The sequence below is a fragment of the Corylus avellana genome, chromosome 1 (genome assembly GCF_965113065.1).
Source record: "Corylus avellana chromosome 1, dhCorAvel1.hap1.2, whole genome shotgun sequence".
NCBI classification, from domain to species: Eukaryota; Viridiplantae; Streptophyta; class Magnoliopsida; order Fagales; family Betulaceae; genus Corylus; species Corylus avellana.
This window is the reverse complement of record NC_142490.1, coordinates 43,273,063-43,328,366: the sequence shown is the minus strand read 5'-3', so window position 1 is coordinate 43,328,366 and position 55,304 is coordinate 43,273,063. Positions and strand designations below refer to the sequence as shown.

At 34.8% G+C, this 55,304-nt stretch overlaps 8 protein-coding genes across 8 annotated transcripts in view; 4 read left to right on the top strand and 4 right to left on the bottom strand.

Annotated features, from left to right (window-relative positions):
* The window catches only part of LOC132168889 (organic solute transporter ostalpha protein (DUF300)), a 4,628-nt gene extending 2,145 nt beyond the window's left edge, over positions 1 to 2,483 (bottom strand). Inside the window, exons 1-3 of the mRNA XM_059579971.2 lie at positions 2,358 to 2,483; positions 278 to 584; positions 62 to 184 (exon numbers count right to left, since the gene is read on the bottom strand). Of these exons, the coding sequence (XP_059435954.2) occupies positions 62 to 184; positions 278 to 550 (396 nt within the window). The 5' untranslated portion in view covers positions 551 to 584; positions 2,358 to 2,483. The remainder of the gene's footprint in view (positions 1 to 61; positions 185 to 277; positions 585 to 2,357) is intronic.
* Positions 2,484 to 5,891: 3,408 nt separating this feature from the next.
* On the bottom strand, positions 5,892 to 6,577 carry LOC148589894 (uncharacterized). The gene is made up of 2 exons (XM_088515590.1): positions 6,516 to 6,577; positions 5,892 to 6,408 (listed from the first exon to the last, which is right to left on the bottom strand). Exons 1-2 carry the CDS (start codon positions 6,575 to 6,577, stop codon positions 5,892 to 5,894), a joined length of 579 nt encoding a protein of 192 aa, XP_088371716.1.
* Positions 6,578 to 14,570: 7,993 nt separating this feature from the next.
* Positions 14,571 to 20,075, top strand: LOC132168887 (S-linalool synthase-like). The gene is made up of 12 exons (XM_059579969.2): positions 14,571 to 14,898; positions 15,259 to 15,451; positions 15,556 to 15,779; positions 16,101 to 16,224; positions 16,419 to 16,540; positions 16,636 to 16,865; positions 17,520 to 17,635; positions 17,761 to 17,859; positions 17,950 to 18,165; positions 18,268 to 18,397; positions 19,187 to 19,432; positions 19,549 to 20,075. The coding sequence occupies exons 1-12, from the start codon at positions 14,571 to 14,573 to the stop codon at positions 20,053 to 20,055; spliced, it is 2,535 nt and encodes an 844-aa protein (XP_059435952.2). The 3' UTR covers positions 20,056 to 20,075.
* A 7,351-nt stretch (positions 20,076 to 27,426) lies between these two features.
* LOC132168888 (uncharacterized) lies at positions 27,427 to 30,579 on the bottom strand. Its single transcript, XM_059579970.2, has 6 exons — positions 30,266 to 30,579; positions 29,269 to 29,448; positions 28,960 to 29,041; positions 28,779 to 28,886; positions 28,497 to 28,655; positions 27,427 to 27,775 (listed from the first exon to the last, which is right to left on the bottom strand). The coding sequence occupies exons 1-6, from the start codon at positions 30,515 to 30,517 to the stop codon at positions 27,579 to 27,581; spliced, it is 978 nt and encodes a 325-aa protein (XP_059435953.2). The 5' UTR covers positions 30,518 to 30,579; the 3' UTR covers positions 27,427 to 27,578.
* Positions 30,580 to 31,474: 895 nt separating this feature from the next.
* LOC132168884 (uncharacterized) lies at positions 31,475 to 34,313 on the bottom strand. Its single transcript, XM_059579967.2, has 6 exons — positions 33,968 to 34,313; positions 33,101 to 33,280; positions 32,812 to 32,893; positions 32,630 to 32,737; positions 32,347 to 32,505; positions 31,475 to 31,869 (listed from the first exon to the last, which is right to left on the bottom strand). Exons 1-6 carry the CDS (start codon positions 34,217 to 34,219, stop codon positions 31,673 to 31,675), a joined length of 978 nt encoding a protein of 325 aa, XP_059435950.2. The 5' UTR covers positions 34,220 to 34,313; the 3' UTR covers positions 31,475 to 31,672.
* A 1,576-nt stretch (positions 34,314 to 35,889) lies between these two features.
* LOC132168886 (endonuclease 4-like) lies at positions 35,890 to 42,047 on the top strand. Its single transcript, XM_088517263.1, has 10 exons — positions 35,890 to 36,019; positions 36,108 to 36,223; positions 36,617 to 36,797; positions 37,639 to 37,749; positions 37,838 to 37,893; positions 38,617 to 38,700; positions 39,497 to 39,589; positions 39,779 to 39,846; positions 40,501 to 40,574; positions 41,565 to 42,047. Exons 2-10 carry the CDS (start codon positions 36,110 to 36,112, stop codon positions 41,684 to 41,686), a joined length of 903 nt encoding a protein of 300 aa, XP_088373389.1. The 5' UTR covers positions 35,890 to 36,019; positions 36,108 to 36,109; the 3' UTR covers positions 41,687 to 42,047.
* A 54-nt stretch (positions 42,048 to 42,101) lies between these two features.
* On the top strand, positions 42,102 to 46,095 carry BFN1 (bifunctional nuclease i). Its single transcript, XM_059579968.2, has 9 exons — positions 42,102 to 42,243; positions 44,098 to 44,278; positions 44,425 to 44,532; positions 44,626 to 44,681; positions 44,774 to 44,857; positions 44,937 to 45,032; positions 45,126 to 45,190; positions 45,576 to 45,649; positions 45,832 to 46,095. The coding sequence occupies exons 1-9, from the start codon at positions 42,109 to 42,111 to the stop codon at positions 45,954 to 45,956; spliced, it is 924 nt and encodes a 307-aa protein (XP_059435951.2). The 5' UTR covers positions 42,102 to 42,108; the 3' UTR covers positions 45,957 to 46,095.
* Positions 46,096 to 47,194: 1,099 nt separating this feature from the next.
* On the top strand, positions 47,195 to 52,992 carry LOC132172919 (internal alternative NAD(P)H-ubiquinone oxidoreductase A2, mitochondrial). The gene is made up of 10 exons (XM_059584478.2): positions 47,195 to 47,481; positions 47,947 to 48,016; positions 48,680 to 49,354; positions 49,951 to 50,164; positions 50,626 to 50,786; positions 50,884 to 50,949; positions 51,035 to 51,198; positions 51,311 to 51,425; positions 52,447 to 52,626; positions 52,714 to 52,992. The coding sequence occupies exons 3-10, from the start codon at positions 48,773 to 48,775 to the stop codon at positions 52,867 to 52,869; spliced, it is 1,638 nt and encodes a 545-aa protein (XP_059440461.2). The 5' UTR covers positions 47,195 to 47,481; positions 47,947 to 48,016; positions 48,680 to 48,772; the 3' UTR covers positions 52,870 to 52,992.
* The last annotated feature ends 2,312 nt before the right edge of the window (positions 52,993 to 55,304 follow it).

Here is a 55,304-nt window from a genome sequence, read left to right as displayed (position 1 = left end):
TATTATTCTCATACCAAATAAAAGTCAGAACATTGACTTTTGTACAAACTACTTAACACACCTGGAAAAGAGTCATTGGAAATGAATGGTGAATTTCTCTTCCTTTAATACCATCTGGCACAATGTTTTTGCTAATAGATATATTCAGGTAACTATACAGCAAAGCCAGGAACTTAGCAATTACCTGGAAGAAAACAACATAAGAAGTTACTGGTGAGATGATATGTCAAAAGAGGCACATTGCAATGCAAAGCACAACTGAGTTAAGGGAACTCACCAGAGCCTCATAACATTCTTTAATAGAGTCCAAAAACATGAAGAATGCTTTGCTTCCACGGATATCTAACAAACCCACAAATGAATCCATTGCATATATGGGAGCCATAAGGATAATAATTATTATGGCCTTCTGCTCCTTTGGTTTCTTCCAGTAAAAGAGATGCTGTGACAATAGCTGTACTGTGAAGTGCATTGTAAGCATCGTGCAAAATGCAGATCCTATGACAGTCAGTTGTCTACGGTCCATCATTCTTAAATGAGTCATATCCATTATTCAGCAATGAGATTTGAACCAAAATCAGAATCTGCAAAAGAAATCGATAAAGTAAAAACAAAATTTGGAGTTAAGTTCATCATCAAGCGAGGAACTAAACTTTCAGTCGAACACCAAGTGGTGCAGAATCAAAGAGACCTCACTGGGTCTATATTTATAAGGGAAATACAGGCTCCTCAAATCTCCATGTTGCATTGTGCAAGTATTAAAGCCCACACTTTTTTATTTTATTTATATTTTTGTTGAATTAGTTTCATCTTATTAAAAAGGCACCGAATTTACAAAATTATCCTAATTATGATATTGAATTACTTTTGTCAAAGACCTAACCACTGCTTTAGATCCTCCTTCAGAATAAATGTGCTCATGAAAACAATTATTGTTAATTAAACTGTGCATTATTTAGAAAAATATGCACGCCTGTGTGCTAATTTGCACTTCATCAATATACCAAACATTACAGCAGCATATTTCTGTACAAACCATAAATAATCATATAAACAGACAAAAATATGTTGGCAGCAGCAGATGTAACACCCAATGACATGGATGAACAATCCTCCCATTCCAAGAAGATGTGATACAATTCTAAATCTTAGTGTAAGTCTTTATAAGAAACTTATCAAAAAAAATGTTTTTATAAGAAGAGCTTTAGCAGCAGATAAAATTCTTGTATAGAATCATCGCTGCCTTCTTTGTATCACACAATTAAGAGAAAGTATGGCTATTCCGTCCGATCCTATCAACCCATTTGCATCATTCAAAATCAGTGGTTCAGTATTCATATGGTTCAGCTGCAATAGTCAAATGAGCAACCAAATATACCACTCTACAGGGGATCACCATGTAAGAGGAATGAGCACATTCAAGCAGCCAAAGTAACTCAACTGAAGTCCACTCAAACAAGCTTTGGTTACAACTCCAGCTTCATTTTCCAAAAGCGTGTGAGTAAAGAATCTGTAACAGGATTTCTCGCCCATTATTTACTCAAAGCACATTTGAAAGATTTTCAATAACCAATTTCCTTCCCCTCCCTCAATTAACTAATTGGCTACCAAAAAGGGTTGAAATCCCAGATCTTTGTCATGTTCCTTTTCGTGTTCATTCATTATACATCAACCAAAACTTTCTTATCCTCAATTTCATGCATCACATTGGGCAAATTGCACACCCTTTTCCCATCAGTTCAATTTAATGTAAGAGACAGGGTTTTAACAACTAATTCTTGCACACACCCACTAAATATTTTAGCCCCAGACTACGACTAATTCTAACTACACATCAAAACTATACTTGTCAAACTATAGTAACTAAAACTACATGTTCTTAAAGATTTTTGAACCATATGTTCAAATAATGCAATATACATAACTGCAATGTTGTGACCCAGATCATAAAGTATATTCACAACAGTATCATATCCGTAAATTTCTACTATTACTGACAATTCATCGCAGACACAACGAATATTTCAGTGATCGCCATAAGACTGTAAGCCACTATCTGAGTATTGCTTTGAAAGAAGCATTTTGGATTTTGGAGCTAAAACGCATAGCTATTTTGATTTCTATAACAATGAAAACACTTTCAGAATTCTTTAGTACTAATCTTCTTGTTACGACAGTTAATTAAATTTGGAGGCTCTCTACAATTAAAAATAAACAATATCAGAGTTGCGGACGAATATCAGACTTCACCGGATCATCCAATTAATCTTAACAATTATTTATTTTTTTAAAAAAAAAACACAAAACAAAAACAAACAATCAAACAAAGAGACAGAATAACTTTGAGATTTACTCACCGAAAACTTCGAGATTTTTTTTTTTAAAAAAAAAAAATCTTGGGAATGAGGTTGATTTGGATGAGCTCTGGAACGATCCTGCTTTCAGACGGTGGCTTGACTTCTCCAATCAAAATGAAGCACGTAACGGTACGCTAATGGGCCTCACGGAGTTTTCACTCTTTTTATCGTATGAACTGTGAACCAGTGAGGATAGGATTTGGGACTGAGAGGCCTTGTTTGGCAAAGGCCCAAAAAAAGAGTCCACTTAATTTTCAACCATCTAACATTCATACTTTTTATACGACATTAATCAATTTTTTTTATTATTCAAATAAAAAAATCATTACATAACAAATTTTTTTTTCACTTTTCCATACAAAAATTTCAAAGTTTTATATCATATCAATCACTTTCTATTACAATAAAAAAGTCCCAAGCTTTTGCCAAACAAGGTCCAAGAAAATACATTTTTATTCTATCGATTACCTCATGTCATTTTATTTTTTTTACTTGTTAGCACAAGGAGAGGAATAAAGGAGAAGGAAATTTAAATTAATGACCTTCACTATATGAAAGCGTGATTCTCAGTAAATTGAGCTATCCAACAAAGACCCTCACGCATCAATTCTTACTAGGGGTGTAAAGCTAGTCGGTTATAACCGGCCAACCGCTTTTAAAAGCGGTTAAAAATAACCAATAACCGGCTACCCTGAGACGGTTACCAGTTTTTGCATTTTCAAACACCCTCTTATAACTAATATATATATATATAATTGGTTCTTTAATTTATTTTGCCTTGTTTGATAAATTAATTAAGTTTTGTGCCTAATAATTTGTTTCTTCAATGTTCACAAAATCAAAAGGAAAAACCGTTCTTCCGTCGTATGATTCTTTTATGTTGTTGCCTTTAGTATCTACTTTGCTTGCAGTTATACAATATTTTTTTTTCTTATTTTTTGACCACGTAGAAAACAAACATTTGTAATCCAATGCTTTACAGATTACTTAGGAAAATCATCAACTCAAGCCACGATGTTCTAAGATACAAAGGGATAAGCTATAAAATCTTGTTCCTTATTCCAAATATTCTTTAGGTAGTTGCATCATATTCATTAAGAATGAATTTCCTGAAAGAATGAGTTAATAATAGTGAAAAATATATTCAAAATTTGAAAATGGGTAAAAAAAAAGCCCTAATTATTTTTTAAAAATGGCAAAAAGTCTAAAGTAAGCCCAAATAGTAGGCCTAATACCTAAAATAGGCCCAAAAGATCCAATTTTTTCAAGAGTTGGTTACCGGTGCGGATAACCGACTACTAAACAGTAACTGGCGGTGGTTTTAGTTTTCTAATTTGACCAACTGGCTACCCTAGTTGCGATTAGTGATTTTAGCCAGTAATCACTACCAGCAACCAAGTTTTCACCCCTAATTATAACCAACATGTAGTGAAATGGTGAACCTTGTAGGTAGAATTTGAATGTTGTATCTTCATTGATTATAGTTCGTTTAAAACAATTGAAAATGCTATTTTTTTAAAGAGCACTTCTAGACTTCTAGTGAGCTTTATAAATAAAAGTTAAATATAAAGAAAAAAAATTACTTTTCTAATTTGGAGAATCATTTTTTTTTAAAATCAAATATTAAATTCTCTATATCTTTTTTCTACTTTAATTACTTTTTTTTTTTTTTAATTTTTTCTTTGTTCTTGGTAGACGAGAGAGTGAAGAAAAATTAATATATAAGTTTAAAAAACTAATTAAGCATTCATATTGAATTCTTTTTACTTGGCTTTTTAAAAAAATTTATAAAAAATACTATTTAACAAACTCTTAAGTCATGTTAAATGAGAGCCCCTTTTATACGGATGAGCTGTCGTAAGAGCACTCGCGTTGGGTTTAACAAAATAGCTAAAAAACTATTTTGGTTAGCCTTCTAACAAAAAATGCTCAACATCCGGCTCAACAAAATGACTAAAAAATTGTTGAACCGTGATAGTGGTTAGCAAATTTGGTGAGCATTGTAGCACAACAAATCCTTAGTTATATTAATAAAAAAAAATATATTGTTGTCTCTCTTTTTTAGGAATATGAAAAGTAAATAAAAACTAAGATTTTAAATGAAAAAGTGAAAGTAAATAGTTAAAAAAATGCTAAACCTGATGTACGTGTTCTGAAAAATTGGGTACCTAAAATAATTTTTTTTTTTAAAGATATGTTTTTTAGCTAAATATACGTTGAGAATGCTATACCCCATATTTTACAGCATTCAATTAGAGATTGCCACCCCAGTTTAAAACACAAAATACAGTACTAGACATGAAAATTCCTCATTGTTTGTCTTGCCCATTGCCCATGACCTCACCGTTTGTCTTCCCCATTTAAACACCCTAAACGCCTTTCAACTAAAACCACCAGAGCCACCAGTCGCTGATTTACTCGGAATTTCTTCTTCTTATAGTTTTTCCTCCCACGTACAATATTGGGAGGAAAAACTACAATATTGTTGTACATTGGTCTCTCATTTGAATATGGTTTTTATTTACTTTGGTTTAATCATTTTATTTGATTTTTTAGATGACGTGTTGATTTTTTATTGGAGGCCGTAAAATAAAGAGTTTACATATCGATAAAAGGTTTTTCATGTTGAATATAACTATTGTGAGTCATGCTCTCCAAATATAAAGAGCATTGGATGATTTAAAATGAATATCTTGCGTTTCAAAAGGATGTTCTTCATCTTCAACCCTTGAAAATTTAACATGACGTTCATTCGGATTTGAAGTTTTGGCAGAAAATCCAACAGCGTATTACTTTCCAAAATGTTGGCTTCTTTCCTTTTGAAGAATGAATCAATATATAGTTTTAAACTTTGACATGATTCATGAACTTAAAATTTTCAAGTTAAATCACGAAATAAGTCAAATTAATTTTCAACTTAAAATTATCAAAGCTTATAAACATTAAACAACAAAATAAACAATCATACGAATATTAAAGTTTATTCAATTATTCAAATTAATAATGAAATTAAATTAATGTTTATTTTACAGCTATATTGACATATTAGGTAAAGTTTATGACCGAACTGCATCTTAATCCTAAATTCCTTACTTATACCATCTTAAAAGTCACCACCGATTGCGAGATGCATAGTAATACAAAACCAAATTTTCAATTAATTTTTTGAAGACTTAAAAAAATAAGAGAGTAAAATACCGTATTCTGAAAAGGCTAATCTCCATTAAGAAAAGAAGAAATATTTTCAAATCAATCCATTGATGACAATAATTTTTTTAAAATAAGTCAATCCATTCAATCAATATCAATTTTAACTAACAGCTAGTAACTAACAGCCATGAAGAACAATATAATATAATAGTAATTCATGTTTCAAACTTTCCAATTAAATATTTAAATTCTAATAACCTTAAATTTTCCACTTAGATTAGGAATCGAGCTTAGAAAACTAACATCAAAAGTGTAACTTGTGTTGAGTGATTTTTTTTTTTTTTTTTTTTTTTTTGAGAATAAGATCATGGTCACTTTATTGAATCAATCAGAAGGAGGAGTAAACCGCTCCTCCACAATAATATCATGAATACATTCCGGGTAACCATCTCTCCACGTTCTCCCCATATTTTCCTTTACAGCCATTCGGGCCATGACATGAGCAGCGTTATTAGCTGCACGTCCCACTGCTTGAGCTGACCATTGGGGAAAAGCTTCCAACAAAATCTTCATATCTGCAATCTGATGGCCTATCTTGCTCCAATTAGATTCGGCATGGGTAAGAGCATCCACAACTATCTTCGCATCGCCTTTGAGCACAATGTGACTCAACTCCAGTTCTCTCCCGAAGATTAACGCTTGGACTCCTGCCCATGCTTCTACAACCAGAGGGTCAGTGAACCCCGTCTTTATTATGCATCTCACAGCCACTACTTCCCCGTCTGAATTTCGGATTACCACCCCCATCCCAGCTATGCCGCGCTTCGGACATAAGGCCGCATCCCAATTCAATTTCCAAACACCCCGATCTGGAGCCTCCCACCTGGGAGTGGTTTCCACTCTGAGTTGACAAGGTTCGATAGCATTAATCTTAGTATACTCCAGATGGAAAGAAAGAACTTGTTGGACCAAAACAGTAGGGTGAGTGAAGGGTCCCCCATGCACAACCTCGTTCCGTCAGAACCATAAACGTTTAGCCAGTCCCACGAAAAAACATATTTCCTCCTCATTACAATTAATAAAAATTTCCTCCACTAGCTGACGAAATGTTGGACCGCTCCATGAGTATTTCTGGAATTTCTTCAGACTCCCACCGCATGCATCCCGTGCCGCAGGGCAGTCCCACAATGCATGAAGGCAGGTTTCATCTTCTATAAAACATAAAGGACATGAGGCATCAGGGAGGATCTTGCGTTGAAACAAACATCTCTTCGTCGGAAGGATCTCATGGCAGACTCTCCAAAGAAAATTCTTTTCTGCATTGGGTATTTTTAATTTCCATATCAGGCCCCATACCCCCTATCTGCCATGGGTTTCGAGCAGGAGCCATTATTCTGTGTTAAGAAATATAAAAACAAATTAAATTGTAGACATGATTTTGGGTCAATTAATAACACTTATCCGTCAATTTCAATAATCTAAAATAAAAAAACAACTTAACCTTAGGGTTCCTACCAAATTTGGACCACTTTATGAAAAAAAAAAAAAAAAAAAAAACACATTGCCACTCGTCACTCACTCCAACAAGGCAACAACTGCTGCCCATGTGCCCACAACTCCCAAACTCCCTAAAAAGCCAAACTAATCTAGTAAGTAGTAATATCTCTCTTTCACTTTCTCTCTCTCTTACTTTTCCACTTTCTCTCCTGCAGGTGTGGTGCCGCTCTTGCCTCTTTCTCTGTTTGTTTTTTTTTCTTCTTATTTTTCAGTTTCTCTATATGACTAACAGCAATTTTTTTAAAAAAAAATCTTTGGGGTACTGCAGCACCCCGTGCTCCGCCATTGGTGTGAGTTGTCCAACAACTCTTGAATTAGACGCGTTCAGATACTTGTCTTAGAAAGCTAAAAGTTAACCATAACTTTGATACTATTTGTTGAAAATATAATCGATTATGGAGTTTTACTAAGAACATATTAATATATATATATATATATATATATTGAACACCACTTTAGTTCAAAAGCTAATAAACTTAAGTCCACTTTTATATATATATATATATATATATATATATATATTGCTTTTTTAATATGAGACTCAATACTTACTAATGCACTTACAACACACATTACATAGATAAAGGCTAAAGATATCTCTTAGCCTAGTGGCTATAGAATGAAGATTGCACAAAAATAACGCTAACACTAACAAATAAGACAAATATCAAAATATATCATGTAACACTTCGTTCCAAGTAAGTGGGATGTATTATTTGCTTTGGGCTTCAACTTGCACGGTTTTGTTATTAAGTTTACCCCAAAAAACCTCGTATATATCATTTAAAGAAAGCATACTCTATATAAGTACATAATCTTTCTCACTCAAACAATGTGAGATGCCACAAATCATCTACACCTTTATTACATTCACCAATTACAAAGTGTTAGGCAGAAAATACTCCTAATGGGTCCCACTCCATTTCACACCTATTTACAATATGTCACCACTCACTCACTTAATAACACATATACATCTTACTTTGATTCTCTTAAATAGAAGGTGAGAGGACAAGAATGGTCTATCTCCTTCCTCCACACAAGGCCTCTATAGCAAAAACCAAGAGAGAGATACCCGTCTCTCCCTCTCTCACCTCTCTCACGTCTCTTTCTCTGTCGACCCTCACTCCCTCTCATTTCTCACATACCGCACTCAACACATACTAGTTCATAGATAATTAGAGGCAAATTTTCATTATATTTTTTATTCACGAATAAACGTACTAACTTAAGTATCAAACCCTTTGACCTTATTTTTATTTTGCAAAAACTTTATTACAGTACAAGAGGTTTTTTACGGCTCAACCATAAAAAAAAAAAAAAAAAATTAAAAAAAAAAACTGAATAGCAAAGTCTTGTACCAATTAAAAAACGCACGACACAAAAGAATATATTGAAAGTCTCCAACAACTTGATCTCTGTTATCACCATAACCTGGAAAACAACTTTGATTTATCCGTTAATTATGGACATGTGCGTCTATTGGTTGTGACTCAGCTTCGCTAGACGCCAGCTGTCATCAAGATGACATCAGCTGAGGCCCAGCCTGACTACTTTTGTTCATATACGTGATGGACAAAGTTCTCTCAGGCTTCATTTGTGGTCCCAAAAAGTATATATTCATCAAGATGACATTAGCTATGACATCAGCTGAGGCCCAACCTGACTCCTTTTGTTCATAATTGGCCCTGTTTGTCAATGGCCCAGGGCTGGCATTGTACCAGGGCCGGCCTCAATCTAAAAAATAAAAAATTTCACCTTAAAATTAATCATAATATTTTTATTTTTATACTAAATCAATCATTTTTTTTTATTATTTAAATAAAAAAATTATTACACAACAAATTTTTTACATTTTTTCATATAAAATATATTTTTTCACTTTTCTTTACAAAACTTTTTCACTAAAACCAATTAAACACATATTCCTAAAAAAGTATGCTACAGTGCCAGCGCCAGCTCTTTCGCAAACACTGCCAATGTTCATATATGTGATAGACAATTCTCTCAAGCTTCATTTGTGGTCCCAAAAAGTATATATATATATATATATATATATATATATATATGAGAAATGTTATGTGTTTTTTTGGTATTTTTTTAATTGTAATGTAGCTTTTAAAATTATTGTTCAATTTGAAATTATCATTATTGACTTTTAATCTTTTAGTAATTTTAAATGTCACATTACAGTTAAAAAAACACCATAAGAATACTTAGTATTTTCCAATATATATATATTTTGTACTTTTTAGTACTAATTAATGAAAAACATTTTTTTTTTTTTAAAAAAAAAAAAAAAATTATAATGAGCTTTTTATTCTCAAATCTAAAACCACTCCGGAGCTCAAATTTTTTATGTTGTGAATAAAACTTGATTTTTATAAGGTAATATAATTAAATTAAAATATAAAGAAATATTTGTAATTTTTCGTAAGTACACAACAAACACTGAAAAAGTAATTTTCTTCAAAAAATAATTTTTCATTGACTGACTTGTATTTGGGTCTTTTAAAAAATGCCAAGAAAAAGACACAGCTAATTGCGCGTGATAGCTAGAGATAAAAACAGAGAAAAAGATGTGCGACAGCGAGAGGGAGAAAAATGAGTCAAATAGACCCTTTTTCTTTTTTTCTAATTTCCATTAGTTTCGTCTTCAATTTTTTTTTTTTTTTTTAAATAAATCTTTTTGGGTAACAGAAGTTCATGAATTAACGTACACATCACGCCAAGATCGAGGTCAACATATAAAAGAATTTTGGTTACATTAATGTATGGCCAGACCAGCCACTCCTGCCCGCGAGTTATTGTCTTTGATTAATTTGACATTTAAGTTGATAAAATCTCTTAAAAGAATAAATTTTCACCTCAATATTTTAGATTTGATATAAAAACGAGTTTAAGACATTATAAACAAGTTTTGAGAAATTAGAAACTGATTTTAGACATTAAAAAATGGTTTTGAGGCGAGTTAGGGTCACGACCTGCGGGTTTTGTCGTGGGTCACGACAGCCACACAAGACCCACGCCGTGGGTCTGGTCTATGCGGGTTCAAGGGTGTGGGTCTAGCCAAACCTTGTTGTGGGTGGGTGGGTTGGGGTGGCTTTGATTAATTTGGTGTATTTGTGCTCTTTTTTTTTTTTTTTTTTTTTTTTTTACATTTTTCTTTGAGGGATGATGTGTCGATTGGTAAGTAGGTACAGTAAAAAAGGTGATTTGCATTTCGTCCGGACCATAGGGGCCCTGTACATTAATTTAGACGTTGAAGTTCATTGTCTAGCTGATTAGCAACTTGGCATGATGTTTTTGACTTAGTAGAGCACTTGGATTCATACTAGTCTATTTATTTTTTATTTTTCCATTTAATCTGTCCTCTAAGAAATTTAAATTTCTTTAATGTCTTATTCATAATTTTTTTTTTTTTTTAAAAAATGTTGCTTCAGTATCTTCTCTATTTTTGGCAGTCAATCATAGGATGATAAACTTCATTTTTATTTCTTTCAGTCTATCATATATAGTATTTATCTTCAATTATGGTCCATTGATTCGATGAAAATTTCTTAATAATGTTCAACGTAAAAATCCTAAGGAGCTATACCTACCGGCGACATACTCTAGAGTGTTTGTTGAGTTTGAATCTTGACTCTATTATTTACCCTTATTTCAATTAAATAATATTCTATAGATTTTACATATTAAAATGGAGTTTGAGTTCACACATGAGGGATAATGTTAAAGTTTTGATTAAATGATTAAATTACCTATTTGTATTAGCTTAAACTTTTAACATAAGTGATAATTTAATTAAAACTTTTAATTTTGTTTGTAGGGCTAAAAAGAAAAACAAAAGAGTTTATATATATATATATATATATATATATATACCAACTGGGCAATAAAGTTAGTTTCATATTGGTAGTTGATTTTACTAATAAGAAACAATATTTAGTTAAAGTAAAGAAATATTTAGAGAGTTTAATGTTTAGATTTTGAAAAGTGGCTAGCTAAATCAACAAAATTATATTTAACTCTATTTTTAGAGTTAAATGTATAGAAATTTTGACGAGCTCAATGTGAATTGAATACTCTAATATTGTTACTAGGTCCTACGTGTCTGCCATGATTCGGCCCCACCTATGTGAACACATGCAATTGGGTCAAGATAAACACAACGCCGGCATGTTTAATTTTTTTTTTAATATTAAAAAATTTAAAAAAAAAAAAAAATTTGTCTGGCATTATATTGGGGTTTTGTTTACTATTTGGTTGTTGAGAAAATATCAGCAACCATTTTTAAAAAAAAATTATTACATAAACAGATAAACTCTTGTCCTTTAGAAAAAAAAGGGACGTCAAAAAAAATTAAAAAATGATCGAGGCACAACTTAAACTCAACTTTGGCTCAACTTTTCTCTTAAGTTTAGAAAAAAAAAAAAAAAAAAAAAAACTGCCTGTGGAGGAGAGAGAGAGCCTTAAACTAGAGAGAGAGAGAGAAATTTTGGTCTAAAAGTTAAGTCAAAGTTGGGTTTAAGTTGTGTCTGTATTATACCTTAAAAACTTTTCGGCCCTACCGTACGCGACCTACGAAAAATGACATGAAAAAAAAGTTTCACTGTTCACTTCATTTAAAAAACAACGTGAATTAGTTTTTTTTTTTTTTTTTTAATTTCTAGTGGATTATTATACCCTCTATCCTATAAATAGGAGTCCATTGTAAGCAGGTAAATTTTTGGCACTGTTTGCCAAAGGATCGGACTAGATTGGACCCAAAGACCTAGAAGATTCATTTCAAAATCAATTATAACATTTTTAATTTTTATATTACATCAATCACTTTTTATTACCTTTCAAATAAAAAAATCACTACAAAATTTTTATTTTTATTTTTTTCATACAAAACATTTTTTCTATTTTTCTTACATCAACCAAATTTGCTACAGCTTCGTCCACTCTTTTTTTTCAAGTCCTTTTGCCAAACACACTAACTATTCTTCCTAATCACTTTCCACTCCCTTCAAGAATACTCCACCAACTAAAGCATCGGAGTGCTACTCGCTAATACTTCTGGCGAATCACCTTTGCCTATTACTTTTCTCTCTCTTGGTAGATTTTTTTAGCTAGACTACCAGTTTGCGGTCAACTATCGTAACATCACTTAAGTTGCTTCAAACAAGGAGCAGCCCTTCCAACAAGGCATATATTCATATGTCGCTACTATTGACCACTCATTAGCACGAACGTTCAAATGTCGCTGTTAATAGTTTATGGTTTTCCACCACGACCTGCAAAGGAAAAAAAAATTCCTGCTAAGTTATTAGCAGGAACTTATTAGCGTCAACCAAAAAGTTGACACTAATATCAATTTTTTACTCTTTTGCATCTAATATTAGCAGCGACACAAATTCCAACTAATGAAACCCTTATTAGTGGCGACTTTAATGTCGCCAGTAATCATCTGGACGCTAATGAGCCAAATGCTTGTTGTCCCTAATAGGTTTATTTAATTAATGTGTGTTATCCTATATATGCATATGGATGAAGGCTCCATTTGAGAAAAAGGAAAAATGATGGAATTAACTAATCAAAAATCATACTGAAGGCAATGCGATGACCTTCTCCATCACATTATCGTTTGGTAAAGGTTTGGCAAAGGTACAAAAATCCCACTTTTTTATTTTTATTTTTCTAACATTCTTACTTTTTATATCACATCAATCACTTTTTATTACTATTTCAATTAAAAAATTAGTACAAAACAAAATTATTTCAGTTTTCCATATCAAATATTCTTACTTTTTTCACTTTAAAAAAAAAAAAAAAAAAAAAAAAAAAATTCTTACTTTTTTTTACATTAATCAATTTTTGCTACAATATCAAACCAACACCACAATAAAATCGTTTATCAAACACGAACCCAAAATGTGCTTGCTTTTCAAAATTGTAAATTCTTGAAGCATAAAAATACTACTCCTTGAGACACATGAAAACACATATATTAATTTCTCAAAAACCGGCGCCGACTTTCATTGTCACTTGTCACTTGTCAAGAATTTTTGACGCTATGAAATTCTTTGATCAATTAAAATTAAAATTAGAATAAAAGTCAGATTTGTTTTTCTTCGATACTGTTTTAAAAGATAGAATAAGAAACATTGAATCCTCGTCAATTTCATACATGTAAATTTATTATTGAATTTGTGAAATTCAATAAATTTTCAATTATATTGTTTGTTCAATAATTTTCATGGATAACGGTACATGTAGACAGGTCTATTCAATGGACCCTTGCATTTGAAATTTGGGCATGGGTCTGCGGATTTGGATCATTATGCATGTGATACAACTAAGCTGGAAAAAAGGATTCCTATCATTTGTTTATATTCTTGTTATTTTTTTATTTAAATTTATTGTTGGGAAACTCACCCCATTTTTGTTTTTAGGATCGTTCACTCCTTCTTTGTAGGAGCGGAAAAGATCCTCTCCCTGTAACCATTTTCCCTATTCAATTAAAAAAAAAAAAAAAAAAAAGGACATGCATTGAAAGGATTTGGATCTCTCGATCGACCGTTCTCCAAACAGTCCCTACAAATTTCGTTGTCTTGAAATTTCACTTCAATATGTCCAACACTTTTTTCTAATTCAAATGAACGGCGCGCCCAGAACCAACGTCATGATAATCCATTGTGAAATGAGAAGGTGTGACGTGCGAGGTAGGGACTGGTCATGCCATTTATGGTGATTATTATTGTTAAAGGGGAATGCTAGGTATAATTAATCTATGGATCGACCTATTGAACCACGAGGAAAGCGAGTTTGGGGAGAGTGTGAATGTGTGATGCCCATGGCATGATTCACAATATATATATTGTGGCTCCAGGATTCCGATTGAGATGTGCTGCCCTATGTCCAACACTTTTTTCTAATTCAAATGAACGGCCCAGAACCAACGTCATGATAATCCATTGTGAAATGAGAAGGTGTGACGTGCAAGGTAGGGACTGGCCACACCATTTATGGTGATTATTACTGTTAAAGGGAAATGCTAGGTAATCTAGGGATCGACCTATTAAACTACAATATTTAGTTTCATATTGGTAGTTGGTTTTACTAATTAATAAGAAACAATATTTAATTAAAGTAAAGAAATATTCAGTCAGTTTGATGTTCAGATTTTGAAAAGTGGTTACCTAAATCAACAAAATTATATTTGACTCTATTTTTAGAGTTTAGTGGAGAGAAATTTTGAAGTGCTCAATGTGAATTGAATACTCTACTGTTACTAGGTCCTACGTGTCTGCAATGATTCGGCCTCACCTATGTGAACACATGCAATTTACAAAGCCGTATTTACGGTATTTTCAAACATTTGAATCTCTTAGAACAGTTCATGTGTGATATTATAAAAAGCATACGTTGCATGCTCATGTTCACTCACACCCATTTCATAATACAATAAACTAATTACTATTGATCCTTGGCTAGCTAGCTTATCTTTAATTTGGTATCATGGATTTATCATCAGTACAATCCTCAATCCAATCTCTAGTTAATGAGATGAAGGAAAAGATGTTCTCATCAAATTGTGATCCCTACTCCTTCATTTCTCCTTCTGCTTATGACACTGCATGGCTAGCCATGATTCCAGATCCACACCAACCTTCCCAACCCATGTTCAAGAATTGCTTGGATTGGGTGCTTCACAACCAGAAGGATGAAGGCTACTGGGGAGACTCTGATTCCCATGGCATGCCCACCAATGAGTGCCTTCCTACAACTCTTGCTTGCATTGTTGCACTCAAAAAGTGGAATGTCGGGACAGTATGTGTAGAAAAAGGTACATGCATGCTGTGAAATATATATATATATATATATATATATATATATATATATCATAATATTTTTTTTTTTTCTTAATAAAAAGGCATGCGATGAAAATTCAATGTAGCTATTTTAATTGGGTTGAGAGCGGCACAGAAGAAACATAGGCAGTGAGAATCGCACAAAAGAGAAAGTGCTATCCAAGATTTAGGATAACACTTTAGTTTACTTAGTTTAGGAAACAGTACGGAAGTCTATTGCGAGAGAACTTTTTGAAAGTTTTTCCAACATTTAAAAAAGTTTTTGCCAATTACTTTTTATTTTTTATTTTTTTAACTTGATAAACTAATTGGAATTTAACTTATTTTCAATTCAGGGTTGGCATTTATTGAGGCAAACACCGAGAAGCTACTTGAAGAAATGGACAACCACGTTCCCCGCTGGTTTGCCATCGTTTTCCCAGGGATGGTTGAACTTGCACGTACAGTTGGTGTGCGGCTTGTCTTCCTCCCTGGGTCAAACGGAGTCATCTCAGAACTATTCAACACGCGGCAACAAATTCTTGAAAAGTAGGATCCTTTGTTTGTCTTTTAATTTTGTTTTGATTGGTTTATGCATGATGTTTGATAAAAACAAGAAACGTAATTAATTTGCATGATTTCTTTCGTTGTAGGGAGAAAGATGCGGAGACGTACCAAAGTTTGCCATTGTTTTCATATCTTGAAGCACTGCCTGCAGCTTATGAGATTGATGAAAATGATATAATCAAGCATTTGAGCAGCGATGGGTCTTTGTTCCAATCCCCCTCCGCCACAGCATCTGCATTTATGGCCACTGGAAACAAACACTGCGTGGCTTATCTACTATCACTTGTTCAAAGATCATGTGATGGTGGAGGTTAGAAGGCTTCTTTACCTTTATGATTTTATTAATTAAATAATTAAATTTATTATTTTTTATAAGTTTAAGTTTTGAAGATAACTGGTCGCTTAGCGCGATACCATAACTAAAAGTTATGTACAAACTTTGTCTTGGTCACCCCATTTCAATTAAATATTCTACGGTGAATGTTAAAATATTAATTAAATGATTAAATTTACTATTTTTATAAACTTAACCTTTTAAAACAAGTAGTAATTTAATATTAACTGCTAATTTCTCCTTAATTTCAATCTATTTTTCTTTTTTGTGATAAAAGTTTAATTATTTTTATGGCAGTTCCAGCAACGTATCCCATGGATGAAGAGCTCATAAAGCTTTGCATGGTCAACCAAGTATTCAGGTTGGGTCTGGCTGAGCGTTTCATCGAAGAGACGGAAAAGGTTTTGGCACAAGTTTACAGGTAACAAAACCCCACCTTCATTTATATATCCTTTGCTTAAGAAATCGATCAATCAGTTTTCCCTCCAACCTAACATATATATATATAGTGCATGAAAGAAAGATATTTGTTTTTTTTTTTTGCTTTTTTGTTTTGTTTTTGTTTTTTTGTTTTTTGTTTTTTTTTTTCTATAACTTTATTGAATAACCATTCAGGAATTACATGAATCAAGAATCATGGGCAAAACCAAGCAATTTAGTTGCAGCACAGCAAGCTCTATTTAAAGACTCGTTAGCATTTCGGCTCCTGCGCATGCATGGGTATGCTTTACCGTCGGGTATGTTAACAAACCTAGCTTTCTTATTTTCTTTCAAATGTTGTCGTGTATATATATACATAATTCAACCAAATATGCATCTTTTGCTTGTGCAGATAGCTTTTGTTGGTTCTTACAACATGAAGATATTCGAGATCAAATAGAAAACAACCATGGATACTTCTCAAGTGCAATGTTTAATGTCTATAGAGCTACAGATCTCATGTTTTCAGGAGAATACGACCTTCAGGAGGCTAGATCATTTTCAAAGAAATTACTTGAGAAAACTGTTTCAGTGGGAACTAGAGACCAAACTCATTTTATATCATCAAACTTGCCAAGATTGGTAATTCATTCATTTTATTAACATAATATATTAGGTTAATTGTGAATGTTTTAAATAGCCTTGAAAGAAAGGGAATCTCACTTAAAAAAGAAGTCAAATTAGCATTTAAAATGTCCAACACATATCAACTATTTGCTTTAAAGCAATGCTTAGATATATATACTTGTACTTGTAGTGTAAACTCTAGTACGGTGCGAATCAAAGGATGCAGACCACGTGTGTGTGTGCGCGCGCGCGCTTGCAACTGTGCATGGTAGTGATTTGTAGGGCACTAATGGCACATTGATGGCACCCTTTACCAACAATAATAGTCCAAACACTTACTCTATAGGTCTAAAATTCAGGATTTGGTTGCATTTTGCAACGTAAACAAACACTCTATTATATCATGGACAAATATTTGTTGCAACCCTTTGCATATAAATGTATTATAATCTGGTGGACGATGTCGTGAGCACCTTAACCTTAAGAGCATTTCTATTTCCCGTTTTCTATCACTTTTCTAACAAAAACAACAAAATTGAAATGAAATCTTTAAAGTGACATTTCAATGAATTGCTATATGAATCATGCACTCGCCAATACTTTTAGTTTTAAAGATAAAAGAAGAAATACCATTACGTTCTTACTGCAAATTAATTAATATGCTCTTAGATTGAGCATGAGTTGAGTCTTCCATGGTTTGCTCGACTGGATCACCTGGAACATAGGATGTGGATTGAAGAAAAGGACTCCAATGTTCTCTGGATGGGAAAGGCTTCTCTCCATAGGTATATAAACAACTGTAATTTAATATTTACTGTCCTTTCCGCAGAGAGAGAGAGAAAGAGAGAGAGAGAGAGAGAGAGAGAGATCAAAGTATTTCTACACCCACTAACAGATCTTTTGAACTCAGGTTATCACTCCCTCATAATGGTGAAATTATACTTCTTGCCATGCAAAACTATGAATTTAGGCAGTCAGTATACAAGAATGAACTTGAGGAACTGAAAAGGTATACCTATACTTTCAAAATAGATTTATTAATATATATAAATTAATGCGCAAATTTCTTCACAATCGATGTCTTTCTTTTTCGAGACAGGTGGTCCAAGGATTGGGGTCTTAGTGATATGGGATTTGGTCGAGAGAAAACTACGTATTGCTACTTTGCTATTGCCTCCAGCACTTCCTTGCCTTACAATTCTCAAATACGAATGATGGTCGCAAAGAGTGCAATAGTTATTACAGTGGCTGATGACTTCTTTGACATGGAAGGTTCTCTAATTCAGTTGAAGGATCTCACTGATGCAGTTCAAAGGTAGGTAGCAATTTTATTTTATTTTTACCCAAAAATATCGAACAACATCATTTTGCCTCTAATTAATTACTATTTCTCTCATTGAATATATATATATAACAGATGGGATGGTAAGGGTTTGAGCGGCCATAGTAAGATTATCTTTGATGCCCTTGATAATCTTGTAAGTGAAATTGCAACACAATACCTCCAACAACAAGGACGTGACATAATAAACAATCTTCAAGATCTAGTAAGCCCACACCTACAAATTCGTCAATTCTATTAAGAGTTAAATACCTAATATTCCCATAGGGTTTCATTTTTTTTTTTTTTTTTTTTTTTTAGGGTTTGATTTTTATCACAAGAAGTACCTGTGGTTTTGATAAAGACCAAATTGGTCATTCTTTCCATTGATAATTAGTTGACTTAACGGAAGTCCACGTTATTGACACGTGGACTAATTAAAATTTGACACTTGGTATAAGTGGCCAAGTCATCAGTGACGACGTGGCCATCTAATTAAATTTTTATTTTTTAAAAAAAAATTAAAAAAAAATATTTTTTTTCAAACAAAAAAAAAATTTGGGGTGGCCTGGCCATCCCCATCTGGCCGGATAGGGGTGGCTTGGCCACCCCCATACGTGGTGGCTCAGCCACCCCGATTCGGCCAGACGGCCACCCCAATTTTTTTTTTTTTTTTGAAAAAAAATAGTTTTTTAATTAAAAATAAATAAAAAATTTAATTAGGTAGCTACATCATTACTGATGACGTGACCACTTATGCTAAATGTCGAATTTTAATTTGTTTACTTGTCAATGATGTGGACTTACGTTAAGTCAACTAACGGTCAATAGACGGAATGACCAATTTAGTCTTTATCAAAACCACAGGTACCTCCTGTGATAAAAATCAAATCCTAAAAGAGAAAAAGTAAAGAAATGAAACCCTAGGGGTATTAAGTATTTAACCCTTCTATTAAATATCATATCTATTAATAAACTGACAAATAATGTCTTTTTTGTTTTGTATGAATTGAAGTGGTATGAAACGTTTGCTTCGTGGTTTACGGAATCCATGGGGGGTAAAATTGGAAGCATACCTTCAATGAAGGAGTATCTTGAAACTGGCATGACGTCGATAGCCACACACACCCTTGTTCTTCCAGCTTCATGCTTCTTGAACCCGAGTTTACCAATCTCCAAACTAAGGCCACAACAGTATGAAAGCATTACAATACTACTCATGCTTATCGCTCGTCTGTTGAATGACGTACAAAGCTACCAGGTAATTAACTTTATATATATATATATATATATATATATTTCTTCTTAGTTGGTTTGGTTCCGGCAATCTTATAGTACTATATTCTAAGGGATCTAATGACAAGTGCAAAACGACAGAAGGAAAAAGATGAAGGGAAAGTAAACTCGGTTTTGCTCTACTTACAAGAAAACCCGGAGGCAGGCATTGAAGACTCAATCGCTTTTGTGAGAGAGATACTCGATAAAAAGAAGAAAGAGTTTCTCCAACATGTTCTTATGGATGGATATAGTGATTTGCCGAAGCCATGCAAGCATCTCCATCTATCTTGTTTGAAAGTATTTCAGATGTTCTTCAACTCTACCAATCGATACGATTCCAACACAGAAATGCTTCAAGACATAAATAAAGCATTCTACCTTCCTCTTGAAGTTGGAAACTCGAAGCCTCTGAAGCCTCTTCCGCATCTTCAAACTGGAACAAAGAAGGAACATCCGACAATCAACTCCTACTTCAACCGCCCCTCCAAGCAATATTACATCATGAGCAGAAGCTTTGCAACACGACCAATTTCTTGGTCTACTTCAACAGATTATGGACCTGGGAAAATGTTTATACCGCCAAAATTTAGGTTCTGTTTCACTTAAGTCGTTACTGATCCACCCAAAGTCTGGCTGAGATGATTTCTATTTTCATTAAAATTATATATGATAGTGAAGAAGAAAGAGATTGTTTTGTACTCTAGCAAATTAAGACAATAAAAATAATTTCAGGTCCAAATGTATATTATCCGCATGTAATTTCTCAAAATAAGACTCCATTAATATGTAGTTGATGTATCAAAATTCAGTGAATGCATAATATTACTTTTGCCAGATTTTAATTTCTATCTAAATATTAATGTATGAATATAATGTGTGTGTATTTTGTTATTTTACCTAACTTTTACAGTTATACTTTAAGAAAACTTCTCAGAACTACTTAAGATTTGGAGTAATTATCTTTTGTCCCATGAATTATAGCGTCTTGGCATTTTTTTCTCATGAACTATCAACTATGACACCTGACTACAAAAAGCCCCGTTCCATCAGTCAAAGGGGTTAAAATTGACGGTCAACGGTCATGTGCAAGTCATGTATGTGTCATTTTAATTTTTTTTTCCTTCCACTTTTGCCCTCATTTTAAATTGTTTTCATGTGTTGGATTAAGGTTTAGGAGGGTATAAAAGCGTCATTTTTCCGGTCTAACACGAGGGCAAAAGTGGAAAAAAAAAATTTAATGGTACATGACTTGTACATTTTAATCCCTTTAACTGATGGAATGAGGCTTTTTGTCATAAGATGGTAATTTGATGGAATCGGGTGTCATAGTTGATAGTTCTTAAGATAAGAGAAAAGTGTCAAAAACACTTTAGTTCGTGGGGCAAAAAGCAATTACCCTTAAGATTTTGTGACAAATGAATATTGTTTGGTTGTGATTATATCTATCCTGTGGGACAGCTGTAGAACAAGCAAAACTGCATGCACAACACTTAACGTACGACAAAATACAACCAAGCTTATTTAAAGACTGTTGGTGGTTGGTGTTACACAACCAACATCACTTGCAAAAAGTTGATAAAGAAATGTCGGCAGCACTTCGATTTGTAGGGTACGTACAATTCAATATAGTGGCCGAGTCAGAATTTTTGTTCAGCCTGATTGAGATTAAAAAAAAAATTCAAAAAAATTAATCAAAAATATAAATAATAAAATAAATAAACATTTCAAGAAATTTTAATTATTATTTAAAACATATAAATGTATTTTATACTTTATTTTAGCATGCCTAGCGTTAATTTACTCATTAGAACCATTGTTGTTTTCGATGATCTTCGGTAGCTATAATTATATATTTCATACAATTAAAATATGTAACGAAAAATATATCTTTCATCAAAAGTTAATTATTAAAAAGTAATCTAAATATAAAAATATACATAGATGATTTTATTAAAAAAAAAAAAAAAAGCTAGTTACTTTGATTTGTCGACTGACTGGATTTTAAGCAAATTTAAAGAAATAATTATTGTTTGACAAATTTTTAGGGTAAAAAAAAGCATTAAATTTGACAATAGTTTCACAATTTCAATTTCATATATACTAAAGGTCCGTTTGGGATTGCGTTTAAGGAGCCTAAAAGTGCTTTTAATACTCAAAAACTCTGTTTAAAGAAAAAAATATTCGTTTGGTAAAAAAATTAAAAACGCTTTTAAGGGTTCAAAAAGCCTAAAAATGACCAAAACGCACTTTTGGCAAAAGCATAAAAATGAAGCTTTTATTTGAAAACTCTTTTTGACTTAAAAGCTCTATTTCTCAAACGCAATCTCAAACAGACTCTAATTAAGTAACCAGGGTCGGACAATGTTTACATATATAATTATAACAAAAATATGTAAACTGGACTCATAGTGATTCGTTGAAAAAAAAAAGAAAAAAAAAAGAAGCAATCGGACAACTTTTTAAAACAGTGTGTTGATAGCTTGCGAGTATTCTATTTGGAATTGCATTTGAGGTGCTTAAAAGTGTGGTTAACACTAAAAAAGTTCGTTTGAAGGAAAAAGTACTCGTTTGGTAAAAAAATTAAAAGTGCTTTTAAGGGTCTAAAAAGTTTAAAAATAGTCAAAACGCATTTTTGACAAAAGCTTAAAAATGAAACTTTTGCCAAAAAATATTTTTTAACTTAAAAACTCTATTTCTCAAACGCAATTCTAAACATGTTCTTGGGTTAAGGTAAAAACAGTGCGTTGTTAACAACAAAAATGAAACGGTGCATTTAGTAGAAGTAGTAAAAGGATATCTCACATCAGCTTCTACTTCTCGTCTAACCTAAAGCCTGAAACCCCAAAATAAAAAATAAAAATAATAATAATAATAAATCAAGACATCGCCACCTCACGCTTGAGTCATTTGCTCTGATATCTGATAACTGATGTCTGATGAGTGGCTACTGGCAATTTTGCCCTTGATGAGTGGTGGTTGAGAGGGGGGTGGTCATTTGCCCCTCTCAACCCCTCTTCCCTCTGACTCAATAATATGTCTACGACACATATCTCAATAAGGGCTAGTAGACATAAATTTCTTGCCAACTGCAATTAATTATATATATATATATATATATATATATATATATATATACCTCCTTAGTGCTCGAGTTTCTTTGTTTGGCCCTATTCGCCAGGCCCCTTCATTATAGGGGTGTCAATCTAGTTTGATTTTTTAGTTTTTGGCCAAAATTAGGGATCAGAATTGGAGTATTCCGATTATTGGTTTTGGGCAACTAGAACCGGAACCTGGTACCCGTAAAGCCTGAAACCCTAAAATAAAAAAAAAAAAAAATAATAATAAATCAAGACATCGCCACCTCACGCTTGAGTCATTTGCTCTGATATCTGATAACTGATGATTGGCTAATGGCAATTTTCCCCTTGATGAGTGGTGGTTGAGAGGGGGTGGTCATTTGATCCCTCTCAACCCCTCTTCCCTCTGACTCAATAATATGTCTACGACAAAAAATAAAAATAAAAATAATATGTCTACGACACATATCTCAATAATGGCTAGTAGACATAAATTTCTTGCCAACTGCAATTATTATATATATATATATATATATATATATATATAATAATAATAAAAAAAAATATAGGTATATCCGTTTATATATGTACCTCCTTATTGTGCTCGACTTTCTTTGTTGGGCCCTGTACGCCAGGCTCCTTCATTTTAGGGGTGTCAATTTAGTTTGATTTTTTAGTTTTTGGCTAAACTTTGGGACTGGAATTGGGATACCCCAATTTTTGGTTTTGGGCAACCGGAGCCGAAACCAGGTACCGGTAAACCGGGGTCCCGGTTACCGGCTAGTTCCAGTTTGTACTCGGTCTGGTAACTGGTTTCTTAAGAAAATTGTTTTTTTTGGCTTATTTATGTATTGAGCCTAAAATAAGCCTTTTTTTTTAATTTTTTAATATAGTTGGCCCACTTTTGAAAAAAATCTATTAGTATTTTTGTCCAAATTAACTGGGCTTTGTTGTGATTGTTCCAAAAAAAAAAAACCTAAAAAAGCCCAAAAATCCTAAAAAATCAATATTTTTGCCTAGGCGTTAGAAATAAAAATTCAATTTTTTAAAATGCCCTAAAAATCATTTTAAATTAGTTACATAAAGAAAACATTAAAAAAATAAAAACGAGTATTTAAACAAACCAACACGCACAAGAAATACCCCCTTACTACAACAATTCAAAACCCAAAAAGAAAAAATAAAACAAGTATTTAAATAATCTACCAACCAAAAGAAATATCCATTACAATAAAAATAGTTCATAAATATAAATAGTTCCTAAAAAATTATAAAAATAGTTCATAAATATAAATATATAAATAGTTCCTAATTTTTTTTAATATATATAAAAGAGGTACCCCGGTTCCCAGTAAACCGATAATAACCGCGTACCGGAACCGGGGTACCCGGTTTTTTGTTTTTCCCAATCGGAATCGAAACCGAGGTTCCCAGTTCCCGATTTTTCGGTTTTCTGGTTTCGATTTCTCGATAATTTTTGATTCCCTTACTTCATTCCCTTGTCTTGCGTTGACAAGCATTGAGAATTTTCTTGTATTTAGGGCTTTCTGAGTTTTGACACCTATATATATAAGAGTTACCCTGGTTCCCGGTAACCCGATAATAATCGGGTATCGGAACTAGAGTTCTTGGTTTTTGTTTTTTTCCAATCGGAACCGAAACCGAAACTGGGTCCCCAATTTTTCGATTTCGGTTCCGGTTTTATGATAATTTTTGACACCTCTACTTCATTCCCTTGTCTTGCTTTGACAAGCAAAGAGAATTTTCTTGTATTTAGGGCTTTCTAAGCTTTTGGTTGACAACCCCCCCCCCCCCCCCCACCTTTTTTTTTTTTTTTGTCTATTGAGGCAACATGAATGGTCTTCTTTGTAACTGGTAGATAGGGGTGGGAGTCGGAAAATTCAGTTACGAAAATGGAGTTTTTGCATTTCACATCGCCATTGTCAATAAAGTCGAAATTGTCACTGACTTATTATGCCAACTTTTTGTTTCATTACCAAATGGCGGTTAGTAATGTCGATAAGCAAAGAAATGGAAAATTGGTTAGCAAAGTCAGTCAGTAAAGTTAGTTTGGTTAGAAAATGTTATTTCACCTACCGAACTGAGTTTGTTGAGAATAGAAAAAGTCTACCGCCTACTGGCCATCGATTAAGCGGTGTCAGTAGGTGTCGATCGGTTCTCAGTTGATAGGCGGTTAATTTGCCCACCCTTATTGGTAGCTTTTTTGTTGTCCCCCTCATTCCCTTGTCTTAGACTATCATGTGGACCGCCAATGTGGACAATCTCGTGACTGTCTATATTTTAGTAGTTGACGTGGTAAAAGTCACGTAGATTGTCGCATCAGCTTGTAAGGAACTTGTAGTAAAAATTAGGGAAAACTTCACAAAGCCTCCTTGAATTTATATGCATTTTGACATGACCCTCCCAAAATTAAAAAACTCTCAATTTCACCACTTGAGGCTATGAAAAATACCCAAATACCCGCAAATTTTTTTAAAAAAATTTGAGTCACAAGGTGAACCAACCATGGGTCACCTTGTGACCCATTGCCATGGGTCTAGTCGTGTGGGTCACTTGTTGACCCACGACGCTGTCACGACCACACCCAACAATAGGTCACCCATGACCCACGATAGGGTCATGACTAGGTTGTGGCTAGACCCAGTTGTGGGTCACTTTTTTTTCTTTCTTTTTTTTTTTTTTTTGTTTTTTGTTAAAAAAAAAACAAAATTTAATTTGAAATTAAGGGTAAATGTAAAATTTTATAAAAGTTTGAAGGGGTATAAAAAGTTATTTCATCGGATTTACCGCCTGTTTTAATGTCAAACCCTAACGGAGGGGGAATATTGCATCAAATTGAAAGTTCGATAAGTGAAATTGAGTTTTTATATTTTAAGAGAAGAAAAGTCATGTCAAAACGCGTAGAAATTCAGGCTTTGAAAAGTTTTCCCTAAAAACTAAATTGTTTAATAAGGAGTTTCTTAAATAACCCAAATTGATAGATGGCATGCGAATATACAAAACCACGGTTGGACATGGAGTTGAGTTCTAAACACATTTTCCCCATCAATTGTATATGAAGCCTTTTAGTTGGGAAAATGGATATTTGAAATGGTAAGGAGCCATTTAGGCAAAAAGGTGTAAAAATTGAAAAAAAAAAACAAAAAACAAAAACAAAAACAAAATTGTCCCCATCTTTTAAAAGAATGACTATTTTGTCCCACCATACTTTTCAAAATTGGGTAGACAAACCTGAGGTACAATTGAACTTGTGATCTTTTCTTGAAATGTTTTCGTCACAAAATTTGATCGAGAATCTCATAAATGCTTCAGGATAAGCACACCATAGTTACATCTTTAGGTTGCTTCTCGATTACTTTAACGAGCAAATTATGTCCCCAATTTGGCAAGTGTTATTTTATTATGAGTAAAATCTACTTAACTCCTTCAAACTACCATCTCAATGATAATTTGCCTTCCAAATTATCAATTGCAACAATTTACCTCCCAAACTACCAAAACAATGACAATGTACTCTCAATTTTAACAGAATGACAAAATTACCCTTACTAAAATAAAAACAGAAGTACTAAAATTTAATTTAATTTTTTCAAAATTTTAAGGGTATTTTTGTCTTATTGAGAATTCTATAGGGGTAATTTCGTCATTTTGCTGGCATTGAGGGGTACATCGTCATTGTTTTTGTAGTTTGGGGGTAAATTGTCGTAATTGATAGTTTGGAGGGTAGATTGTCATTAAGGTGGTAGTTTGAAGGGGTTAAGTGGACTTTACCCTTTATTTTATTTTATTTCCAATGCAAATTGGGAAAAAATATTACATGAGATCAAAATACCAAAAATAAAATGTGGGTCTCCAATAACAAATCCAAAACGAAAATAACAATGCAAAAAATACAACAAAATAGTAAGAAATAACTCAAAAATGACTTGATCCTCTCTGAAGAGCCGCTGAAAGCAATATCTAAAGCAAAGCCAACGAGCACAAAAATGTACACGAACCTCAAAAGGTCCCTTAACCTAGTAAGTGTTATTTAGATGTTCTAATGATCATGTTGATATTCATATTGTTGCATGCCAGGATTTGAAGAGTGACATTCCATACATTTTATAGTGAGAGAATTGGTATAATTCAAAGAAAAAGCTAGCCACATCTACGTTATTACTCTGAAAAGACTAGTTTAGTTGCAATTGAAGTTCCATAGAACGCTTGTAAAGGTCAATTTTAACTACTACGGTACTCATAATCCACCCACTCAATGTAAACAATTCATCTTCCTAACATGTGACTAACTTTCTAAGATGTCACGGTTTGTTCAATTGTAGGGAAGGATTAAAGCAAGAGTTGGCCTAATTGATCACATCATACTCATTAATAATATCTATTAGAACTGTTATCATGGCCATTACACTAACTACGTCAAAGCCTACTTTGTTTAGGTATCATGTAGATATTGCTGTGAAATCTATAAGAGGTTGACTCAAGTGGTAAGAGCATTGGTCTTTGTGGTAGTCCCATAAAGTCCAAGGTTCGAATCTTATTGGGTGCAAATAATTCCTTGGGCCAGCCTGCCGACCAAACCGGAATATTACCCTATTCGTGTGGAAGGGGCGCTTATACAGGTCTAAGATTTACCTAAGATGGGTAGTACACGAAATTGCCCAGATTTGGAGGGGTTCCCTGAAAAGAACTTTCTATCTTAGCATTTCCAAAACAGCTCGAGTTTTTAATCTTTGTCCATCACTTAATTCGCCCTATAACCCACTAAAATTTAACATGCATGCCTCGATACACAGCTTGAATCTCAAACTTCACATTTTTATAAAAAATTAAATGATATTTGATGTATCTTCCAAGACTAATCAAGTAAAATGCAAGTAGGTAAAGTGTTCAAGATCCATTAGGCTGTCTTTATTCCCAAATTGCAAGCATTAACACACCATATATGCAAAATAACTTCGTCCAATATCCTAGTTAAAGCACACCTGGGCTAAAATAGAATCATCCACTTGAGTCACAGATCATCCACAAGCATCATGGAAGAAGCAGTATCTTTCCAATATGATGGCTACTTTCCATGAGCTTGTGAGCCTCTGATGCTTCAGAAAATTGAAAAGACTTGTGCACCACTGGCTTCACCTTGCCTTGCACAATTGCAGGCCAAACAACCTTCTCAACTTGGTTAACAATCACTGCTTTGTTTTCCGGACTTCTGTATCGCAACCCCGCCGCTACATACACAACCACCACAAGTATAAAGCCATAAATGATATATACTAAAAGCAAAGGACAATAATTATCTGCAGAAAAAAAAAATATATATATATATATATATATACTAAGAAAGCAATGATTCCGGAACAAGTGAGTTCTCTATGGGAAGTTTATCTATACAAAACCACTTTACCATTAAAAATGGGAACTATCCATGTACCAATAGCAGATATGCAGGATGAAATACAAAACAGATGCAGGACATATAATCAAAGGACAAAGAAAGATGTTGAGGGAACAGCTTTGCATAATTGTGAATTTAAAAAGACTTAGAAATGGTTTTCCACACCCCTTCTTAGAAAATAATTTATGATAAAACATAGTTTCCCCATTAATGGCATAATTTTTTTGGTACCCAGCAACATTCATCTTCCAGCAACGGTTATAATATCATTCCTACCAAGAGGGACATCCTTTGAGAGATTTAATATAGCATCATTATTCAAAAAGTTTACCCAGTATCTTTTATTATACAGCTGGGTTTATATAGCTTCTGCATCCCAACGCAAAAAGCTATACGTCAAATGTTATGTTATAATTCACATATATTCATATATTTATATGCTTCTATCATGATCAGGAATGAATGATCCAGCAGGTGCATGTTATAAGACCAAAAAAAAAAATCCATCCAAGTCCAAAGCTATGGTACTTAAAACCCAGTATAAACTGTCATACATTGCACTGTGAGGCGCTTCGCAAGGAGAACTCGGAGATCTATGTTTGCCTCTGCACCACCCATAGTGCCAATAACAAAAAGCCTCCCATCAACATTTAAGCTCTCAATGTTTTTCTTTAAGTACGGTGCTCCAATATGATCCAGAATAACATCAACGCCTGCCATTGAACATTAGTGAGTTGTTTCTTCTCTTCAAATAATCATTGAACAAAGAATAATACAAGCATGCCAATCTATATAAACATTTGGTAAAAGTAAAGTTTTCATGGTAGAAAAAATACCTTTTCCACTCGTTTCTTTCTTCACCCGTTCAACAAAATCCTCTGTCTTGTAATTGATGCACACATCAGCTCCAAGTTTCTTGCAAAAAGCTAATTTTTCCTCACTCCCTGGCAACCAAGATTTCAAATATATGAATACATAGGAACTAAACCTATGATAAGAGGAAAAGTGATACTGGACCTGCTGTGGCAAACACTTTTGCTCCTTGGTATTTAGCAATCTGAATTGCAAATGTACCAATACCGCTGGAGCCTCCATGAACCTGAAATTTCGATACTCATCATTTATGCAATGAAACACCATGTCTGTAAAGATTCACAAAAAATTATCATTTTGGTCATGTATATAGGGAAAGAGAGCTGCAACAGATGCTCCCGGTGAGTCAAACCAATAAGATTTATGCATTGGGACATAAATTACACTAACAATCATAAACCAGGAAAGTGAAAAAAATAAAAAATAAAAATAGAAAGTTTCCTTAGAAATTACCAAAAATGTTTCCCCAGCAGATAGACGACTCATCATAAAAACAGTAGACCAAACAGTGCATGCCACCTCAGGGAGGCCAGCAGCATCCTTCAACGAAACACCTTGTGGGACAGGAAGAACCTGTCCAGCGGGAACAGCAACCTTTTCTGCATACCCCCCTCCACTAAGAAGAGCACAAACCTGTATGCCATGAACAATTAAATTCATGCCGTGTACTATTTAACTATGGTAAAATCATATTCTATCTACTAGTAACTAGTAACCCTCAAAAACCATACTAACAGCAGCTCATATCTCCTATAATTTTCAACGGAAGAAATAAGCACTGCAAAGTAGGGGAAAAAAAAGTTTTACAAGGCTTAGCTCAATAAATGGCTGACCGACCAAAAAGTTTGGGTTTTGGGATTGAACCCATTAGCTTATAATTACATCACGGAATCTCATAAACAAATCTATATTCGCCCATTTCGTTTCTCTTCTCAATCTCAAGCTAAATGCACAAAAAGCCTGAACCCTTGATGACTCGGTCATAATATTCTTCATCACAAGTATAGCAATGTAAAGAACATGATAAACCCCGAAAAATTCAAGGCAAATATATATGATATATAAGCAGAAACCAAAAAAACTTGTTTATGATTTCAGTCTCAAATTTTCATATGACCCACAAATTAATTTTTCTAAAAAGAAACACAAATTGAGGAAGAACCCACTAGGGCCACCACTGAAGTGAAACCATATCAAATAAACTCAAATTTTCAATCTTTCTAGACACCCAATACTCCATTTTTCCTTCTCATTTTCTCAGCAATCAAACAGAGTACCCAATACTTCACCAAACACAAAATGAGAAAAACAAAAGAACCCACTAGGGAACCACCCAAGTGAGACTAATTCAAATATATAACTCAAATTTTCAATCTTTCCAGACACCTAATATCCAATTTTTTTCGTTCTCATTTTCTCAGCAACCAAGAAGGGCATCAAAATCCTTCACCTGATCTCCAACCTTCCAGCGCGAAACTCTTTCTCCGACAGCCTCGACGGTCCCGGAACATTCGAGACCAAGGTACTCACTCGCACCCTTGGGGGGTGGGTACACGCCTTTCCTCTGAAACGTGTCGGCCCGGTTCAGCGCCGTGGCCGCTACCTTGATCAGAACCTCATCGTCTCTGAGTTCCGGATCTTCTACCTCTTTCACTTGCAGCACCTCCGGCCCACCGGGACTGGTTATCACTACGGCCTTCATCTTCGGCGTTGACACTGATAATAGAGACTTTCCTCTCAGGAATTGTGTTCAGTTTTATCTTATAAGGTGGCGGTTTAATAAAACAACTTTTAGCTTATACATAATTTTTTTCTTTTTCTCTTTTCGAAATTATTTATCTAAAAACAAAAATTAGTTACAAAAATCATCACATATTATTATATATATATATATATATATTATTTGGACATAAATTTCCTCCAAACTAATCCGGAGGAAATATCCGCAAACACATTTAAAATAGTGATAAGTGTCTATAAACATTTAAAATGTTAGTATTAATTAGTAAACTGTTATTAATGACCTTAAGAATTTAATGTTCGTTGAAGGATATTTCCTTCAGACTAGCTTGGAAGAAATTTCTGTCCTATATATTTCTCACATGTTAAGAGATACTTGACAATTTATTGAACTGACTTATAGCTAAATTTTGTTCCACGAACTAGAGACAAGGCATGCCCATTTTAAAATTTCCCTTTTTATATGTTGAAATTGGTGATTTATTTATAATATCAGTGGAAGACCAAGTAGACGAGAGTGGAGTTGGCGACGTTCAACCCTGAATCATTAAGAGTAAAAATACAGCTGCCTCTATGTGGACGTAGGCAAATTGCCGAACCACGTTAAATCTGTGTTTCGACTCTCTCTTAATCTCTCTTTTAGATTCTATATTGTTCATCAATTATTATACACGATAACAACATTATATATATATGAAATTGGGTTTAAAAATTAAGTTTGATCAATCAAAACTCAAATTCAAAATTAAAAGTCCAAACAATTGGTCACGGTTTGTTTGTTAAAGTTTTATTTTTTCAAAACAAAATTATTAAGAAATAATCCAAATTAATTTTTTTTTTTTTTCAAAAAAAAAAAAACAAAAACAAATTACAAGTGTACCAAGTTAATTTTGACAGCTCGAAACTTTTCATGTCAATATAAAACATCTTAAACTTTCGTACATAATTTAGATATTATAACTTAGACATGAGTTTTTGGTAGGGGTCAGATGTTGTCCTTCAAGAAAAGATATGCATTGCAGCACAAATGCACACATATATATAAATCCCAAAGAAGGTCTTAGACTCTTAAACCATAATCACTTAAGAGTAGAGACTAGAGAGTCTGATCATGGCATCATGGAAGAAGCAGTATCTTCCCAATATGATTGCTTGTTTCCATGAGCCGGTGAGCCTCTGCTGCTTCAGAAAATGGAAAAGACTTGTGCACCACTGGCTTCACCTTCCCTGCCACAATTGCAGGCCAAACAACCTTCTCAACTTGAGCAACAATTGCCGCTTTGTTTTCCGGAATTCTGTGTCGCAATCCAGCAGCTACATACACGACCACCATAAGCATAAGCCATTAATGATATATACTAAAAGCAAAGGACAAGAATTATCTGCAGGAAAAAACAAACAAAAACAAACAGCAGATACGCAATCGTCAAGATGAAATGCAAAACAGATGCAGGACATATAATCAAAGGATAAAGAAAGATGTTGAGGGAACAGCTTTGCATAATTGGGAATTCAAAAAGATTTAGAAATGGTTTTCCATACCCCTCCTTAGAAAATACTTTATCATAAAACATAGTTTCCCATTGATGGCATAATTTTCTTGGTACCCAGCAACAGTCATCTTCCAGCCAGTATCTTTTATTATACAGCTGGGTTTATATAGCTTCTGCATTCCAACGCAAAAAGCTATACCCCCTCCAAAAAAGAAAAGAAAAGCAACTTGGATGACAGAAAATGAATTCATCCAACTCCAAAGCTATGGTACTTAAAACCCAATATAAACTGTCATACATTGCACTGTGAGACGCCTTGCAAGGAGAACACGGAGGTCGATTTTTGCCTCTGAACCACCCAGAGTGCCAATAATAAAAAGCCTCCCATCAACATTTAAGCTCTCAATGTTTCGCATTAAGTAGGATGCTCCCATTGGATCCAGAATAACATCAACGCCTGCCATTGAGCATTAGTGGGTTGTTTCTTCTCTCCAAATAATCATTGCACAAAGAATAATACAGGCATATCAATCTCTATAAACATTTGGGAAAAGTGAAGTTTTCATAGTAGAAAAAAATACCTTTTCCACCCGTTTCTTTCTTCACTCGTTCAACAAAATCCTCTGTCTTGTAATTGATGCACACATCAGCTCCAAGTTTCTTGCAAAAAGCTAACTTTTCCTCACTCCCTGGCAATCAAGATTTCAAATATATGAATAGATAGGAACTAAACCTATGCATAAGAAGAAAAGTGATACTGGACCTGCTGTGACAAACACTCTTGCTCCTTGGTATTTAGCAATCTGAATTGCAAATGTACCAATACCGCTGGAGCCTCCATGAACCTGAAATTTTGATATTCATCACTTATGCAATGAAACACCATGTCCACAAAGATTCGTAAGAAATTATCATTTTGGTCACGTATGTATATTTGGAAAAAGAGCTGGGAACAGCCACTCAGATTCATGCTTTGGAAAATAAATTACACTAACAATCATAAACCAGGAAAGTGAAAAAAAATTAAAATAGAAAGTTTCCTTAGAAATTACCAAAAATGTTTCCCCAGCAGATAGACGACTCATCATAAAAACAGTAGACCAAACAGTGCATGCCACCTCAGGGAAGCTAGCAGCATCCTTCAACGAAACACCTTGTGGAACAGGAAGAACCTGTCCAGCGGGAACAGCAACCTTTTCTGCATAACCCCCTCCACTAAGAAGAGCACAAACCTGTATACCATGAACGATTAAATTCAAGCCTTGTACTATTCAACTATGGTAAAATCATATTCTATCTACTAGTAACCCTCAAAAACCATACTAACAGTAACAGCAGCTCATATCCCCTATAATCCTCAAGGACCTCAACGGAACAAAGAAGCACTACAAAGCAGGGGAAAAAAAAGGAATTGTACTATTAGGCTTAGCTCAATAAATGGCCGGCTGGCCGATCAAAAAGTTTGGGTTTTAGGATTGAACCCATTAACTAATGATTACACCACGGAATCTCATAAATAAATCCACATTCCGCATTTATTTTCTCTTCCCAATTTCAAGCTACATGCACATATTGACACAACCCACTACTTAAGTGAAACCAATTATTCAAATACTTAACTCAAATTTTCGTTCTTTCCAGGCACCCAATATTCCATTTTCCTTCTCATTTTCTCAGCACTCAAACAGAGCACCCAATACTTCACCAAACACAAAATGAGAAAAACAAAAGAACCCACTAGGCCACCACCCAAGTGAGACTTGTTATGAGTAGAAAAAAGTGAAGCTAGTTCAAATACTTGACCCAAATTTTCAATTTTTCCAGACACCTAATATCCAAATTTTTTCACTCTCGTTTTCTCGGCAACCAAGCAGAGCACTAAAATACTCACAAAAAAACAGAGCACTAAAATACTTTACCTGATCTCCAACCTTCCAGCGGGAAACTCTTCTTCCTACGACCTTGATGACCCCGGAACATTCGACACCAAGGTACTCACTCGCACCCTCGGGTGGTGGGTACGCGCCTTTCCTCTGCTCCGTGTCGGCCCGGTTCAGCGCCGTGGCCGCGACCTTGATCAGAACTTCATCGTCTCTTAGTTCCGGTTCTGCTACCTCTTGCACTCCCAGTACTTCCGGCCCACCGGGACTGCTTATCACTACGGCCTTCATCTTTGGCGTTGATACCGACTGTAGAGACTTTCCTCTCTGTAATTATTGAACTTTGTCTTTGTCCTCAACTAGTACATATTTATATTATAAAGGTTGCGGTTTTCCCAGTCAACTCCTCAAAGTCATTTTATATATAAAATATATATATAATTCATTATTGGGTTGGTAGATTTGAATGATTGAATGCTTTATTTCTGGTTTGTTCATCCACCAGCAGGAGTTACTAATTCAATTGAAAGCTTTTATTTCCTCCGAAAATTATCGGCTCCGTTCATCGCGGCGGCCTTGACCCTGATCAGAATGTCGTCTACTCGTTGCAGTTGGCGCGCTTCTGGGCCTCCACGAGCGCTTATCACTACGGCCTTCATTTTCGATCGGTGAGGGAGAGCGAAGAGACTGCTTGGTGGATCCTCTCGCGGAAACGACAAGTCGTCCGTTTGTCGATATGAAAACTCATTTGGCACTTTAATTATTTAATATGTTTTGTGTTAACAAATATATAAAATAAAATAAAGAGAAATTGTGAAAGGAAAAAGAGAGAAGAGAGAGAGAAAAAAAAAAGTGTGATTTGAATTGGTTGAGTAAGTTTACATATACTATTAGAATGTTTAATGGGATGATATATTTATTATGTTAATTTAATTCAATTGGATTATAATAAGAAGTGATTTTGATGTAATAATATAACATTGAAGACTTTTTTCTTTTTTTTTTTTTGGTAAAATGCACCCAAATATTTGTCGTATGATGATGTAGTTTTATTTATTTATTTACTTTCTTATGGTTTTAATTGATCTAATTGACTATTTATATTCACTTTCAAATTAATTAATGCTAATAAACATTCAAAAGATTTCTAAAGAAAAATGCTTTGAGTACTATAGTTTTTATTACAATTTGATACAAAATTAACATGGCAGTTTACATGACATTGACAAGTAAGAAGTAAGAACAACGCCCATCACTACCTCTTTGTCCCAAATTCAACAGTACAACCCTACACACATACTTCCATTTTGAAACCTCGTTACCTTCAACCTTCATCGTTGTACAACCCTTGAAACTGCCACCCCATGATCATGGCATCATTGGCTATCACAAAGTATGGGTGATAATGCGGCTATCTCAACAAATTGAGATGGTTGTGCAATCATTTCTCATTTCATTAAAGGTAATCATACGATCACTCTTTGCTCGCACTCTATGTCCATATGGAATTTAGTGTGTAAACAAGGAGGAATTGAGGCGGTTAGTACCATTTGAATTATTGATAAAAATAACGTGTTTCTTAAACATATGTTTTATATGCAAAATTGAAATAAATTTTATTAAAAAATGATGTGTATCTCATACACTATTAAAAAAAAAAAAAAAAACAAACAGAAAAATTTCTTTTCAGGAAAACTCTGTCCCTTAAAACGTAGGTGCATTATTCCCTAAAATATTAAAGGTTGATAACCCCCTTTTTTTTTTTTTTTGGGTCAGTAAAGATTGATAAGCTTGATATGATAATCTATTGGTTCGGGGTCCTTGGGGGCTGGGTCCATAAGCCTACCAAACGAAAGAAACGTGAATAGGCAAACACCACTTTTACGCACCCCGGGCTCCCTCAGCCCTATCCAAATCCTGCTACAGTCATGCGAGAAATGTGAATAGACAACCTTTTACTTTACCCAACTGTGCTCAATGAGCCCGTTTTAGCTCCTCCAGATACACACAATACTCATGCAAGTTTCACCAAATTTGCAGCCTCAGTTTGTGACAAAGACCTTCAATTTTGTGGCCCAAAGAAGAGGATCTGTAATTTCCTTTGCTGAATTGTTGAAGAAAGTGATGTTTTAGCTCTTAATATTATATTTTTATAACTATTTTTTGCTATTGTTGGTAGACATGGGTAGGAAGGAGCTGTTCTGGATTGGTGGGGCACTGGGTTTTCTACTATTGGTACCGGGAATTCTGGGTTGGGGAAAGGAAGGCCATTATGCAATTTGTAAGATAGCAGAGGTGAGCATATCCATTATTAACTCTTAAAGACTGTTAATTTTTTTTAATGTTGGTTGATTCTGGAATGTATAATGGTTTTGAGTACTTTAAGGATTGAGTCTACATATAAGTTTAGTTTTGGTATTTGTCAACATGTTGGATATAGATTATGAGTTAAAAACAATTTGATAGAAAAAGAAGGCATTTTGACAAGATGGGTTGGAAATGGGGCAGCAAATTATCAAACCCAGAGAATATTTTGGTTAATATTGATTCCACCATCTTATAGTTATATTTGCAGCAAGAAATAGTTTATTGGGAGTCATCATATGAGAAGAGAGTTGTGATTTGTGGACGTGCTGTTGTTTTTTGAGAGAATGGAATTTGATGAAGCACTTATGGGTTTTTTTCCAGGGACTTCTAACTGAGGATGCTCTAGCTGCAGTGAAGGAATTGCTTCCCGAGTCTGCTGGTGGTGATCTTGCGGCTGTCTGTTCTTGGCCTGATGAGATTCGACGTTACTTCCACTGGCGATGGAGTGGCCCTTTGCATTATATTGACACTCCGGATTTTATGTGTAACTACAAATACTGCAGTAAGTTTGGCTTTAGGCTTACTTTTCACTGTTTAAAGATGCAATTCATTTCTCTTCACTAGCCCGTGTTAATGTCATGAGTAGCCTGTGCTTCCTTATTTTGTTTGCTTCATAGCATATGTACTCTAATAATTACAATTGATGATTCAGTTTGTAGCTTCCTTATCTCATTTGGCGCATAGTATTTATACTCTAAACAAATACAATTGATGATTCATTTTGTAGGGCACTTTTTTACAGTTGTGGTATTAGTAATAAGGTTCACTTAGGTCTTCAGGATGTGGCCCTAGATAGAGCTGAGTGATGTAAAAATATCCATGTAGCCAACCTCAATTAGTAAGGATTAAGACTTAGTTGAGTTGAGTTGAGTTCACTTAGGTGGTCAGCAGGCTACTATCTTCATGTTTAATATTGTTGTTGATGTTTACGGAAGACAGTTTCCATGATTATATGATCAACATGGAAAAGAGGATTCTTATGAAATCTACAGATCTTTCTGCAATTTGAAGGATGCGATCATTCCGGTATCAGCTTCCGATGCTCTTAGGCTTTGTATTTTACTGCAGAAAAGTAAATCATTAGCAGGATTTTGTTGATGCTGTTAAATCAGTTGGTTACAAATATGATGGTTATTGAAATATACCAAGCATTGCATGTTAAGATATGAATGAGGTGTATTTTGCGATCTGCAAGCCTAAGCATAGAAAATGACGTACTGGAGAAAAATGCAGTATAATTTTTGTCTTTGTGGCCAAATCCAAATCTACTGTCTGACAAAACATAATCTAAAAACTACTTTAGCATCATTCTCAAGTGGAAATGCTCCTTACTTCTTTTATAGGAGACTGTCATGACCCTGCTGGACATAAAGATATGTGTGTAACTGGAGCAATTTACAACTATACAATGCAACTAACATCGGCTTATCAAGAGACCAACTTAAAATTACAATGTAAGTTCCTTAAATCACTAGGCCCAATGGTTGCGCATGAAATAATATGATAAATTCTATAACTTCAATTCTATTTTGTCAATCACAGACAACTTAACGGAGGCACTTATGTTCTTATCACATTTCATTGGAGATGTCCATCAGGTTTGTTCTTCCTACTGGTAGCTCAAAACTTCAAGACAATTTGAAGATGCAAAGGATGCAGTGGAAAAATAATTGTAATTTTAATGAACAATAGAATAGTATATCTCAAATTTTTTTTTTTTTTTGTCAAACAAAATTTACTTTTGTTAACAAAGTTCTCTTCTAGAAATATTTCGATGGCACGCTGGAAATTTAAATTTGGTGGTCACTTTCAGGAGACACTGAAATTTTACATCCAAAGTGAAAATCTTATTAGAAGAATGGTGTAGATATTTTAATAAAGACCACTCTGATAGTCTGTTGCACAGGTTTATGAGATCTTTATATGATTTGGAAGAAGTAATTGTCCTCGTGAAGAGGATAGACATATTTGTAACTAAAGTCACAGTTTTGAGCCCTACATTACTAAATTTGTTGTAGGTCATTAAAATTGTTCAGTAAATCTTGTTCTCAATATTTTGCTTGTATTCCTATACTCCATCAAATACAATGTGTATAGTATCAGTGTGATGGTCTTTTTAGTATGCATATGTATAAGAAACATGGCCGCAGAATATGACATCACAACTAATTGCGCTCAACTACAGTAGTGATCAGTTAACTGCCAGTTTCTTTTTTCCAGTTTTTTCTCCCCTTGGTGTGTCCCTAATGCTAAATTTTCTATATATGTTTTGTAGTAAGGAAATTAATGTTTTCATTCTAACTTCCTGTTTTTGATTGAAGCCCCTCCATGTTGGTTTCACTGGAGATGCAGGTGGGAACACAATAATAGTCCGATGGTACCGTCGGAAATCAAATCTCCACCATGTAAGTCTTGATAGTCGTCCAAGTGTGTACTCCTCTCTCTCTCTCTCTCTGCTACTACTTGATACGCACAAGTTAGAATTTCATGCTTAAATTAAAGAAGCGGTTTGCTTATGACAGATTGCAACCGAATAAATGTCGACGCTAAAATGATTTGGATTAGGCACTGTAGATGGAAAAATTAAAAAGGGGTATTGTGACATGTTCTAGACTAGATTAAGTAAGTGTTCACTTTTTAACCTCACTTTTAATATTATCAAGGATCTAAGGGTCTTAATTTTTTTGGCTGATTGGAAGCACCATATTGATGTAATTGACTATGTATGTCTGCTTCTGGCGTAACAGCCACCTCTTCTAAGAACTTAAGAGAGAACAAAGAGAAGAGGTGTTTGGTGGGTGAGGGGGCTAGCCCTCCATTGTGTAGCCCACTCCTTGGGTTTCATCCCACTTGACAACACCTATCACACGTGGCTTTGTATCTCCACAACTCAGTTCTGATCTTGATTTTTTATTTTCTTATCTTTATTTATAATCTAAGATCATGAAGAAAAAATTTGTGCGCATTGAGAGTAAAAAATGTATAAGAATGTGGCTTTAGATGATTAGTTTTATAACGCACATGACTCTAACTTGCCAGTTCTCAGTTATATCTTACAAAAAATCTAATATTTTGCTTTTGTCCATAACCACAATAAGGTTTTGTGTCACTTTTTAAAAGTTAGGGAGGCAATTTATAATTAGGGTATAACACAAGAAGGTAAAGTGTAATTTCCCCTTCAATAAATTGGTTTTGTTCCAGGTATGGGATGACATGATTATTGATTCTGCACTGAAGACATTCTATGGTTCAGATCTTGAAATCATGATAAAAGCCATTCAGAGGAACATTACGGTATGCTTTTATTTGGGCATACAATCAGCATATAAAGACTCTTGCTTATTACGCTCATATTGAGACTTGAATTCATTTCTTTGTCATTCGTCTTTGTCTGTTTTGTAGCTGTGTTTGCTAGTGCCATCAGTGTGCACTGTACATAATACTTACACTGTTTTTTCTTTTGATTTTACTTCTTGTCTATAGGATGGTTGGTCAAATGATATAGCATCATGGGAAAACTGCGCAAATAATGACACAGTTTGTCCAAATCCGTGAGAACATGCCCATACTCCTTTCTTGTCCTTGGACGCTTTGTATCCACATCTTTGTGTCTGTGATCATGGCTATGAGATCTTGAATTCCTGACAGGCTTCATATGCATATTCACAAATAATATACCAAATCAACATAAATACAATGATTAGAAAATGGTTTTATTTTTTATTCTTCCACTTGTTATATCCTCGTACCTGTGCCAAATAATTTATTCATTCACCATTTGGTTGGGTAACTTGTAAGAGGGTAAATATGAATAAGACTCAATGGTGAGAGTAGGGGAAGAGAATAAAGCTATGTTGGGTTATAGAAACTGAAGGATGGAGTAGAAGGGGGCGGAGGGAGGGAAACACTACCAGTAAAAGGATAACATGAGTAATTCGACAAGCGAAGAATTGGATTAAATAAACGATGTTTGGTTATCAAAGTTAAGGGATGGTGTGGTGTACTCAGTTGAAAATCTTCCAATCATAATACAAAACCATTCAAATTAGCATGGAAGATTTGTTTAAAATTGAAATGAGAGCATTTATTGATCACATTGACATGCATGTCAAGTTTTTTCATCTTATGTAGGAGAAAAGAAATTTCCACTATTTATGTGTTATCAGTAGGGAATTACTCTGATTGGGTTGCTTCTAACTTTTCAGCTATGCTTCTGAGAGCATTAGTCTGGCGTGCAAGTTTGCATACAGGAATGCAACACCAGGGAGCACTCTGGGAGGTATTTACTCTTTTCTATTGAGATATTGGTATTTTACAGTCCATCTTTTTGGTTTTTTTATTAATCTAAATAAATCAAGGCTGGACTTTTTAAGGGATGCAAGTTTGTGCTGTATAATATCTTGCCTGGGTATGACTTGAACCCACTCTGAAAAACTCATTGCCAATATTATGGCCCCCAAAAAAGTCTGTGAGACTCCAATTTTCTTTTAAAAAAAATTATGCATGTCTTCAAGAATAAGAAATGGAATCTTAACTTTATAGGTATATTGATATCCAGATCAACTCGATAGAAATACTTGGTTAAAATAAAAGATGTGCTGTCCCTGCTTATAGCCTAGAGTATTAAGTGCAGGTTACCTCTTGTAAAACATTGCACTTTACCCATCAGGGTGCAGCCTAGTGGTCAGGGTGCGGGCTTGGAATGAGCCGTAGATTCTGATATCTTGGGTTCTAGGAGTTTCTCTGAATTACTTGATACATGATTCTGGCGAGTGAGGTTGTGTATTTGGGGTTTACTCTTCAGGGATAGGTCTGAAGGGCCTTGCCTTGGTGAGGTTCCACATCTAAAAAAAAAAAAAAAAAGGCACTAAAGGCAATTACATCCAATGTGATTGTAAAAAGCTATATAACTACATTATGATGTCACTGAACTTTCTTCACATGAAACTTTTTTCTTCTGCTCTTCCATCAAATACTTTATCTAAAAGATTGGAACCACCTGATTGGGTGGTCAACCCATTTCTTAGGTTTCTTGCACCATAGTTTAGTAGTTTCTCCTGCACATGGCCAACTCAGTCCAGCATATGATGCGACCTACCAAAATTGATGCTTAGACATGCAAATGTTGCATGACAATAATTGTGATGAATGTCACAGGATCATGCTACATAACACATCATTGCTTCCCCTATTCAATCACCTATCTTCAGTTCATAATTGCGTAACAGCTTACGTATCCTCTCATAATTCCTTCTTTGTTTTGTTATAGATGATTATTTTCTTTCGCGGCTGCCGATCGTGGAGAAGAGGCTAGCCCAAGGTGGGGTCAGACTAGCTGCCACGCTTAACCGCATTTTCACTTCTCGAAAGGAAATTGCCCAAGCAAGATAAAGTCAGATAGAGATGCATCTTCACTTTGAATAGGACGGGGACCACTCAACCACAGAAAATAGCTTGAAGTTCCCTATACGCCAGGCCTCATCAACCAAATAAATTACCCTTCCACCTTCTCTCAACGCTTTTTTAAGACAAGGCTCCAAAAATTATACTTTATGTTACTTGCTGACTTCATGCCTAATATTGGGCTGATGCCTTCTATATACCAGAATATCCCCACTTCGCTAGTTTGCTTGTAGTAAAGGTCAACCATTGGGATAACCACAATACATAGAAATAAAAACTTGTACTCAATAATGACCTCCGATAAGTTGTGTATATATATATTCAAGACCTTCAGCTGGGGTTTAATTCATCTGTTATGTGTTGCATATTGGAGGAAAAAAAGAAGTTAAAAGTGGTGAAATAATTTGAGAATGGGCAAGTTTGAGATTTTGGGGAGATGGTCTCCATTTTGGCCTGTTTTCTTGCTGGGTTTTGCTTTGCTAATAGGGCGTGGAGCGCAGGGCTGGAGCAAAGAGGGTCATATCATGACATGTCGGATTGCGCAGGTAATCTTGATACCCCATTTCTCTGGGAAGTGGGGTTGTCATTGTTTTATGCAGCTTTGCTCCTCCTCATAAACAAGTGTTTTTTTGTTAATGTGTTTGATCTTTTCTCTTTTGGGCTCCCAATTTACCATATGAATGGTGAGTAAGAAGGTTTTCACTGTTGAGCTTTGTGGGGTTTAAGGAAGCTTCAACTGGGTGTTTAAGAATGTTTTTGCCTTTTTGGTTTTGGAAGGGTCAATACTCGGTAGAAAAATTGAACCACGACCCAACATTTCCCCATAATTTGTCATGGTTTGTCACTTGTTGATTACAGCTTTCCGTGAAGTTTCGTGTTTCGGTTAGCTTACTCAACTTTGAAGCGACAGCTTGCGTGTTTTCTTCTTTGGGTCCTTTTGGGTCAGAGTTGAAATTTTTTTTCTTTGATTTCACACCTCTTTCGACTGTGATATGAAATTGAATAATCAAACTTGGACCTTGGTTTGGTGAATTCAACTTGGCCTTTTCCGTAATAGGACTCCTTGTTACTGTGAGGCAGGTGATTCATATTTATATGCTAGGTTTGAGTCGTGTGGAGACATGATTTTAAAGATTATATAGATTAACTATAATTCGAATCATTTAATTAAATGAATTAAACCTATCAATCATAATTTGCTAATTTTCGTATGTTGGGTTTGGGTTTGGGTCGTATTAAAGTATTCGTATAAGACTATATTGGTCAATTATAACCTGACCTCTTTAATTAAACAAGTTGGACCCATTAATCATAACTCGTTAATTATATTAGTTTGAGAGGGGGCGACAGATGAGATGAGAACATGTGAATGTGGGTGGGGGAGGATGTTGACAATAGAAACTCCAAACATATGCCATTTGTTTTAGCACACGTGCAAGACATAAAAAACAAGTAGATTCAATTAAATGTGTCGTCTAATTTCCTATTGCCCAAACAAATTATCAATCTATATTTGTGGGTTCATAGTCCTTAAAAGGAAGAAGAAAAAAAAAAAAAGGTAAAATTTATTCCCTGACTAATTTACTCAATGAGTTTCTAATTTTAAACTATTTTTTTGAATTTTTCATTTACTCATTCCGTCTAAAATTGTCTAAAACATCTTACGCGCCACTAATTGCTACTTTAGCATTTTTGCCACACTAGTGAGGGATTTTTTTAAGGGTAAACTTCATTTAACCCCTTCAAACTATCACCCCAATGACAATCTACCCCCCAAACTATTAATTGCGACAATTTACTCCCAAAATTATCAAAACAATGACAATGTACCCCCCAATGCTAGTAAAATGATGAAATTACCCCTGTAAAAATTCCAATAAGACAAAAATACCCTTAAAATTTTGAAAAAAAAAATTGAATTTTAGTATTTCTATTTTTATTTTAGTTAGGGTAATTTCGTCATTTTGTTAAAATTGGGAGTACATTGTCATTGTTTTGATAGCTTGGGGAGTAAATTGTCACAATTGATAGTTTGGGAGATAGATTGTCATTAGGGTGGTAGTTTGAGAGATTAAGTGAACTTTACTATTTTTTTTAATAAATTAAAAAAATAAAAATAAAAATTAATTGACGTAGCAAAAATGCTGATGTCACATCAACAGTTTTAGACGATTTTGGGTAAGGGTGATATAAAAAATTTGAAAAACTTCAAGAATTAAAAGTCGAATTTAGAAACTCAGAGAAGTAAATTGAAATTAAGCCATTATTCATAAAACTGAATTTATATTTATCCAAAAACAAAAGAAGTATGAAACATAACATAAATAAAAACCGGCCAAGAATGTTTCACTTCTCTAATGAAACAAAATCATGAATAATTATTGCTACTTGATTTGCAGGACCTTCTAGGGTCTGAGGCATCAGAAGCTATTCGAAATTTGTTACCCCATGATGTTAATGGCGACCTATCAGCCCTTTGTACATGGCCTGACCAAATCCGGCATTGGTACAAGTATCGCTGGACAAGCCCTCTCCACTTCATTGACACACCCGACAACGACTGCACATTCGGTTATCAAAGTAAGCCTAATAATGCTCATCAAAATTATTTCTTTTTGTAACATCACCACGACGGGTGTGTCGGTTGAGTGAGAACTCGAACAACCAATCTCGTGATGCACAGGCAATGGCGTTAAGATGTAACTGTTAATGTTGGTTGGTTTTAGGGGACTGTCATGATCAGCATGGCGGGGAGGACATGTGTGTGGCGGGTGCCATTCAAAATTTCACTTCTCAGCTTCTGCATTACAGAGAAGGAAGTGGTGATCGTAGATGTAAGGAAATTGAGTGTAAAATCTTTGTGTTTTTCTTGTCTTCAAGATTGTTTTTAACTGCCATTGATTACTTAGCTGAATTTGATTTTGCAGATAATATGACTGAGGCCTTGTTATTCTTGTCACACTTCATGGGAGATATCCATCAGGTAATTTTAATTTATATATGTGAGAATTTTAAAGCCTTTTGGGTTCTAAGCATTCATAGATTAATATTTCTTCTTTGTTTTTCACTTTTCAGCCAATGCATGTTGGATTTACAAGCGATGAAGGAGGAAACACAATAAATCTACGCTGGTTTAGGCGCAAATCTAATCTGCATCATGTAAGCCAGTGATCATGCAGCTCATATATATGTTAAGTTTTTGAGCAATCTATGTATATATATTTTCATGGTACGACAGGTATGGGATAGGGACATTATTCTGTCAACTCTATCAGATTATTATGAGAAGGACGTGGACCTCCTCCTACAAGCCATACAGGGAAACTTCACTGATGTAAGAATAAGACCAACTAGTTTTCTTCCTCACTTGCATTTGTGAAACAATTAAGATTCTTGCAAATTTTGGTTATTAACTAATTAGTTGCAGGGAATCTGGTCTTCTGATGTTACATCATGGGAGCATTGTGATGATATTCATTCATGTGTTACCAAGTGAGCTCTCTCTCTCTCTCTCTCTTTTCTTTTTGCATAGAAAATGTTTTGAGTTACAAATTCATAGGGTACGTAGTTAGTCTCGTAAAAAATAGTGTCACGTGAATAGTCACATCAATTTATAAGGAATTTATAATAAAAGTTATAGTACTCTTAACAACACTCAATAACGCACGATACGGTGCATAAAATAATGTTATGTGAACAGTCACATCAATTTGTAAGGAGTTTATAATAAAAGTTGTAGTACTCTTAACAACACTTAATAATGCACGATACAATATATATATATATATTCCTTATAAAAGGAGTATTCATATATACTCCTTATTGAGATTAATTTTCTCATATATTTTTTTATTTTTAATTTTTGGGAAATATGCAGGTGGGCTGGAGAGAGCATAAACATAGCTTGTAAATGGGGTTACAAAGGAGTTGAAGCTGGTACAACTCTATCAGGTATATATACAAAGCCCTTAATTAGCATTTCTCTTTAATGCAATTCCAAACAAAGCCAGTTTGAAATGGATTCTTTTCTGCTGTCAATCTATATATTATATACCAATTATGGAGACTGATCATGAAAAGGAGATTAATATATTAAATTATTAATTATGCTGCATATTATGTGTGGTTTACAGATGATTACTTCGACTCAAGGATGCCAATTGTGATGAAACGAATTGCTCAGGGCGGAGTTCGATTAGCCATGATTTTGAACCGCGTTTTTGGTGACACCGACGAAGGATTTGCATCACCAACTTGAGCCCACCAACCCAACAGCTTCAACTGTTCATCATACTTCTCTGTTAACCAATAAAAACACGACATACCTGTTCTTTGCTGTTGACCCAATTTGTTCATACTTGATGTTTGTATTTAATTATGACTAATCCTATGTACGTAGGAAAATGATTCTCTCTATTTTAAATTTCCTCAATTTTCTTCGATTAGTGCATTTAGAAGGGTAGTGTTGTCCAAAAATTTTAATCTAAAAAAAATTTGGACAATTTTACACTTTTAAATGCACTAACGGGAGAAAATATGAGAGAATTTAAAATGGAAAAAATCATTTTTCATGACTCATTTCTAATCATTCATATGTAATTTCGTTACTTTTCATGGGTAGCTTGAAATACTTGTGCAATGTATTTCTTAATAACATCGTAAAGTGAATCAATAAGTTAGATCTGACACGTGAAACGTTTCATTGAAATGACATCGTCAAATTTTTCAATCCAATTTATTAAACTTATGGGCCGCTTTCAATTGACATGTTCATGACATTCTTCTATGAGAAAATCCAATTTTGGATCTAAATCGTGATTGGTTGTGAACCTTGACCAAAGCTAAAGGCTAAAGCAGATGCATGCTCAGAGCCAGCCTAGCTAGACGTGTGCCATGGCGTCAATTCAACAGCAACACATGACACACATCAAAGGTGAGACACGTTTAGTTAATCACCCAAAGACCCAAAAGAATCGCTATTACAAAAAGCGGCCCCGAGATCCTGGGAGACAAAGAAAAATCGGCCAGTCCAACGTTTGACACGTGAAGGAAAATATGGGCCGATGAAACGTAAGGAGCGACAATTCCGTTTAATTTTCTTACCCGCCGGCCCGTTTACCTTCGAGAATTCTTTCTTTTCCCCACGCCGTGGCCTCTATTGGGCCCCACCACGAACATAGGTGGGGGCCACTGACCATGTTTCAATGGCCCCAAGCCATTTCTGTCCGTTGATTTTTTTTCGTGACCCGGCTTTTGATCAAATCTTTAAATCGTGCAAGTATGGACTTGACCGTTTCTGATCACCAGCGCTGACTAGGGTTTTGACAAACTGGCAAGCTGTCAAAGATTTTAGACCAAAAGGTCAAAACTGCCCTTCATTAGCTCATCAGAACTTATAATTCGAAGGGAGCAGAATTGTCTTTACGTTACTAAAACGACCCCGTCTCTCTCTAACCTTATTTTCTTTCCTAGAAAAATCGATACACTTTCCTTTCCTCGAACTGTCCAACTTTCTTGCCATACAAGTCAATCTGAGATCTTCTTCTACATTATTTTATTTAATGTATATTTTAAAATATTTAACTCTTAACCCCTTCTCACCTATAGAAGTTACATTTTACATGGGTTAACAGTGACACGTTCTTGTGTTGTTGGTCTATAAAGCCACCAACTTTGGCCTCCATAAACGCACCCAACATTCTTGGACAGCTTGTTGAAAAATACCCACAGAGCAAAACAGAAAAGAAAAGCGTTTTGTTCCTGAACCTTCTGCTGCTTCAAAAGTAACGCCCTTTTTTTCTTGGAGTTTTTGTTTTGGCTTTGAACGATGTTCTTCATGTTCCACGCATTCCTGTTTGAATGTATCATCTGTCTGAATTTTTTATATTATTCATTCCGATTGTTAAGTGGGGCTGTTTCTTTTTTGTAAATTGTTCTCTTTTCTATTCTTATGTGAGAGGTGTTGCATTTGTTTGACAAAACGCTTGTTGGTGTTTTTAATTTTATTGGTTAAGTTATTCAGCGTGTGATTTATTATTTTCTTCAGAAAAAAAAAAAAAAAATCTCGCTTTTGCACTTCACCTTTCTCATTCTTCATGAACAAAGAATATTCCTCATAGATGGGCCAAAGTTTTTTTATTTATTTTTTTTATTTTTTTATTTATTTGCCCTTCTTTTCTTATTATGTTGTTTAAAGCTTGTTTTATTGGGTGCTAATCCTTGTTTTTACATCTCTCTGTTTGTGACAGGGCATTTGTGGTGATGTGCGAGGTGATTTTTTGATCTTTCTGTATAGCTCTCTGTTTCTGGCCAGAGCAGGTAATTCATTTGTATTGGTTGGTAGATAGTCTCTAAAAATGCCAATTCTCTTTCAGTTCTTAAAGTTCTTTTTTTTTCTCTTCCTCTTTTGGGTCTATTTGAAAGTGTCATACATGTGAACAGCTGTGCCTGTGTTGAAGAAGAGTCCTAAGGACATGATTCATGCATTTTGAATGATTTGTTCAGGCCATATATGGGTCGGATATAGAATGCTCCCACTTTTTTGGACTTTGTGACATCCTGGCCATTTATCACGTTTCTTAAAATGAGTTAACAATTGATTGCATAAATTAGTCAGTTGTCAATCGGTTGGCATTATATTGTCAAGTAATGTTTGCATGGGATGTGCCTATTACAATTTAAATGAATTTGGTGATGTGGAAAGTCTTAATTTTGTGTATTTGGTTCACTTTTAGAATTCTACTAGAGATTTCTCTTTGTATCTGCCATCAGCCCGATGAACAAAGCTAAGTTGGTTTTTGTTCTTTTCAAGTAGTCTTGGAAAGAATCGTTGATATATATTAAAAAATATGCGTTGGTTGAACCAGTCCTCCAAAAACATATTGTCTTTGCTTGCTTGCTGCATGGTTCTGCTTGCTGCATGGTTGGAGTTATCAAATCAGCTACCTATATATATAATTCTGCCTTTTGATGTTCATTCAGTTGTAGATTCAATAGATCAAAGCTTTTGAATCTGGGTCTTCATATAAGGTCCAAAGGGTATCAGGTCTTGCTGTAAGAGCTGGTATTCTCGTCATGGCATTGGCAAGGGTTGCTAGGAGTGGCTTGAGAAGGTCAGGAGGCACCTTTGGCAGTTACAGAAATGAGGATGTAGTCTGTGAAGGAGTATCCCCATACCAATGTTCCATACCTTCCCTTGAAAATGCCAGAGAAAACAGCAATATGTCACTCTTCCGCGGCATCAAGAAGGTAAATCACATGAGCTTTTGGAGCAGGGGGATAAGGGTAACCCCACATTATCAATCTCCTTCTGCTGAGATGATTGCAGAGGCGTCTGATGCAGAGTATGATCAGCCAAGCTATGCAGGACTAGAAGCAACCAAGCCTGGTGAAAAGCCAAGGGTTGTTGTCATTGGTACCGGGTGGGGTGCTTGTCGATTCCTTAAGGGACTAGACACCAAGATTTATGATGTTATTTGCATATCACCAAGGAATCACATGGTCTTCACTCCTTTACTTGCTTCAACTTGTGTTGGAACCCTGGAATTCCGCTCTGTAGCTGAACCTGTTAGTCGGATACAGACTGCATTAGCAAAGGGTCCCAATTCCTACTTCTATCTTGCTTCTTGCGTTGGCATTGACTCTGACAAACATGAGGTGAGTGAATGTTCCAGTTTTATAATTCTTCTTTTAATATATTATTTATGTGTGCTTTTTTTCTTCTTGTTCTCCTTTGTGGTTTGAGGGATGTGTAATAATAAAGTCAATCCATATGTGTATAGCATAAAGTAATGCATACTAGTGCAAACAGTTATATAAATGGGAGAGGTTAATGCCAGAGTAGTTCTTCGTTTTCACACATGATGTCTACTCAAATGATGTACTTTTAACTGCCGTAGGAGCAACAAATAAACTTTGGTAATGACCGCCCCCTGTAATATGGTGATCTTTTGTTCAGGCACATATATAAAAAACACAATGAGTCACGGATATCATTTCTGCTCACATTACTGCTTGTTCTGTGCTTCTGTACCAAAACTTGATTTTCTCAAACTGTAATCTGAGAGCCATTGATCATTGCATTCTGCTCTTTAACCTTACCAACTATAGGGTGAAACACAGAAGATAGAGCACCAACTTCATGGTTGATTATCGCAATGAAAAAGGAAATGACAAATACATGACTCCTCCTTGTTATGTCACATTCTGGAGATTCTAACTAGTAATTTAACCCTGTTCTTTTATATAATCAGGTGTACTGTGAGACTGTTAGCAATGGTGGATTACCTCGTGATCCTTACCAGTTTAAAGTTGCGTATGACAAGCTTGTCATTGCTGCTGGAGCTGAGCCCTTGACTTTTGGAATCAAGGGGGTGTATGAACATGCATATTTCCTTCGTGAAGTGAACCATGCTCAAGAAATAAGGAAGAAGCTTCTCTTGAACTTGATGCTCTCTGAAAATCCAGGTAAAACATTAATTTGGCACTAGGATTTTTCCAACTCTTAAAGGTTTCTTCTTTGTTCTCCAGAAAATGGTCGAATGCTCAATTCGATTTCATTTTTATGCATCTCAAGTGTTCTCCTTTTAATTTACTTGAAGTTGTGAAAACCAGAGGGCAGGCATTTGATAGGAGAACCTAAGTCTATTCTCTAGGTTGAATTTGTTCTCCCAATTTTTTTCTTTTTTGAGTTTTCTTTCTTTCCAAGCATCTATAGAGTCATTTGGAATGGGCCAATGTCCCTTCCATCTTTCTCCCTCATCATTTTCTTCATGCTTAAATAATGAGCCCTTTTTGTTTCTAAGTTCATCTAAATGTCTGGTGAAGGGATAAGATCTTTAGTCATCTAATGCTTTCTAATTACTTAATCAGTAGTTTTCTTTTCACAAATGAAGTTTTGATTTTGAATGTATAATTTATTATTACAGGCATATCAGAGGAAGAGAAGAAACGATTATTACACTGTGTTGTTATTGGAGGTGGCCCTACAGGGGTGGAGTTCAGTGGTGAATTGAGTGATTTTATTATGAAAGATGTTCGTGAGCGGTATAGTCATGTGAAGGATCATATCAAAGTCACCCTCATAGAGGTTCATATATACAATTTCTTTCCATATTTATGAATCAATCTCATATGAAGAAATGAAATATGTTGGAATTGACTGTTTTTTCTATTTTCTTAAACAGGCAAATGAGATTTTGTCATCCTTTGACATTGGGCTACGTCAATATGCAACAAAACACCTAACCAAGGTAAACCAGTTTGTTTTATGATATCCTTGACGATGTTTTGTAAGTATTCAGGAATTTTCTCTAACATTTGCAACTTCTGTGCCAGTCTGGTGTTCGCCTTATGCGAGGTGTTGTGAAAGAGGTGCATTCGAAGAAGATAGTTCTCAACGATGGGACTGATGTTCCATATGGTCTCTTGGTCTGGTCTACTGGCGTTGGTCCCTCCAATTTTGTGAAGTCACTGAATCTTCCCAAGTCCCAGGGTGGAAGGTATATGCATGAGCATTCCTTGACACTATTTTTTCAAATTTCTATTGCCTTTTCCTTATTTGCTATTTATTATTGAAAAAATGTTATCAATTAATGTTATCGAGTGTTACAGGATTGGTGTTGACGAATGGATGCGGGTTCCCTCTGTGGAAGATGTATTTGCAGTTGGAGATTGTGCTGGTTTTCTTGAACAGACAGGGAAGCCAGTTCTTCCAGCTTTAGCTCAGGTTAGTTTCTTTTTTACCTTCTGCAAATTCTCCATTCTTCAAGTCTGTCCACTTTTCTCTCTGGAAAGCAGAGACAAATTAATCATGCCATGTTATTAAATGCTTTTGAGGTCAGTATTTGAAGGAATGGAAGCTGGGGAGAAGAAAGGTGTTATATACTAGGTTTGGTTAACTTGCTTTTTTTGCTTGCCATGGTGGAGTCTTCTTATAGACTAACCTGAATTCTCTTGGGGATTAAAGTGTAATATAAGGTCCACGGCTAGACTATCTTCTGAAAGTGGTCCTTTTGGGGAGAGAACCAAGGGTATGTTTGTTAATGTGTTCTAAGGAGTTTTTTTAACCCAAAAAAAAAAAATTGAAAGTGTTTTGATGTGACGTAAATATGAAAATAGTTTTAAGTGTTTTGTGTTTTGAGTTGTTTGTTAATGTTTTTTGTTTTGAGAAGTAAAAACAAAAGACAAAAAACAAAGACTATGTTTGTTTTCAAACACAAACACTTTTAAAAACACAAAAACAGTTTTTACATATTTAATTTTAACTAACATAACCTTACTTTCCTACTTATTGGTTTATTGTGAAATTCATAGTCATTGATAAACTGTTATATCTTAGGCAACAATCATGAGAGCAGTGGGATTCCAATTGAAACTCTTTCCTGATCAACTTAAAAAGTGTTTGGAAACGCAACATTAAACTTTCATCAGAGGAAACCAATATCACCATTTGGCCCTATTGCCACAAATATAGAACGAATGGCCGATGAAGTGCTTGTTGCCTACAATTTTCCAGATTAGAGATTTCCCAGAAGATATAGGAGATAGGTTCATATTGAACAATTATGATGTTCATTGAATTATGATATTGCTTTCAACAGAGTATTCAATTTCTCATCTTCCTTCCACAAGTACTGCTGTATTTCTTTTCCCTTTCCTCTTTTTATGAAGGGGGTGTGGGTTACAAGTGTGTCATGTCTCCAAAAACAACGTTTGAAGTTAATGTTCTCTTAACTTCTGTGAAACAGGTTGCAGAAAGGGAAGGTAAATTTCTGGTGGAGCTGTTTAACAAAATTGGAAAGCAGAATGGGGGCAAGGCGTTCTCTGCAAAAGACATCCCTCTTGGAGAGCCTTTTGTCTACAAGCATCTCGGAAGCATGGCATCAGTAGGAGGCTATAAGGCGCTTGTTGACCTACGCCAATCAAAGGTAATCAAAAGGCTTTGGCTTTAGCTTAGACTTGCACATTACACTAATAACCAATTTGATAAGCCCCTCCAATCTGTATTTTGTCAGGATGCAAAGGGCATATCCCTTGCCGGATTTCTCAGCTGGCTGATTTGGCGGTCGGCCTATCTCACCCGCGTTGTCAGTTGGAGGAACAGGGTTTATGTGGCCGTGAACTGGGCAACAACGCTGGTCTTCGGCAGAGACAACTCCCGAATCGGCTGATGGCTGCCGGTTACCTTTGTTTCAGGCATTGAGCTGATCACCACGCTCCCTGCATTCCTTCAATTTTTGATCCCACAACTAGTGAAATTTTGCTAAAGCATTCAATTCAAAGTTTTTGACCTTGGTTATCAGTTCTGGTTGGGGGTTGGTAATTGCGCAAGCAGAGCTTACACATGCGCATATTGTAGAAGCTATTTGTTGTTACAACTTTCAACACTACCATATCCATATATATCAATTCTCTCTATGATGATGGTCAATTATAGAACCACTGAGCTTGCTGGGTTGCTTTTAGCAGGGTTGATTGGCGACAGGCAAAACCCAATATTCAAATCATTCTGATCAAGATCAAAGACTCGAACTTTGTCTCCTTTACAAGCAGGGATGGCAATTCAAGATCTGGGTATAAGAGTATATAGATTAATTCTAACTCAAATCAGTTCAATTAAACGAATTAGATCTATCAATCTCAGGTTCAGGGGCCTATGGTGCCCATTGAAATTAAAGGATAATGAAACCCAAAAAATCACAACCCAAATCCTTGATCCAAACGCATCCGTAACCAAGATATGAACATAAAAAGAACAAAATTTCATATAAATCTACAAACTACAAGACACCTTGTACATCCTGTTCTACAACAGTTACATGAACAAACTGTCTCATTGTCTCTCTCTAACACATCAAAGTAGCTGAATCAAGAAAATTGAGCACCGCCACCACGTCTTCCAGCACGGTTACTTTGAGAGAAGATAGAAGAGACAGAGTGAACTAAGCCCAACACTATTGCCACCTTCACCTTGCCTCTCTTGGGGATCGGCCGGCCAGAAAGCCTCCGGCACAAGTTCCCGCCATTGATCACTTCCTTTCTTGCACCTTCCATCTCTCTTTTTCTTTGCTAAAGAGCTCTTCAAAGAATTTCAAAAGGAATAGAGAAGAACAAAGGGGTGGTTGTGTGAGAGAGCTTGAGTTCGGTGTGTGTGGGATTCAATGGGGGGCTTGCTTATTTATATTGAGGAAACTGGAAAGTGTTAAATTTTTGCCCTTCATTTTTGCACATTTTACACCACTTCCTCTTGATGATTCCCACGTGCTACTTGTCTCGTTCCCACGTATCACTATTTGTTTTTTGTTTACGTTTGAATTTGGCTCACACATGTCATTTTTATTATTCAATTCATTCAAAGTCTTCGATCTTGACCCTGAAAATGACTAGGTGAGTCGTGACCACTTTCTTTGTGCTTTGTGGGGGCTGCTAAAGATGAATTATAGGAACCCCTTTTCTTTTTTCTTTGTTTTTTTCTCTTTTTGGAATAATGGCAGCTCGCATCATATTTATTGCGTAATTTATTAAAATATAGATTATTATTTGGTAGTAGGGGTGTAAACGAGCCAAACTTAAGTGAACTTTTCTTATTTGGGATCGGCTCGTTTAAATTTTATTCGAGTTCAAGGATGAACCAAAAAAATCAAATCCGAGCTCAAGCTCATAATCAGTCGAACCACAAACTGACTTTTATATTTAATTCAATTTATTTATTTTTTTATTATAAATTTAAACTTCAAGTACTCTAAAACAGCTCAATAAGCTAATTTGCATATGAGCATTTGTTTAGCCTAACTAATCGAGTATGGAGCCTGAGTCAATATAGTAAGACACTTGGTTTCGAAAATAGAAGATATGCATCCTTTCATAACAAAATGATGCTATTAGAAAAAAATAAATCATCAATTTTTAATATTAATATGAACAACTATGTGAATAATTACCAATTCGAGCCTTATACGAGCTACTCATGAGCCTAACCAAGTCGAGCTGATCTTGCATCGTTTAATATTCGAGCCAGTATTCACGAAACGCTTCATTTAATAATCGAGTCGAGTACGAACTGAATCCAAACTCGATCACGAGAGTTTCGCTTACTTAACACCCCTACTTGGCAATCTATTCGACAAGATTATAGACTAAAATGTACAACAATACTCTCATTTTTTTAAAAAAATGGCGAAAATTTGTAAAAAATTATTTTTATTCATATATGCTTATCACAAATGAAAAATATATATATAAGTTTAGAATAGCTAGGGTAGTTGTGTAATTTTCGGAGGAATTGACGAGGTGACAAATGACAATAAAGATGCGTCTCGTACTCAAAGTGGAGGCTTTTTAGGCAGCAAAGATAACTTCTTCGATGAGTCATCCAAATCACGTGTCAAATTCTGTTCACATTGTAAATGGGATCATGATTTGCGGTGCCCCACGGTGGATTTTGTCCTTTTGCCTATGCCTTTTCTTTACTCCAAGGGCAATCTTACCATTACTGGTAAAACGAAACATCACTTTCTCGATTGAAAATTGGATTTACTTTGTAACTTTTACTATAAATTATTTATAAACAGAATTATTAACTGTTAAAATATTATATAAATTTGTA

Coding starts and splice junctions, on each gene's coding strand:
- LOC132168887 (XM_059579969.2), top strand. CDS start 14,571: ATGGATTTATCATCAGTACAATCCTCAATCCAATCTCTAGTTAATGAG. Junction 14,899..15,258: donor GACAGTATGTGTAGAAAAAG/GTACATGCATGC, acceptor TTTTCAATTCAG/GGTTGGCATTTATTGAGGCA. Junction 19,433..19,548: donor ATGACGTACAAAGCTACCAG/GTAATTAACTTT, acceptor GCAAAACGACAG/AAGGAAAAAGATGAAGGGAA.
- LOC132168888 (XM_059579970.2), bottom strand. CDS start 30,517: ATGAAGGCCGTAGTGATAACCAGTCCCGGTGGGCCGGAGGTGCTGCAA. Junction 29,042..29,268: donor CTGCTGGGGAAACATTTTTG/GTAATTTCTAAG, acceptor TCGAAATTTCAG/GTTCATGGAGGCTCCAGCGG. Junction 28,656..28,778: donor GAAAGAAACGAGTGGAAAAG/GTATTTTTTCTA, acceptor GTTCAATGGCAG/GCGTTGATGTTATTCTGGAT.
- BFN1 (XM_059579968.2), top strand. CDS start 42,109: ATGGGCAAGTTTGAGATTTTGGGGAGATGGTCTCCATTTTGGCCTGTT. Junction 44,279..44,424: donor CTGCACATTCGGTTATCAAA/GTAAGCCTAATA, acceptor GGTTGGTTTTAG/GGGACTGTCATGATCAGCAT. Junction 45,033..45,125: donor TACAGGGAAACTTCACTGAT/GTAAGAATAAGA, acceptor AATTAGTTGCAG/GGAATCTGGTCTTCTGATGT.
- LOC132172919 (XM_059584478.2), top strand. CDS start 48,773: ATGGCATTGGCAAGGGTTGCTAGGAGTGGCTTGAGAAGGTCAGGAGGC. Junction 49,355..49,950: donor TTGACTCTGACAAACATGAG/GTGAGTGAATGT, acceptor TTATATAATCAG/GTGTACTGTGAGACTGTTAG. Junction 50,165..50,625: donor GATGCTCTCTGAAAATCCAG/GTAAAACATTAA, acceptor TTATTATTACAG/GCATATCAGAGGAAGAGAAG.
- LOC148589894 (XM_088515590.1), bottom strand. CDS start 6,577: ATGAGGAGGAAATATGTTTTTTCGTGGGACTGGCTAAACGTTTATGGT. Junction 6,409..6,515: donor TATGGTTCTGACGGAACGAG/GTTGTGCATGGG, acceptor TTGTCAACTCAG/AGTGGAAACCACTCCCAGGT.
- LOC132168886 (XM_088517263.1), top strand. CDS start 36,110: ATGGGTAGGAAGGAGCTGTTCTGGATTGGTGGGGCACTGGGTTTTCTA. Junction 39,590..39,778: donor CCATTCAGAGGAACATTACG/GTATGCTTTTAT, acceptor TCTTGTCTATAG/GATGGTTGGTCAAATGATAT. Junction 39,847..40,500: donor GACACAGTTTGTCCAAATCC/GTGAGAACATGC, acceptor CTAACTTTTCAG/CTATGCTTCTGAGAGCATTA.
- LOC132168884 (XM_059579967.2), bottom strand. CDS start 34,219: ATGAAGGCCGTAGTGATAAGCAGTCCCGGTGGGCCGGAAGTACTGGGA. Junction 33,281..33,967: donor GCTGGAAGGTTGGAGATCAG/GTAAAGTATTTT, acceptor CATGGTATACAG/GTTTGTGCTCTTCTTAGTGG. Junction 32,738..32,811: donor AAGAGTGTTTGTCACAGCAG/GTCCAGTATCAC, acceptor CTTGATTGCCAG/GGAGTGAGGAAAAGTTAGCT.